General features: G+C 43.4%; 2 protein-coding genes across 2 annotated transcripts in view; both read right to left on the bottom strand.

The window, feature by feature from the left end:
- plekhm1 (pleckstrin homology domain containing, family M (with RUN domain) member 1) overlaps positions 1-6,712 on the bottom strand; it is a 20,839-nt gene extending 14,127 nt beyond the window's left edge. The window contains exons 1-4 of the mRNA XM_083635611.1: positions 6,657-6,712; positions 5,121-5,210; positions 1,638-1,882; positions 1-477 (exon numbers count right to left, since the gene is read on the bottom strand). The exon at positions 1-477 is cut by the window's left edge and continues 204 nt beyond it. Coding sequence (XP_083491737.1) covers positions 1-477; positions 1,638-1,882; positions 5,121-5,174 — 776 coding nt within the window. The 5' untranslated portion in view covers positions 5,175-5,210; positions 6,657-6,712. The remainder of the gene's footprint in view (positions 478-1,637; positions 1,883-5,120; positions 5,211-6,656) is intronic.
- A 16,892-nt stretch (positions 6,713-23,604) lies between these two features.
- On the bottom strand, positions 23,605-48,304 carry LOC310775012 (sodium channel protein type 4 subunit alpha A-like; the record flags this gene model as incomplete). The annotated part of the gene is made up of 25 exons (XM_083635088.1): positions 48,089-48,304; positions 45,789-45,952; positions 45,570-45,650; positions 45,328-45,456; positions 45,099-45,190; positions 44,556-44,840; positions 44,401-44,464; positions 43,675-43,816; positions 43,317-43,514; positions 42,397-42,573; positions 41,279-41,408; positions 40,080-40,318; positions 39,798-39,971; positions 39,323-39,679; positions 34,356-34,820; positions 31,005-31,143; positions 30,696-30,850; positions 30,424-30,597; positions 30,168-30,290; positions 28,258-28,539; positions 27,569-27,622; positions 26,357-26,498; positions 25,583-25,680; positions 25,016-25,286; positions 23,605-24,899 (listed from the first exon to the last, which is right to left on the bottom strand). The coding sequence occupies exons 1-25, from the start codon at positions 48,263-48,265 to the stop codon at positions 23,605-23,607; spliced, it is 5,607 nt and encodes a 1,868-aa protein (XP_083491214.1). The 5' UTR covers positions 48,266-48,304.
- Positions 48,305-72,089: the final 23,785 nt, after the last annotated feature.

Here is a 72,089-nt window from a genome sequence, read left to right as displayed (position 1 = left end):
CCCCCGGTTCCCCTCCCCACCACCTGCACGCCCGGGCATCCTCTCTGCACGTCCGGCGCGGCATCCGATGAGCCGGACGACTGAGACGCTGTATCCCACGATTCCTTACGCACGGGCCTGGACACGGCAGGGTTCCCCCCATTGAGGGGCGGGTCGAGCGCGTCCGCCTGGGACATGGGGCAGAGTCCGGCCAGGGCCAGAGGGGTGGTGGTCCATTCGTTGAGGACGGCCGACTTGTAAGAGAGGCTGAATGTGAGTGAGGCCAGACCCTGGAGGTAGCTGAGCAGCACTTCCCTCTCCTCCAGGTTCAGGAGCAGGGCGGCGGGCTGGTAGTGGGCCTGCAGCTTTCCCTCCCGGAACAACGAGGCGAGGTAGCACTCCAGCAGGCCGTGGTTGAGAGCCAGGCGCAGCCATGCCCGACAGCGGCCCACGTCCGTGCCCACAAAGCTCAGCTTCTCCAGCTCCGTGATCACATCCCTGGGAAGGTAACAGAGCACGTTCTGTCGTTATATCGTGACTTTACTTCGCAAAGGTATCACGCCATGCAAGACAGCACAAAAGAGAGTAGGCTTTTCGAGAACAATCTAAAATTAACAGTGTTAAGCTGCGTTCACACCGACCTATTAAAGTTTTTCGCTGGCATCGAGTTTACATACAAAGTCAATGCAAACGAGCGATTGAGCGTATATTCGCCTGGGAGAAAAATCGCTGGGCGTCTGAGCGACAGAGACAGAGCGACAGGGAGAAAATACGCTCGTCGCCCCAGATGAAATATCCCAACTCGAGCGAAAACACGCTGGCATCAGTCGCTCGCTGTTCAACGCTGATTGGCTGCCGTGTGAGAGCGAGTCAAGGATCACACTGGCTTGGACCAAACCGCTGGTTTATTGTGTGGCAACAAACCGCATTGACAGGCTGACAGCTGACATGAAGTGAAGTCTGTACTACCGGTATGGAGCTCGTGTTTGGAGCACGCTGATAGGCTTAGCTTGTAAACATCTACGGTGGCTCGTAGTGGACAAACATCATGACATTGCGTAACGTTATAGCCCCCCCCTGTTGATGAGCGATTTAAACAGAGCGATTCCAAAGGGTTGAATCAAGCGACAGAGCGAAAAATAAATATCTCGGTGTGAACACAGTAGAGCTGTGCATCTTCACTGATCTCACGATTCGATACGATTCGATTATACAAGTCTACGATTCGATTCGATTCGATTATACGATGCATCTCGATGCATCTCGATGCATCGCGATGCATCTTAAATCGATACATCACTTTTTCCGCAATACATGATTTATTTTTTCTCACTTTCTTTTTTCTCACTGTGTGGCTACTTTTAAAATAAAAGTGCATTTGGAATTGCATTGTATTATGATCCATAATTAAAATAAACAACTGCATGTACTTACATTCTATTTTATTTGATTATTAAATTTTTTTTTTTTTTTTTTTTTTTAATAATCGATTTTTGATATTTGTTAATCGATTCAGAATCGTCCTATTAAGCATCGCGATGCATCTCTGAATCGATTATTTTCGGCAGCTCTAGAACACAGTGTTAGTAATTAACAGATGTACGATTGAATGAAGTCCTATTATCTGTAAATGTGCCCTCAGTCTGTCTTCCACTCACCGGTGGGTGACGGTCTTGAGCAGAGTCCAGAAGAACGGTTCGGGGAGGGGCCCCCGGTCCCCCTTCCTACTGCGGCCCCCCACCTCAGAGCGGATGTACTTGCTCTTGATGCCGTGGATGAAAATGGCCTCCAGGGCGCAGCAGAGGAGGTTAGCGTCTCCATCCTCGCTGGTCACCACAGAATCGGACGTTATATATCGCTTCTGCAGGGCCTTGAGTGACAGTGCCAACTTCTCTTTGATGTGCTGGAGGTTGAATGCAATGTGGGAAATTGAATGATCAACAGCTTCCTCGTTTCCCTCGTCAAAAATCAACTAAGGTACAGTATGGTTCTGATGTTGAGAAGCAGGCTGGCTACTTGGGTTGGGTTTAGGGTTGGGCATCAAACGGGTTCCAAAATTCTGATTCCAAAGGAATCGAAATTTTAATTTTGATTCTGCTGATTGATTCCTAAATTTTGCATGGACCGGACCGCTGCATGAAGTGTTCATTTAAGATTTTATACAAAAAATTATAAACTGTTGATGTTTACAAAGTTCATAATAAACAACAAGTAATGTTATGATAATATGAATATGACTTGTGTAATGGGTAAAATAAAAATAAAAAAATATTTTAAATAAGCATGTGACCTGTGGCCTGTGACCCCGCGCCTCAAAGAATCGGAATTGAGAATCGTTAAGAACCAGAATCGATAAGCAGAATCAGAATTAAAATCTAAACAATACCCAACCCTAGTTGGGTTACTCATTAAAACCAATATTGGCATTAACTGCAATAATAGCCTAAACATACACATTAATGAGACATCTTTTCTTTTCCATGCAAGGTAGAAATATATCATAACACAAGCGTTGCTGACATGACAACACAATGTGGAAAAAGATTTGTCATCAGATATAGTGGGGTCATTGGCCATGTGACTATGAAACACGGCATGTAGTTTACCTACCAACACATGATGGCACCTGCTGTCAGCTGACACTGATGGAAACCTGAACCTGTAATAAGCTTGCCTACATTATGCAATAAGTTATAGACCTAGAGATTACTCGTCAACACTTGACAGTCTGAAATGCTATGGGCTGTGTGTTCCGGCCGGGACACTGTAACAACCTGCTGTTGTGCTAGTGAACAAAACCTTCACAGCAGTACTCGATCTTTCCAAAAGGCAAATTCCTTGTCTGCTTTAATAGCATCCTCTTTCCCACAGATAAAAATGATGAATTAATACTTCTACTTCAACTAAGCTAGGGTTTTAAAAGTTTGCCAAAAGAGCAGCCAAGTTCACAATGCATTTGTTGCGTGAGTCGGCCAATCAGCTTAGTAGCATACACCAAATCTTCCAGATGTCTGTAAAGCATTGCTGCTCAGCCATTACTAGCCTACTCTGAAATGCATAAAAGTAACAACTACGGCAGTTTAACAACAACCATGCAGCCATACATATTTTCAATTCAATAACTGACTGAGCAGAGTGTGTGCCATTCATTTTGCATGCTTTTTGTCTATACTTCTCTTTGTCTTTAATTCTCTGTCTTTACTTCTCTTTCTCTTCTATGATGAAAAGCAACAATTTTGCCTTTGACTCTCTGTCTAACCTCTTTAACAGCATCAAGTTGATTAATAAGCAGGCAAGTGAATGGATCACTAGAAGGTTCCAAGATGAATACTAAACGTAATTTAAAAACAATAGTACAGTTAAGATTGAATTACAACATACAATACAATACAATGCTATTCACCTTATGTAGCCACGCCCATTTGACCCGGGTGTGGTCGTGTGACGACTTCCGGCAAAAAAGAAAAGAAAACGAAAAAGGCCGGCTGCTCCAATATCATCTAACTCTGAATTAATTAATAATTTAGACAATTGTATGTAACATACCAAATAAAAGCAAACGGCAATGTCTAAGAATGCAACGCCATGTAACTGGCTCATTAATTCTCGCATTCCAGGGAATGACGTTAACGTCTGCAGGTCTTATAGACGTAAGTGGCTCGAGCTGCGCTCGGAGGACAGAAAACCATCTGAAGCTTTCTTTGTTGGAGTCCAGGTATGTTTTACAAGAAAGTGCTCGTCATTGTCGACGATAACGTTATCTGACCTGGCTAACAGTGGATACTCGCTTGCTTGCTGTGTACCGAGCTCAAAGTAGTAGGCTACGTTCTTTATTTTACCCCCTGCACTGTCCGTTACAAAAACAACTCTCTTCTTCTGACGTTTTTTTGTATTTCGCGCCGTGACCGCCGGAAGTGTTAACGCGACCCGGAAGAATTTGGCCCACCGCCGCGTCTGAACATAACATGAATAGAAATGCCTGATCAAAACATGTGCTATTTAACACAATCACTGCCAGCCATTTTTTTTTTACTGTAGGTAGCTTCTGCCAGAGGGTTTTTTTGAGGATTCTGGCTCATCTTTCAAGACCCGAGGATTCTTTTCTGCTAAGATTTTGTGAACACAAAATATCTCAAAAGAACTAATAGAATGTGTGCTTTCTCTGTCTAAAAGAGTTAGTTTGTAGAGTTAGTAGTTATGTAGGCATTAGCACTTGAATACAGCATGGTTTCAGCGTCTGAAAATTTAAGCTGAGATAAATAGCTTTTTGTGAAATTCGATAGAACAGTCACTTTAACCATTCATTTTTGGCATCAGTAAGACGTCAGACATCTAAACAATAGTTTTGAACAGTAATTTCCTCCATAACAGCAGGAAACCCCCCTCTACTTCAAACTCCTCCCTCCGTGTGTGTTCTTCTTGGCTGCAGCGGGCGTGTCACAAGCTCGTTTCTGCTGCTGCTGCTGCTGCTCCTGTCTGCTGGCGGCCGCTGGGCAAGTCTGGATGGGCTCGCTCGTTTCTTGGGGTTTCGGTTGAGAAACCCCAAGAAACGGGGTTTCTTTTGCGATTCTGGTCTTATTTATGCTGCGTGTTTCAAAGTGTGTTGCACCCATAATCTATTATGCAAATTTGCAATCCCCCACCGCCAGCAATCAGCGCGAAAGCGAAAGCGTTTTCGCCAATCCATTTTACAGTATGAGAATGGTTTCATCGCGCGTTCCCCTGCAGTTTTGGCTCCGCTTTTTCTAGTCTGGAGAGCACTGTCGCCACTTAGTGGGTCGGTGGAATGGGTTGTACACGTTCGGTGGCTCCAATATGTATATAAGAGATGTAAAAGAGTTAGATCAACGTCCCACCGTCAATTTTTTTTTTTTTTTTTTTTTGACGTATCAACACGTCATTGGCAGTGAACGTGTTAAAACAAAAAGCAATCCTAGAGCCAACAGAGTCAATCTCACACTTTGTCAAGAGAGCAGATGAGGAAAGTGTCATTTGAAGTCATCACAGTGGGGTCTCTGATGATGGTAGCTTTCAGAATGACTTGCTATGCAAACGTAACCAGCGGCAAGCAAAGACAAAGCAATAAGAGCAGCAGACTCTTACAGGGGTAACAAGATCTTGCACACAGGCTGCTGTCTTACCTGTTTGACATCTTTAGCCTGTGGTGGCGGATCTGGTGTCTGTGTGGCTAGCATGGCACCTCCAGAGAATAATTATTCCCACATGGCACACTGAAACAAAAAACAAAACAAAAAAAACAATTCCCTCTAGATGTGTAAGACATAACAGGTTTATCCAACAATGAGCCCTTTTCAAATTGCAAGTATCTCTCTAATTATTACAACTACATTCAAGTCTACTCCCTGGCTGTTGAAATGACTTTTGACACAATTCAGTTGAGTAAACAAACAGTAACTGTGTACCCAGGCAGACAAGGCACATGACAATTATGAAATATCCCCCCCTCCTTTTTTTTTTTTTACATGCTGCCAATATGTTTGTCTCCCAGCTTCTATGATTACATGTATTCCATTCCATCATGAGACTGTGTTCTGTGATAAATCATTTAGGGCGATTCAGCATGTCTGTAAATAAACGGATTGGCTATACTTCTGGGTGAAACTGCTGTTGGTTTTAAACAGCAGTTCAAACCGAAGTTGTCAGGGTGACTTAAAGATCATATTTAAAGCTGGAAATAAGGTCCAGGGTGTAAAAAAACAAAACAGAATTCTCCTTTAAAAGACTTACCGCTTTTAGGACTCTATCACCTTAATTCAGCTTTTTGATATCTTTTGTACTTTTTGAGAAATCACAGTTTATATTTCATCCTTTTTTTAACCTTTATTATAATAGGACCCTATGGAGCCAGCCAGCCCTGAGTGTGTGATGTTCCAACTCACACTAGCAGGCCGTACTATTTCCACTCAATTCACACATTTTAAAACTGCAACAGTTCACACAACTTTAACACTACATTCTTGTCTTATACATCAGACCATTTAGCTAATTCTACTCTCACTCAGAGACTCAAAATATAAGATAGGTGATGTATAGTTTTTGAGATATTAACGTTTGTTTGGTACAGCTTTTCAACCAAGTCACGTGAGACGCTGATTATAAAGGAGCTGTCTGCAGGGAAGTAGCTAATGTGGTGCAATACGAACTTCCTCAATGAGAAAGAACGAGTTCAGGAAATCAGGGATCAGGATCCAGACTGTGAAATGATCAGATTATGATTACACAGCTTCTAAATGTTAGATCTAACCTTGTGGAATTTAGCGTTATAAGGTGCTTATTCAAGTAAAAGGCTAAAAGCCATAAAATCACTGTGTCCACCAAGATGGCTATACAGCTTATTTGCTATTAAACGTTAAAGCCAACCCTGCTCTCTGCAATCGCCAAACATCGACTGTCAGATAGTGTAATAACGTAGCGTTATTTATGATGGACCTGGTTGAGTATTTGGTGTGTACGGGCATTGAAGCTTGGTAACGCTAACAGAAGCGGATGAAAATTAGGAGTTCATAACAAACAAACAAGGAAAAAAGCAGCTCAGGACCACGACTTGACATTACGTTAACTATTATTATCGTCAAAACATGGCACTACTGCGAATTGACGTTAACATGACATTGCTAAGCTAACCACACTTGCGTCACATTAGCTAGCCTACTTACCGAAAGGGCTGGCTATAACTTGCCAATACGGTCCGAAGACGGCGCTGTACTTTCTGTCAGTGATTGCAAACTAAAGATAAATGGCCCGACAAATGTTATTCAATCCATACAGTGGTTTTTCCTCGCAATTATTGAAATATAACGTCTTAAAAAAGGACAATTTGTCCATTTGTTTTCTTGAGCGGTGAGACGCTTGTCATCAGCCAGCTGAGGACAGATGCATCATGGGTACTAGACCAATGCTGCCTTCAATGTCTACGCGGAATTGAGGATTCCATTAATATCGCAGAGTGCCTTAGCTGGAGCTTGGCGTATATTGTTTAGCTTCTTGTGTCAATAATTAGTATTTCTATATGTTTATATGTTGCTCTTTGTTTAACCTAGTTGTCCTTATTTGTCCTTTTTTATGAATGAATCAAAACATCAATGGATGCGCAAACAAGTCGTATTTATAACGTCCTATTTTACGGGGAACCACAAAGGCATCACAACTTTTTTTTTTTACAAGCTGATGTTTTTGTTCCATTTGCTGACATGTGAGGACTTCATGTACTGTAGCCTACTGTCTCCAGTCTGCGACAAGCAAGTGTACAGCCAAGACAGCTGACAACACCGCTGCAAAACCGTCAACTTTAATTAAACCTGTAATGTGTGCATGTCTTATTACAGTACAAATAGTTCGAACATAACTATTTGTAATTAGACATGAACACCAATGTAAGTACTGTGTAATTACATTGGTGTTCAGGTCTAATTACAAATAGTCCATAGTTGTTAGGGACCTGTAAAATAAAGGGTTACCCCTAAGGTAAAATGAGTTTCGGCTGTGCATTTGTATTTAGCGCCACCATCTGGCCTAACAGGGAAATCTTTCTTGTTAGAAGCCACCAGCGGTGCCTTTCTATCATTTTGCCAAATGGCATGTCTCTATCATGTGCTATCTCACAGGAAATTGTGAAGGTAGGAAGAGAATTGGGGAAAAATGTAAAAAAAAAAAAAAAAAAAAATGCAGTAGGCTAGTGGAAAAGGACCAGCTGATGTATTGATGCTAGGCGATAAAAGGGTGAGTAGCCTATGGCCTCTGGTAGGAGTCGATGTGAGACTGACTAAACAACCACAAATAGCCCAACAGAAAAGCATGGATTATTATGCCTCCCATCTTAACCCCTCAAAGCACTCAGTCAATAGAATGAGAAATAGGCTGAGCCTCGCATCGAGGCTACCTAACCACCTTCAATATTTCACATCAGTTTGATTAAGTGTCTGTAGCCTCCTGTGAGTAAAGGTTAAAACTCGCGGGATTCTCCCATTTCGTCACTCCACTTCAGCTCCCTGATTGGCAGCTCGGTTGGTTCAATAAACGTCACCTTTCAGTTCAGGTGGATGATAGGTCACGTGGTCATAGTTTCGTTTTCTCTTTGCTTGGGAATTTCATCAGCGCGTCGCAGGCCACTTTATTGTGCGGTTTTATCATCGTCAATCCTAATGTCATCAATAAAGTAGGTCAATAAAGTAGCCTATCCTTAAAGCATTTCGTTGCCATATTGATGACTGAATGAAAGAATTAGGTAGGCTATATATATAATCCCTTATCAGCGACAAGGATTAAAGTCCAACAATTAATTTTGGATGCTCACATTTCTGCTTTTCATAATATAATAACATTATAATAACAATCATACAATATTTATATAATTTTTTTTTTTTTATCTATATGGTATTATCCCGTTAGGCTATATTATTTGATATGTAGGCTATTCTTCATCTGCAAGCATTCCATTTTCAAGTTTTGCTGTGATAATTGTATTTTATTTTATTGGGCTATTTAGACGATTTTTCACAATATAATATGGAGTGAAGGAAATTCCGAAATTTGTCACATGCTGATGTTGATGCTGATTATGATCTTTCCACCTTGATGCCGTTTGCAGCCGCACTCCATCATGTCTGGAAAGTGAAATAGGTGCGTCCTGTCGCTTCTCCCAGCAGCCTACAGTATAAATGCAGCATAGCGTCTCCTTATTGCTTAAACACAACTGGTCTAAAAGAAAAGGGATTATTTGCTTTGTGCAAAGGCAATTTCTAACATTTAAAAATGTTCAGCAAGACTTTCTTTGTTTACTTCTTCCTCACTCTGCATAGTGAGGGGCTGTCGATGATGTGCAGGTGGATGGATCATAAATTCGGACAACACAGTGAAAGTTCTTTGGCTTTGCTGCGAGTGATGGTGAGTGAACATGGCATAACTGTCTGTAGGATGATAATATAGTCATTTACAGTGTTAGGGAAGATACTTTGATTAATCTAAGCAGGTTTTAACTACAAGGGAGAAAACTATATAGACAAAGTTGGCTAGCCTATATGCTACTTTGTAAATAAGAATAGCCTAATATATCAAATTGACAATGTAGCCTACATGTGATATACCTTATAAGAAAATATAGGCTAATAGGCTACATGCCAGCAAAAAATGCCATTTAATCGACTTTATTGCAAAAAGTGCCCATTGTTCACAGGTCACATACACACACACACACACACACACACACACACACACACACACACACACACACACACACACACACACACACACACACACACACACACACACACACACACACACACACACAGACACAGAGGGCAAGGAATGTCACCTTTGGTTTTGTATACAGTGTTGTAGAGTATTTTGTCCAAAGTCCATTACCTGGAAATGCCTTCAGCAGTCAGGATGAGGAAAAAAAGGGGTGCGCCAGGGTGGGGGGTGGTTCAACTACAATGGTTAAATCTTAAATTGTTTGTAGTTTATGTGGTTATATATATATATATATGTATGTATGAATGTATACAAGCAAGCTACTGCACTGTTTCACTCCTCCCTAACACATTTAATATTAAATTAGATAAAGATTTACACTGTTGCTTATTTACTTTACTGCATGATTTCTGTGTGCGCGTGTGTGTGTGTGTGTGTGTGTGTGTGTGTGTGTGTGTGTGTGTGTGTGTGTGTGTGTGTGTGTGTGTGTGTGAGTAGGGTGGGAGTTTTACTATGGACACCACAGAGGTTCCCTTCCCAAACAACCTGTACACTCAGGCTTCAAAAGCATCAGTAAGTCATCCTGAACTTTGTCACATTCATTTCTAAGCTTTGAAAACCCCTGACGTAACCTATAAAATATAAGAAATCAAAGAATTTTGACTTGTTTGCCTCCTTTTTCACACAAAGAATGATCTGCTCTAACAGAGAACGGTGCAGTTTTGTTGTCGACTCTACAGCAGTCAAAACATGCTAACCATACTGTGATCCATTGTTCATTTAAAACAACCCTTTCTCCCTCATGCAGTCTGAGGAGCAGCTTGTCTTCATGGTGCAGACTCTGGAGGAGATGGCAGGGCTGTTTGAGGAGGAGCAGCAGGCGGTGTCGTGGGAGGAGAGCACAGTGGACCACTTCCTCAATGTTGTAGACCAGCAGGTGGAGGGCCTGCGCTCCTGTGTAAGTCTCAGCATCACTGAGCTATATGTATATATATATATATATATATATATATATATATATATATATATATATATATATATATATTAGGGGTGTCACGATACACTCAGTACACTCAGTTCACGATACGATACGATACACGATATTGGGTTCACGTCACGATAACGATACGATATGATATTTTAACAATACTTTTTTTGCGATCGATTTGTAAGTTGAGGGGGCATCCTCATACTTTGAGTAATTTCACCATTTTCATCCTCCGTCTGTTCAAACAAAGCCATGAAGCGTCAAAGCCATAAGCGTCTTTGGGTCTGGAAAAGCGCTATATAAAATAAATGAATTATTATTATTATTATTATGAAAAGGAGAGCGAGCATGCAATCAGATGCAGATCAGTGCCACCATGTTCAGCTTCTTTTTCTCGCGATATGAGATTTAATCTCAACGATAATATATACCGTATCTTTATTATATGTTGATGATCAGCATGGATGCACATCACTTGTACAAGGACACAAGTAGGCTACTAAACCTGGGACCACTGTTTCCTGCTCACTCACATAGAAAACTCATATTTGAGGACAAGCCATGAATCAATGCTTCCGGATTGATTTCTGTTATATTGAAATATCCGGTCATTTGATGGAGTATGGATGGACATCTTGTATAGAGAATCAGCTCATTTATCATACATTTAGGACAATATATTATTAGAAAAAATGTTTGGTTGAGTTTTCTTTGAATGAATGCAATACAGAGCAAATCAGCATTTTTTTTTAACTTGTGATTCAGATGGTGAGCCAGAAAAAAAGCAAGAAGCTGCACATGTATTTCAAGAGACTGTCACACATCCTTAAAGTACAGGTGAGTCAGCATTATCCTTTTGTATCACCTGCATTCATTCATTCATTCATTCATTCATTCATTCATTCATTCATTCCTATCTATCTATCTATCTATCTATCTATATATCTATCTATCTATCTATCTATCTATTTATCTATCTATCTATCTATCTATCTATCTATCTATCTATCTATCTATCTATCTATCTATCTATCTATCTATCAGTTTAGGTGCTGGGTTTGAGATGCTTTAGTTGAATTTCTACTTTATACTTCTATATTATAATATTGATCTTGTTGCTGCAGGGCCACAGTGCTGAGGCATGGGAGCTGATCAGGAAGGAAATCAGAGTGCATCTATTGAAAATTGACCTTCTGGCCTCATCTGCATTCAAAACCGCCTAAAAGCCATCTGTCTGTCAAACTGCCATTTTATTTATTTGTTCATTATTTATCTGTTCATTTATGTTGGCTATTTATTTATTTAATATTCTTCTGTTTACTTATGTATTTATTTATTTGTAGGCTATATATGTGTTGGTTTGTTTACTTGTTATTCTTTCTATCTGCTATTTCATTTTTGTATTTATTTAATATGTGCCTGTTTATTTATTTATGTATGTATTTATTTATTGTTTACTTGTTTTCTTTTGTATTTATGCAAACTAACTACTTATTTTCTGATGTACCAAATGAGACATACTGTAGCTTTGTAATTTATTTTGTTGACGTACTTGATTAGTTAACGAATGTGAATTCAACTAAATTGGAAAATATTAACCATTTAGCTGTTATAGCAAATAAAAATAACAAGACTGTAAAAAATGAAATGGATCTATTGTCGTTGTATTACTCCTTTACACAAAAGAAGGGGATATGTAGGCCAATTGGGTGCCTTTAAATTTAAATTTGATAAAATGAAACAGAAAAGAGTGTTGTGGACCACTGTAGACCTGAATAAACACCTCTGTTCCCTCTCTCCGTTCCTGGCTGAGTCTATTTATTAACCTTACTTTTTTAAACTTGTTTTTTATTACAGCAATTCAAACACAACATGGACAAAAAAACTAATTAAACAGTAATGAAAACAATGATCGTCCACTTTAGCTTCGTAGCATTTATGGACGATATGTTATTTATTAACCTTACTGTACATGGTGTTGAAACATATACAGTAGATAGTATAAGACAGGACATGGTCAACATGGGAATCTCATGACCCTATAACATGCATGAATATAAACCAAGATACCAATTTTCTTTATTTACAAAAGGAATATGTGGGTCATAAGGACTCCGATACACATTTGAGAAAACTAAAAACGACCTCTTACAAAGGTTTGTGATGACCATGTACTGAGAGATAGATACAACATATAAACACACATAATTTGTATAAAAGTCTCTTGACCGTTTTCTGAGCTGCAGAATGGCTAAATGACACTTTAAGGGACTTCAAAGCAAAACACATTCTTGTTCACAGCATGCGGATGTGAGTTCAGCATAGTATCTCACCAATAAGCAGCACCAACACATAAAGGTGTAATAGTCATTCCACTGCTTCTGAATAGCATACAACCACAATGACACATAGCAAGCACTGTAGAAGATAACTTAGTATACTTTTTTTAACCATAAAAACTCAACTCATTTCATTTGTTGAGAATGAAAATGAAATCTATCCATGTCTGACCGGGGTGATCTCTAGAGACTGAGTAAGTGTGTTGAGGTGGGTGGCCCAGTGGTCTCAGTCCTGCTCCCAGGGTGCTTCAGCTCCTCCTCCAGGCTGGGCGTATGCAGAGATCTCCTCATACACATCTCCTCCACAGCTCTCGATCGCCAAGCCCTGGGGCAGACAGAGGGACGGGAAGACGGTATTTTAGTACTTGACATCTATTTTTGTGTGAGTTCCATTCAGGGCGTATACAAACTGAGGAAACCTGAGGAATCCTACATGCTTTTACGGTTCAAGAGTCAAAGGCTACAGCTGCTCAATGTCATGGCAGAGTAGCTCACATTCAAATGAACTTGAATCATTTGTCATCTTACCATATGAGTTTTGCAAAAAGACAATAATACAAAACACATTTCCTATACTGCTGCTTTGCACTAACCTGACTCCGCCAGATGGGGCGGTATTGAGTTCACAAATTCACAATCCCACCTACTGTATGTAGGTTGTGAAACAAATGTGAAGCAACCTACATCCATCTGGCAGTGTCAGGTTAGCTTTGCACAGCTCTGGTGTCATTCTAAAGAAAAATGGTAACCCTTTATTTTACAGGCCCATAACAACGTATGAACTACATGGTGTTCGTGTTTAATCACAAATTAGTTAATAGTTACATGGTACCGGACCCGTAAAATGGAGTGAGTCTATTCAACTGTAGTTATGTAGTTACATGGTACCGGACCTGTAAAATGGAGTGAGTCTATTCAACTGTAGTTATGTAGTTACATGGTACCGGACCTGTAAAATGGAGTGAGTCTATTCAACTGTAGTTATGTAGTTACATGGTACCGGACCTGTAAAATGGAGTGAGTCTATTCAACCGTACTTCACATTTAGTTACATGGTACCGGATCTGTAAATTGAAGATAATCTATTCAACTGTAGTTCATATGTAGTAGTTACATGGTACCGGACCTGACGTCTAAGATATGGCCTGGGACAGAGATTGCTAAAACCCAGTGGTGGATTCGAATCACCGAACTTCTGATCGGAAAGCATGCAGCTTTGGGGGTATGATGTCATACACACTGATGATGTCATGTGTGAGCGATTACGTCATTGTCATCATCGTCGAGTGGTGGCCAGTGGTGGTGACTGCTGATGTCTTACCGTGCCTGGACCTGGACTGGTCCTGTTTGGTCCAGCCGCACATGCGGAAGACCGCAGAAGTGACAGGTGCATAAAGTGCACGCCGTGCTAAAGCGCATAAGTTGACATGAGTTTTGTCACACCCACCAAAAAAGTGCCCCCATGGCACATCGTCTCCAGAGTCTTCACCATAGAAATTGAGCATGTGCGGCGCGCAATTATTATTATGGCAATTCCAACCAACCTCATAGATGTGATCATTTTCAGGCTCCTCATAAATGGGATCCATTTTCTTCATCTGAAAAAATTAAAATTGAAAACGTAAGTCAATAAGGCATGTAGGCCTACTACAAGATCATCATCAGCAAGGAATCTGTCTGTATGCATGTGTGAGTATGTATGTGTGTATATATATATGCGTGTGACTGTGTCCTTATCGAGAACTGTTCATCTGGTTGACTTAACACTTGACGGGTGTGTTGCTGGGGACCGCACGACGTGCAGTGTCGGATTTGGTGCAATTTGGACACACAACGCGTTAATAAAGCGTACAGTGCTCTGCAGCAGCGGGGCAAATGGGCGCTGCTCTAGTAACTGTGATAAGTTAGGTTAAGTTAAGTTATCCTTTATTTATCCCCATGGAGAAATTCATCCTCTGCATTTGACCCATCCTCTACTAGGAACCTTCCTAGAACTAGGAGCAGTGGGCAGCCACAGTGCAGCGCCCGGGGACCAACTCCAGTTCTTTTTGCCATTGCCTTGGTCAGGGGCACTGACAGAGTATTAACCCTATATATATGTACATGTCTTTTGGTGGTGGGAGGAAACCGGAGCGCCCGAAGGAAACCCACACGAACACGGGGAGAACATGCAAACTCCACACAGAAAGGACCTGGGACGGACTGGGGTTCGAACCCAGGACCTTCTTGCTGTGAGGCAACAGTGCTAACCACTGAGCCACCGTGCCATCCTGATGGGGAACATAAAGTTCTTAAATAAAATCTTTAAGTTAACCTTGAAACTAACACAAGCCACCAGCAAATAAAGGTACATTTGCAGTAGGTCCACTAGCCTACTAGCAGCCGCTTCTATAACTGACTTTGTGTGTCCTTCTGTCTGTCTGTTATGGCATGGACCGTCCTGTCCGTTATGGCACGGCCCGTCTGTCCATCCGTCCGTTATGGCACAGAGCGTCTGTCCTGTGGGCCCCAGCCCCAAGTGTCGATTGGTGGCCAGAGCGATGACATGCATGCAAACGCCCACGACTGATGATGTCATACCCACTGATGATGTCATACCCCACAATCATCGAGTGATGTGACTGCTGTTGTCATACCCACTGATGATGTCCCACTGATGATGTCATATTATCAGTGATGTTATAGACATTGTGACATCATCAGTGATGTCACAATGGGGGGAAAACAGCATGAAGAATAGAGCCATAGGCTACATCATATGATTGTGATGTTACAGGACACATCAGCTGGGGACATCCTCAGCCATCAGTATACTGATGATGTCTGCACCACTTCTCAGCTGGGTGTGATCTTTATGGCTACTACTACTTTTGAAGAAAGCCTACAATATCTGACTTCCACCTCCACCATCCTCTTTCACTCCGTAACCTCTTTATTTGTATGTGTTCTGTATCTGTGTACGTTTATGATATATGTTTTAATGTAAAGCGTCTTTGAGTAGGCTATTCAGAAAAGCGCTATATAAGTCCTATCTATTATTATTATTATTATTATAGTGCAGTGCCCGTTTGCCCCGTTGTTTGCATGTTTACTAACCTGTGTGTCCAAAATGGCCACTGCAGCTGATTGGTTGATTAGTTTCATGTCCTTATCTCTCTAGCCTATAGCTTGATGCATAAACGGAATGATATGTACACTGTTATACACATGTTTACATTGTCCGATCACTTCACTCTGGTGTTCGGTGCGTCTTGTCACTCACCAGCAAGTGGTTGCGTAGCAGAGGGACAGCAACACATATGGCCAACAGTAGGCCCTGGAGGAGGATGAGGCCATCCTTCATCTTGCTCCTGTAGACCTCCTGCTCGAAGTCGATGGCTCCTGTGTGATGCGAGAGAGAGAGAGAGAGAGAGAGAGGGGCAGAGAGAGAGAGAGAGAGAGGGAGAGAGAGAGAGAGAGAGAGAGAGAGAGGGAGGGAGGGAGAGGGAGAGAGAGAGAGAGAGAGGGGCAGAGAGAGAGAGAGAGAGAGAGAGAGGGAGAGAGAGCGAGGGAGGGAGAGAGAGGGAGAGAGAGAGAGAGAGATGTACAGATTAGTTGTGTGAACTGGGTGTTGGGGAAAAGTATAATGGCAGATAGCCTACTGGTGCAGATATTAGATAAGCAACAGTAGTGATCCACTGTATTTCTGCGTATATCTGAAGATATAAGACAAGATAAGCAATGTATCAAATGAAGCCTGTAGGGGAACCCTCGGCCTGCTTTTTTCTGCAACCAATACACACAGACAGACACGCGCACACACACACACACGCGCACACACACACACACACGCACACACACGCACGCACACACACACACACACACACACACGTGCAGATTCTCCATCCAGTTACAATAGGTGAAATATTGTCGCGACCCCTTACTGGCAACTTGCACTTCGGTCCCTGGACCCCATGTATGGTTGTTCCACTTGCAGTAGTATACTGCACTGTCAAGTATGCGCACATCGAAGATGTGGATGGAGGCGTTCCTGGTCTCAGTTTTTTGGTGGATGTTGACCCGCTCTCCGGCCTGCACTGGGATTCTGTCCTCAGGCTTCACCTCGTAGTCGGAGGCCTTGAACCACTTTACCTGGACCAGCTGGTTTTGCTCTGAGCACACACAGAAGATGGCCACATTTCGGCTGGTTTTCACTCCATAAAACCTGGGCTTCTGGCTGACAAGTAGGGCCACTGTGAGGGTGAAAGAAGAGGAATTGTTCAACACTTTCTACATATTATGGTCCAGTGATAGTGTCACTATTAATTGTGACAAAGCATGGAGTACCTTCATGTCTTTCACAGAAACATTTAAATAACCAATGAGACATCAGTTCAATAACATGACAATGAATACTAGTCCTTATGTACACTGTCTCAGAAGGCAACTTCCTCTTTTGCCCCCAGATGGCCAGGAAGTGCATGTCAAAAATAACATGCAAAACACTTGTTTTCATGTGACTGATCACAGACTTAAAAAATACAAAATACAACTATATTACTGTGTGAAGTAGTGGCACAATGATATGAACTATAGACTATAATAACACTGGAACAATATCCTCCATGTAACATTATTCTCCACTAATATAATTTGTTGCTAATATTGGTATTGATTTTTGCATCATTTGCTACATTCCTGTTGCTAATCAAAATGATGTTAGAGTGAAAGCTTACAGTTACCTGAGAGATTGACCAAAGCAAGTCCATAGCATCCAATCAGTAGCCAGCGCATGGTGACAAGTAGAATATGATATAATATTCACTGATGCAGATGTATACAAGTTGGCATTCCTCTACAGGAAAGCCTTGTGTGCAGTGGGAGGAGGTTCCTGCAGCACTGGGTGTGACTGCTTGGTTCTACACACCCATTGAATGGCAGGCAAATAAGAGGAAGAAGCAGAGTCCCACTGCAACAACTCTGAACAACATGAAATTAAATTGATATTAATTAGAAGTGATCATGGTTTTTCCCAAGAACAACAATGATGTTGGTGGCATTTTGATAGATAAAACCTCGAGAAGCCTATGGACAATAGGCTAATTTAGAGACTGACTGGAGATCCATACAATGTTGGAGCTATTAGATGCAAACGGGCCTTATTTATTACTGCGCTCACAGTAATGGGCTAGTACATGTGCACGGTTGGCTACCACATTATCATTCTCCCATTCATCATCAATGGAGTAGCTCCAGGAGTTGTCTTTTGATGACTGGCTCTCATATCTAGCTGCAATAAATAACCGCCTCGCAGTTGTATGCCTCCACCAGCAAGTCAAGTTGCACACAGTCTACACATGCATGTATGTATGTCCAGAGTCAGACTCATACAATACTGTATGTAGTAGGGGTGTCACAATATATCGTCCCACGAAATTTCGCGATAGTAAAACGTCACGATATGTATCGTTGAGATGAAATCTCATATCGCAAAAAAAAAAAAAAAAAAAAAAAAAAAAAAAATTTTTTTTAAATAGACTAAGAAACTTCTTTGTTTGTTGAAGTTCAATGTGTGGATAGTAGTTCAGTTGAACAAGTCTCTGAAGAGACACATGAGAAGTTATACAGGAGAGAAACCATTCAATTGAGTTTCTGGCAAAACTGTTTACTTGACAGGAAAAACTGAAGATGCATAAAAAATAGATTAAGAAAAGTCTTGTTGTTTGAGTTTGAAGAAAAACTGAAGATGCATAATGAGAATTTATACTGCTGAGAAACCTTTTAGTTCAAAGTAAATCTAAGTGACGGTGTAACTCATTCTATTTCAAGATAAGCCTTATCTCCAATCTCATGTTTTTTCTAGTTGTTATTGTAATAACAATTTCCCACAACAGCATGTTTTGTATTTGTGCATTTCAAATAAAATACTACTTTTCCAGACATATATTGTCATTATTCAAGTTTAAAGAAATATTGTTAAAATCGTATCGTATCGTATCGTTATCGTGAACCCAGTATCGTGATACGTATCGTATCGTGAACTGAGTGTATCGTGACACCCCTAGTATGTAGTGAAGACTTTGAATGAATAGAACAATTACAAAAGTGAAAATCCCAGACCACATCTAGTTTCATCTCATGATATATTATCGATATCGTGAACATCAGGGGACTATTGGTGAAGAAGTTAAGCAGCATGCTGAGAGTCTGCACGACTGAAAGCAGCTAAACTCATTTCCCAAGCACTAATCCAGCAAAGGGCGCATCCGGACATCTAAAGTGTCCTGGCACCGGGCCGGGCATGGCACCCCCCCCCCCCCCCCCCCCTTATAGCATCTCTCGTTAAAGGCAGTGCTTATTTTGACTGTTGACATGGGGACAGTACAACACACACAAAATAAGGAAGCGACCAGGCAAACAGGGCAAATGAGTTGTGTACTGATACAGGAGGGGAAAAAACATGGTTCTCTACACAGGGAGACAATAAATGCTTCTGTACTGAAGATGAAAATATGGCAAATGGAAGAATAGCCTACTCTAAAAATGCAAAAACACAAATACAATCCAACCTGGCACTTTTGAGCAACTGACACTGCTGACAGGACTACTAGTAAGCTGCGAAGCCATCTCCAGCACTGATCTCCACGGCCGAGTCCACAGTGCCAGCAGGGGGCCTCATTGTTCACATTAAGCAGCACATACACAGTCACTAGTACTGACACATAGAAACACACCGCTTACTTTTCCCCCGTGAGTAATGTTTTATTCTAACAACATCGTTATTTTTTTTTACAATAATAAAATAATATAAATATACAATACAGAAGGAAAAAGTCTAAAAAAAAAAAAGAGTAAAACTTCCACCAGTGAGCGCATAAGTATAGGCTATGTACAGGCAACACTGACTGTGGGTGTACCAGTTAAGCTCTCTCTCCCTGCATTAAAAAAAAAAAAATGTAAACAAAGGTCTAGCTAATTCTTAAGATTGTACCATCAGAGGAGAATACAGCTGAATGGTGCAGTGGATCTCCAGTGGGATCGCTACCGGTCTCATGACACACTTCTGACAGGAATAACTGCCATGCTGCGGCAGCACGATAAGACAGAGACCCTCCTTGTAGTTAATACATTCATCCCCCCTCCAGGGTTAAATGTTAAAACAGAGGGAAGCACATTCATATTGTGCTCTGTTCTACAGACAACCCCCCTTGCAGCAAAGCTAGAAACCTGTAAAAGTGCGTATGTCATTCATTGATATAGTTTCAGAGTAAGACTTACATGATAGTAGAGAAGCAACTTTTCAACATGAGGACAGACTTGAAATTCAAAGATCTACACTTGTGGGCTTAAAGTGTTTTTTTTTCCCCTTCTATTTAAACAGAAATATACTGTAATAAAAAAAAAAAAAAATCTTGTGTAGCATAATTAAAAAGCAAATTTGTCATATTTGAACTATGGAGTAGTATCTTGTAAATATCTAAATAAGAGTGATTATCTAAATGTTAGAAAGTGGCATTTTCAGGCAAGGAAGTCATGTATTTGATCCAAATCTATCGTTAGCCTCCAAAATGTTTGAATCAATTCAAAGGACAAACACTGCACTTGATCAGGCACACAAGACAAAAGTCCACTTCCCATGTACGTGCCAAAGTAACATTACTGTAGCTGAGTGATTCAGTAGACAAACGCATCAAACAGGTCAAAACAAAAGATCTGTTGTAGAACCAGGTTCATGTAAACATAAAGTTGACAGTCACAGATAGCCTCACAACCTGAAAAGTTCAATGTAAACCCACCCAAGGGAAAAACAAGTGAATGAGTACTTTGCTGAGAATGGTAGATGCTTAAGACCAGTAACTTTGAGATTATCTAATAATATCCGAGAGAACAAAAAGCACAAACAGAACATTTATGAGACATTAGTGATGAGATCGTCTGGCAGGAGGAGCGCTCACTTACACAGTCAACTGCTCTAATGTGACCTGGAGGAGATATAAATAGTGCAATGTAAACTGGGTCATTTTGAATGAGCCTGTTAGCATGTTACTCCGAGTATCAAGAGGCAGTGACTGATGTTGACTGCCTGAGCTGGCCCACATTATTGTTAACTAATAATAGTTAGTCAGGTTAATAGAGAGGCAAAGTGGAACGTCACTTCCTGCTTTGGCACTGTACCAGAGATTTTCTTCCGCAATTTATTTTCCCATAGACATTTTGTAAAATGCTTATAAAAATTGTTTTACTTGGTCAAACTAAACGGTTCAGCTATATTTAGAATCGGGGGAAGACCATAGAACATTTCACTTGGACCAAAACTGAAAAAACAACATTGAAAATATACAGTATTTTCTTTAACGCCGCATTTTTTTAACGTTTTGGTCCGAGTTAAATGTTATGCGATCTCTCCTGTTTCTAAATATATCTGTATTGTTTGGTTTGAACAAGTAAAACTATTTTTATAAGTGTTTTTACAAAATGTCTATGGGAAAACAAATGGCGGATGAAAATCTCTGGTACAGTGCTGAAGCAGGAAGTGACGTTCCACTTTGGCTCTCTATAGAGATCAGGGTTTCACTGGTGGATTGGGATAAATCCAGTCCAGATAAGCCTTACTTTTTAGATATTAATTTATATGTTACAAAGTAGTAGTGTATACAATAGCGTATACAGTACGGCTAATTGAAATAATTTGCATGCAGATCCCTCACACTGATGAGATTCCACATAAAAGTGACTTAAAGTAAGCAGGAAAAGGAATTTGCTCAATTTTATTTTTCAAAAATGAAAACAAATAAAGTGACTTCCAATTGTACCATTTAGCAATTGCGGTAAAAATACTGAAATGTGAGTTTCAGTGGAGCTCTCATGATGAAGTAGTGCTGGGTTTTCTTTTAAAACACCTTATATCCTGTACAAATTTCATTTTAAAATTTAGCTCTGTTAGAGAGTTGGAAAATAATACCGCGTTCACATCATATCTGTAGAAGCGAAATAATATAACGATATCTTGTTGCTACAATTTTTTGGCACATCTACATTTACGATCGTTTTTAATTATGAATCCTCAACCAACCATAAACAAATGGCAGCAGACAGTAGTAGACCTGATTGGATTACTGTGAATATAATTGATCATTTTGATTTGTGTTATATTGGACCACTGACATCAGTGGATTCGCTGCAGTGCTTGCCACGTCTTGACATTTTTCTGCAATTTGTAGTATCAAGACTACAAAAAAAAATCCACATCCTTCTTGTAACTGCCCCTAGGAGGTTGACATAAACAGCTTTTCCCATTCACCAGGTGGTATTTATGTTAAATCCCGCATGACGTGAACACAGCATCAAATTCCATTAAATAATAATTCATGTTTTCTTTTCATGTGATATTCAGGTTATTCTGTGGCCAAAAATCGGGGTTCATGGTTTGGTTCTCTAGTAATAGCCATCCAAAAAGTTTATTGCTAAGGGTAAATTAAAGCTACAACCATGGCATGCATTAAAATCCATTGAAAATGCCATATACAAAAAAATAAAATAAAAAAGAAAGTGCTGTGTTCAACTCTATTGAGAGACATTTGGGAAATGATTGTTGATAATTGATAATGTTATGGAACTACTTTTTAGAATTCTCAGACATGTCGGGTGAGCAAAACCACGCTCTGTCTCTTGCCATTTCAATGTTGCTTTCTTTACTGGACACAATCTATCGCTTCACAGGGTCTGGTCCACACTGACCTAATGTTGCCTCAACCCAACAACAGCAACAAAAACTAGCACGCTATTGCAACTTGCAGAGCTCCAACGCGCTGTGCACACATAAAGTACGTGATTTTTTTTCGCCTGCTGTCGCTGCTGCCCATTAATTTTGTATTGGATATGTCGCCAGGTATCCCAACATGCTTTGCAAGGTGATGAGCGGCGGACGGCAGCGACGAGAGGAGGGGCCAATTTGAAATCGGCCAATTGAAGACACAAATACGGCAAGACAGCCAATCAAGCTGCAGCACCAAGCGCCCAGCCGGTCAACAGCAGGTGTCTATACGTGTTTTTTTTTCTTTATATTCCCCCCCTTCCCCCCGATTTTTTTATCCCATTTTTATTCGTGCTAATTTTAATTTATTTATCCTGGTTGCTGCTCCACCCTCTGTCAATCCTTCCTCCGAGACATGGGCAGTTAGCCAGCCGCTTCTTTTCACCTGACAGGGGAAGCTTCACAGGTAGGACATAGCACGTGGGAGGATCACGCTATTCCAACGAGTTCCCCTCCCTCCGAACAGGCGCCCCGAACGATCAGAGGAGGCACCACTTCAGCGACCAGGATATTGCATGTTTTGGTGTAGGGTTCCTATATGAAGGATACCCCCAGGGGGCACGGGGAGAACATGCAAACTCGCCCTTTTGACGACCCCACCCGGGCGGTGGTCACTCGAGGATATGCGGACGGGCACGCACTCCTTCAGCGCTCACAGCGTCCCAGGTGGGAATCGAACCCAGGACCTTCTAGCTGTGAAGCGACAGCATTTACCAATGCGCCACCATGCCCCCCCCCCACGTGAATTTCTTTTGTGTGTATGTGTGCACAGGGCATAAGCAACTAGTGTACATTCAATTCCTGCGGAAGAAACTAAATATGGCTTTAATTCACAACTGAGATGTCAAACCAAAATACTCTTATTAGCCTCCACCTGAATGCAAGGGGACAAGCATCACAGGCACAGGAAAAGGAGGAATTTATGCCTGTACCAATTTGACTAACAAAATGATGATGATTTAAGGTTATGTAGCACTCCCATTCAGTTGGTGAGTACATTAGCTATCAACAGAGAGAGTATCAGCAGAGAAGCAAACCATGTACTCCACTTGGTTCTTAACTACCCACAATCCAAAAAGCTGCTTAAATATCACTTGAAAAAAACAGGAATCATTTGTTAAGTTCATTACTCCAAAATGCAAACATTCATTAGCATTAGACATGAGCAATCTCATCTCTCATGTGGGAAAAGTCAACTACATTAGTGACACTTTTCCCTTCACTGCGAACACTACTTCAATTGGTGGAAGAAAAAACCCAGTAGGAAGACCTAATTAATTCCCTTGTGTTGTTTGCTATACAATCGACTCTCGTAAGTTTTCCGGTAAGACGAAGACCATTCGGTGTGGGGCAGAATGTAACACAACCTCACTGGTAATCTCGACGGGTACAACCATGAGATTCGGCCCGATGGGTTCTGGACCACTCTGGGCCACCAGAGACAGTGTCTCTGGCGTGACAGGCTCTCGACTCGGTCGGGATCGCATAGCAGCCTGCTCCATCTCCTCCGCAAGGTCCGCGTCGCTCCCATAAAGCACTCCCATCTTTAGCGCGAGCAGCCCCTGTTTCTCTGGCGGCTCCTCGCCTCCGTCATTTCTGTTCCGCCTCTTGGAGCGGCGCATAAAAGAGGCATGGCGTATGGAGCGTTTCAGCAGGTGTTTGCGGTACGCCCTCTGAATGACGACGGCCGCCAGCTCCTCCTCTTTGCGGCGCAGCGTGGTGGTGATGGGCGCGAAGGAGTCTGAGGTGGGGTTGCTCGATGCAAACTTAGCCTCCATGCTCAACCGCATCGCCGCCATCTCCACCGTATCTCCCAGGACCATCTGAGTGACGGCCATCAGAAGGTCCATGCTGTGGATCCTGTCCCCGATCACCAGGGGCAGGTCCATTTCCATCAGACGCAGCCGGTTGGGCTTGGCCACCTTCAGCGGCATCTGCAGGGCGTCACAGAAATCGGACAGCCGGCCGTAGTCGATGAACTGAGTGCCTTCCGTGTCAAACCTCTCCCAAGTCTCATTGAACATCTCAAAGTCCTCCTCGCAGAGCAGGTCTCCGCTCTCCTCCTGGGCCACATTGAAGTTCTCCAGGATGATGGCAATGTACATGTTGACCACTACCAAGAACGAGATGATGATGTAGCTGCAGAAGAACATGATGCCCATGGCCGGGTTGCCGCAGTTGCCCCTCACATCCGAGCCTGGGTTCTCAAAGTCGGGCTCACAGTCCGGAGACTCGCTGTTCAGGATGGGGAGCAAAAGCCCGTCCCAGCCCGCTGATGTTGTGATCTCAAACAAGCAGATAATGCTGCCGCCGAACGTCTCAAAGTTAAAGATGTCGTCGATTCCAGCCTGCCTTTTAATATAGGCAAAGTTAGACATGCCAAATATGGAGAAGATGAACATGATGAGGAAGAGCAGGAGACCGATATTGAATAGGGCAGGCAGTGACATCATCAGAGCAAATAGCAGCGTCCGAATGCCCTTGGCTCCTTTAATAAGACGCAGAATTCTGCCTATTCTGGCCAGTCTGATCACTCTGAACAGAGTGGGTGACACAAAGTATTTCTCAATGAGGTCTGCAAGCATTATACCTGAAATAAAAGAAGATGAACTGCAGTTAGGGGGTGCATTGAATAAGGTCTGAACATACTATAATTGCAATTCTATTTCCAATCAATATGATTCAAAGCTGCTATTAGATACCCACCAGAAATAGACAAGATGACCACAACAAAATCAAAGACATTCCATCCATTGGTGAAGTAATACTGTCGGAGGGCAAACATCTTTAACACGCACTCTCCGGTGAAGACGACGATGAAGGCGACGTTGACTTGAAAGAGGAAGTGCTCCTTCTCTGCACTTTGGTCGTCCGTCTCCACCATCATGGTCACCATGTTGAGGCAGATCAGGACCATGATGAAGATGTCAAAGAACTGCTGACTGATGAAGTCAAACACCACGCCTTGGATTGGGTTCTTCGGGTCAGAGGGAGGGGGACAGAAACACACATTCCATGGGGTCATTGGGCCTGTTCACACCACTGCTGTGCAGAGAAGGTTAATGCTGAGGTCAGTGATGACACCATCATGCCACGCATGCCAAGCTGATGTCTCATCGGCTTGGCTTCCCTTGTTGATACGTATAAACTTCAATCAATGCAGTTAGATACCAGTTTAGATTCATTCCAAGAACATATGGCATGCATCACAACACACTAATTACTAATATTATCACTGGCTGAAATAAAAATGTGCTTATAAAATGAACACACTGTTGGTCGTGGAATTGGCTTCTGTGGCTTCTTGGCACCGAGTTTCTTCATGGCTTCATAGTATTTCTTTTGCTCCTCAGTCATAAATAGGTCTTTATCTCCGTGCAGACACAACAGAACAGACACAACAGCACAGACACAACAGACACAACAGAACAGACACAACACAATACAAAGATCATTATGGGGATCAAAATATGAAATGACAACTGCTCACAAATGCGTATAACCAGAGGTTTTCAAAGTGGGAGGCAGGCCTCTCCAGGGCGCTCCAAGCAGTTTCGGGGAAGGCTCAGTGAGTGGAAGTGTGGGGGGCGGGGGAGGGGCGAAGGGGGGGATTGTTATTAGATTAGTTATCAAATGGAGATCACATAGAATAGGCTAAATGTGTGGGATTTGGTTAAAGATAGTTCAGAGATACAGTAGTAGTTTGGGGAATTTTACTGTTTTTCCAACTTTCCCAGAGTCAGAAAGAAATACATGCCTTCAGACATACCTTCTTTATGTATTTGGTGTAGTCCGAAGTATGTCAAACAGCAATATCAGGCTATCTTGGCTCAATTGTTGAATGTCTATGTGATCAGATAGCATAATCATGATCCAATAGGCATCTAGGAATTGAGTGAGGGGGACGCCTTTTTCCAAGCTTTGCCTGGGGGAGGCCCACAGTCTCAGACTATGAAAACCCCTGCTTTAAACTGAAACACATGTGTCATTTATAGGGAAATCTGGTATTCCAACAGTTGGAATTTCTCATTTCAAGCAGTGTGACACTTATCTTTTTCTTCTGCTGGTTGAAATTGTCAATAATGACACCAATGAAGAGATTGAGTGTGAAGAAGGAGCCAAAGATGATGAAGATGACAAAGTACATGTACATGTAGAGGTTGATCTCATAAGAGGGTTGCTCCTCCACCTACAAGGAGCAAGACATGTCATCTTATTAAAATATTCTTTTGACGAGTGGGCAGTCCGCCCCTTCACATTTTCTTTTAATCTCTTATTAGGTAGGACATATGAGTGGGGAGATCAGTATAGTCGGTTATGGTGGAATTCGATCCTATCCTAGCCAGGAAAGGCACGCGTTGATCCACAGATGGGACTCACTTCACCATCACCATCTGCACTACAACGTCTGATCATGAACATATCCAATGATGTCAGAATGCAAAGTGGCAAGAGAAGGCGAAGGGGAGGGAACGTATATCAACCCCTCAACTAAGCAGCTGGATTAATCTTCTTGGCTGCACTCCAACAAGTTTTATATGGCTAGATTTTTTTTTACTTAATTTACTTACTGTCTCAAAATACAGTTATTTGGGGATTTAATTGTTGGATAATACTGATATTTTAAAGTAGAGAAGTAGAGAAAAAAATCTGATTTTCTTTGTGAATTAATAAAATGGATTCAAGCCCCCCCCCCAAAAAAAGTTTAAGATACAAACGTACTATAATTGTAATACTGTACTATTAAGTAATTTTCTAACACACCAAAAGCAAAGTATATAGTGACACAATTTTGATGAAACGAGGTAGGCTAATGTAGACAGACAAAAGAGATTTCAAATAATGAAGAAGAAAAAAGTTCCAAGGAATGTCCTGGGAACAAACTAATGTTTAATTAAAGGCGTACTACTTAGGGAGACTGTAAAAAGGAAGTTAACAACAAACTGAATTCAAGATGCAATACTTTATTGGCCATGTCAACAGAGTTGATTGGGATTTGTCTTAATCAGCTCACAGACATAGACAAGCCAATAAAACCAAAATGAACAAATAGCAGAATACACCAATTCACCAAACACCATGTAGCCTATTAGACACTACAACGCTACACCATAAAGGGGGGGGGGTTTAGCTGCAACAACACTGGATAGTGTTTAACGTGTGATGTAGACCCACTGGATAAGTGCTACAAGTGCATAATAATAGAGTAATAAAATTCAATACAGTAAAATATTGAAATTGTAAACAATAACTACGTACCTCTCTTGAGTCAACTGCAGCATACATGATGTCCATCCAACCTTTAAATGTTGCCTGCAAACAGAAAGCATTGTTTTCAAGGAAAATGTAGATCAGGGGTGGCCAAACTTTTTTGGTTGTGGGCCGCATACAGAAAAATATAAGGAGTCGCGGGCCAAACAATATTAAGCGTGGCAGTTTTTGCGGCAAAAAAAATTGGACCAGAAAACCCTTTTCCCAGAAAAAATGTAATTTCTACCTAAATAAATATATGACACATATAGTTTATTGATGTGCTCACCTATTACAATGGGTATTTCTGTATGTTTTCAAATTTTCTTTTCCTGTGCCAACAGGTTAAGACAGAGATCATTTAACATAACATTAGTATTAAACATTAATTCAGTATTAAAAATGTTTAAAAATAAATAGACCAGGTCAGGGTACTCAAGTAGCCTATAACCCATTTTCAATGGTTTTAAATTGAAAAAACGAAATGTTTTTTCGTTTTCGTTTTCAGTTTTCAGTTTTAAACTTTAAAACAGAAAAACTGAAAAGTTTTTTTTTTTTGTGTGTGCTAAATTCATGGCGGGCCACTTAAAAATGGGCAGCGTAGAGTATAGATCTGTTTCACAGTCTATCGTACCAGCAGTGTGTCAAACACCAACAACCTCTTTTTGTGAGCATATCATTGAAGCAGTCTTGCTCACCACTTGAAGCAGGGACAGATAGCCCAATCCAACATTGTCAAAGTTGACCTTGACGTTGGCCCAGTGGGCATCCTGTGTGGCTTCTTTGATGGCCATGCAGTCGCTGAAGTTGTTGACCTCAGTCATGGGGAAAAGCTCCTCTGAGGTGGTGTTGATGCAGCGGTAGAACTTTCCAGCAAACAGGTTGACCCCCATGATGCTGAAGATGAGCCAGAAGATCAGACACACCAGCAGCACATTGAAGATGGAGGGAATGGCTCCCACTAGAGCATTCACCACCACCTGCCCAGCAGAGAGGATGCTGTTTCAATGTAAACAAGGATACTGCATGGAGAACAACACTCTAAAAAACAAGTCCGTCAACTGCAACAATCATGTATGTTTATCCATGGAGGTACTTTCACAACAAGTACCATAACCATCTCAAAATATATTCACACAATAATAATAAATCATATATGCCAACATATGTTCAAAGTCAGGGAACTTTTATTACATTTTTGGTTAGATTTAATTCCCCAAAGACAATGATGTCTTGGACTATTTTCAATAATGAAGACTAAGTAGCAGCTAATGCCCAGTTCAGGTCATATCACAGTGCACGCCCCCTTTCTTTGAGGTTGTACACCCCATTCAATGTTAGGCTCGCCCCCTTTCTCTGATGCCGTCTCCTCACCCATTCACAGTTTACCACACATGTGGCAATAACCAATCAGCCCAAGCTATTCCATTCCAGCTGATCCCAATCACCTAATCAGCGTAGTATATCAGGGTCCATGTTTTACTCTGTTTGCTATGTGCTGTGTATGTGCCATGTGTCATTCTCAGTTGCTGATCATCATCGCTGAAGCAGTCGTTTTCGCCCCACCTCCTCCCCTGACCACCACCATCATCATGACTCCTGATTCAAGAATTCCCTATGGGGGATTTCCTATCCTATTCTTCACTGACGACGCCCTCTCATCATCTCAGGAGAGCGTCATCATATCATGGAGTCATACGCCAAAATTAATTTGTTGTATCGTTAAAGCTTGTTATACTTTCTACTAGTCTCTCATTATTGAAAGAGTCTTTTGTTTGCCAGAGTAACAAACTTGCTATGAGCCATTACTATGCTCATTCAATGCCATCATCAACGTCACACTGGTAGGCTTACCTCAGTCAGCTCTGTTACAGCACCCATGGTGTAAGCATGCAGTCAACAAACATGGTAAGGGAAAGCCAGTCAAGTTAGTAGGCTATAAGGGGCTGTTCAAACACGACGTGTGTTTTTCACATCAGAACGCTTTGGAAATCATGTCGAGAGCGCTTCCAATGCGCACAGAACACAGCGCACTGAGCTTTTCTATGTGTTTTGTTTTACAAAGTAAAAGTAAAAAGTTTGTAGTACAGCAGTACAGTTCAGGACGCAACGATCACACAGACGGTAGCCAGCTAGTTTTGTCTGTTTGTTGTTGTCGATTGTTCGCACTGTAAACATGAAAACCAGATTATTGGCAATTGTGGCAGCAGCAGAGGTTGAAGATCCCCCTGGCAGGAGAAGAGGTAGGAGGAGTGACTGACGAGCAGTGCGCTTTTCCTCCAAATGTTCAACTTTCTTCAGCTTGAGACGCCCAGAGCGCTCCGCCCAAAAACACTAGCCGCCCAGAGCGCTTAAACGCCAGGTGCTGTCCTAGAAAGTGGAGCGCTCCTAGCGCGTCCTGACCATAGAGAATGAATTGCAGAGAGGCGCTGGCTTCTCAAATACACACGTCCTGTCTGAACAGCCCCTAAGAGTGCATTAAACATCATATGTTTGGCATCTTGTACATCAATGCTAGACATGCACATCATTCAAACGTTGTGGTCCAGTACTCAGGTTCACTAAGTGCATAAAGTAATGAAATGAGGACCAATAGCCATTAACTCACCCTCATCCCTTCAAATCTTGACAGTGCCCGAAGAGGCCTCAGGGCCCTGAGTGTTCTGAGAGATTTGATTGGTCCAAGATCATCGTAGCCCAGCCAGCTGGCACCTAAACTAATGAGGGAAACCTGTGGCAGAATGGAAACATTTCATCTGAAAAAACCTGTTCCATGTCAAACTGAAACTCGTGAAGCGTAAAACACTTTCTTCCGTTTAATTTTCACAGACAGGCCAGCATTAAAACAGGATTTCAAAACTTACATCTACGATGAAAAAGTCCAACCAACACCAAGCGTTTGTGAAGTAGGTCTTGAAGCCATATGCCACCCATTTAAGGAGCATCTCAATGATAAAGACGTAGGTGAATATTTTATCGGCCGACGCAAGGATAATTTTGATGGTTCGCCGTCTTTCCACGTGTATGTCTTCAAAGGCCTGCCGAAAAGAGATACACGAGACACTTGAAGTCTCGACGTGATCATAAAATGCTCTCTAAATTTGTGTTTCACTGACTGACTGATGACAACACTCACCAGAGCTCCACTACTGAGGAGGATCATAAAGATGATGAAGGTCTCGAACCAGTCGTGCTCCACGATGGTGTAGCACGTCCTGCGGAGGTTCCACCAGGTCTTGCCTTTACCTTGTGTGATGTCAACAGTTAGACATGGCCAGCGCCTGATACACTCTGAAGGGAGAAGGGATATCAAAATTAACCCATTCATTAATTAATGATTAATTAATGATTCGCTGTATTATTTCAGAGCAATTTCCGCCTACATTTGTGTCTATGGGGGCACAGACACAAGCAGTGCTACGCATGAACAGTGTGTTTATCATACCGTCAGTGAAGCAGGCCTCCGGTTCCACTGGCTCCTCCTCTTCCTCTTCCTCCACCTCAGGTTCAGGCTCAGGCGGCTGGTAATCCACTGTGCTGCACACTGAAGAATCATCATCATCATCATCCAGCACACCCATCAGCTAGCCAAGAGACGAAAGGGAGGCGGAGTTACTGAGCCACCAGCAAAATGAAACATAATTACCATTTCACCCCCCCCCACCCCCGCAAGCATAAATAAATAGCCTATATTTCATCATCTTCACATGGATCTGAACTGGTAGCAAGGGTTGCTTTCTTTTGGACGTACTGTAAATGTAGAGACACTCGAGATAATTCTGAGTTCATCTACAGAGTTACTCACTTTGACAAATCCTGGTCGGTGATGTGCAGCTTGTAACATTTCCTGAAAGAGCACAGGAGCAGGAAAGGGACTGTTGTTAACGAGTGTTCAAGAGCAGCAATTAGGCAACAAAAGAGGAATACTCAAACATGTTCCTCGTGCATTCATAAGGCTACATCAACTAGCCTCTTACAGGACACGGCTGAATGGGAAACAGACCCTTATGAGCTGAGATGACGTTTCTGAGCGAATAACTTACGATTACGAAAACTTTATTATCCACAAGTGGAAATTCGTCTTTGGTTCCACCACGGACACATCTCAAAAGCATACAACACAACAAAACACATGAAACAATGCAATGTGACAAGAAGAAACATGACTAGACATCCACAGAATGACCACACATCCACAATACAGTCAACACACATTCATCCACACCCAAAGGCACACCGATGCACAAAAGTAGGCTACCTCACAATACAGGTCAAAAGTACAAATCATAGGTCTACTACCTGTCCAATTCAAAAACAATTTAAAAAACCTTCAGGAAAAAACCTGCTGTACAAAAAACCTCAGCAAAGTAAGAAATAAAAAAACACCACCCTATGCAGTATCTACCGCATCCTAGTTTTATTTATTGCCATGAAAGCATCTGGGACAAAGGACATCTTATAGATGTCTCTCTTTGCATATCATTTTTCTCTTTGCCATATCATTTTAGATGTTTATTAACCTCAAAATATATACCCGTTTATTCCTATTGAGGAGCCTCAGCCTACCCCAGCATGCATTGAGCTGAACGCACCTTGGACAGGTTGCCACTCCATCATCGGATAACACTGACAGACAAAAACTCACAGCTAGTAGTAGGGACAATTTAGAGACAACAATTCACCTCCCTTGCATGTTTTTATATCTGCGGAGGAAACCTACGCAAATACAGGAAAAACACGCAAACTCCACACAGACCCGAGCCGAGATTGGAGAATGTTCCGTCTGTACAAATAGCAATCTGTGTGCACTGGGGAGGAGGTGGATGATGCTATACTGACATTTTTAACAATCCCAGCTATTACACAAGACAAATACATAGCCAGCAGCAGCACAGCTCCTGTAGCACATTGGTTACTCCTTGGATGGGAGAAAACCTGGTGGTGCCTGGAAGTGGTGTTGGCTAACTCTTCCCTCTGGTCTCATGATGAACATCCCCAATGCTTCCGGGCAGAGGCAAGAACTCTGTCCTCCTCAGTGTCCTGTGAGTCAGAACTCTGTCCTCAGTGTCCTGTGAGTCAGCACTCTGTCCTCAGTGTCCTGTGAGTCAGAACTCTGTCCTCAGTGTCCTGTGAGTCAGAACTCTGTCCTCAGTGTCCTGTGAGTCAGCACCATCCTTTGGGATGAGATGTTAAACTGAGGTCCTGACTCCGTGGGCAATAAAGATCCCATAGGCACGCATCACAAGAGTAGGAGTGTAACCCTAAACCCCCCCAACGCCCCCCAACCCCCCCTAACCCCCCCAACCCCCCCCAACTCCCCCCAATCAGTCCAGACCTGTGATGTGTGAACGTGAATGAATTTCTCCCAAAGCCAGAAACACGAGAGCCAAGACGACGGTGTGTGTGTGTAGAGAAATTCGATATAGCCCTGCTATTACTCCTCCAAGAGTTAGTGGGCGCTGTGCACTGCTGCAGGCACAGTGTCCTGGGATGACCTTTAGGTCAGAGGTTATAAAAGTTCTCCTCGGCCTATGCTCGGGGTCATTTGCAAGCTCAGGTAGACAGGGATACTAAGCTGCATTGGCCCGGATCCGGTTAGACTTTTGGTTTTTGTGAATACATCATTTTTGCAACTTTAACGCGAGTATATTGGACTTATTTAAGGGTCAATTAAACTTCTCACCACAGGTGTCTACAAGAGATCAATCCTACAGCCTCTCCATTGACAGTGAATTTAAAGGTCGACGTTATGGATGCAGTAACAGCAGCACCCAGTTTACATTTACAGGGACACTGGCATGTTGCCATGTTAGCATTACACGGACAGCAAAGCTCATAATCCGTGTTGGTACAAGAGCACACCCTCCATGCTATGCGCAGACTGCAGCGGCGTTTGTCACATGCCCATTCATTTTGTATTGGATACATGGCCAGGTATACCAGCATGCTATCCAAGGCGACGAGCGGCAGACTGCAGCGACGAGAGGAGGGGCCAGTTTGAAAGCGACCAATTGAGGACGGTCCGGAAAGACATCAAGACAGCCAATCAGGCTGCAGCACCAAGCCACTAGCAGGCGACAGCAGGCGTGTACACACGCGACAAATGCTGCAGCAGTCGGCCCGTAGCGTTAGAGATATTATATTGCTAACAGGAAGAAGCTGTTCTGTTTCTACATCTCTGCTGTGTCTCCACTGCAAATTTCAGCCCAGTGAAAATCAAAAGCTACTGACAGAAACGAAATATTGAGGTGACATTTTTTCAACGGTTAATTCAAAGACTTCAGACAAGAGAGGAGTGTTTTCTTCATAGCATTGATCTTTCTAATCCATCACCGCATCATGGCATTTACTCTTATATATACCAGGGTCAACCTGGGGTCACAGGTCAAACTGGGGGCTTGGTGGCTTCGTGTAATGATGTAATGTTGTGACATTGAAGGGTTGAACTCCTTGCTGTTGGTGTGATGTTTTCATCAGCCATGTTCAGCTGTCAACACATGATGAGCGGTCTAGGCTGTCCTCACCATGCTGATATGTCATCATGGAAGTGCTCATATTGGGAAGTAATACAAATCTTTAAAAAAAAAAGTCACTTGAGAAAAATTCGAATGACACTTTATCAAGTGTTACAGAACTGTTTAAGACAAGAAAGCACAGGTTAATTCAAGCATCAACAGCCATAGATAAATAGATAGATCGATAGATAGATAGACAGACAGACAGACAGACAGACAGACAGACAGACAGACAGACAGACAGACAGACAGACAGACAGACAGACATCTATTTTTCCTACCGTGTGCTGCTGCTTATTTTCCACATCTGAAATCTCAGAGGCGGCATCATCATCATCCTTGTCTTCCTCATCATCCTCCCCGAGGTTTTCAAAGTCTGACTCTCCCTGGGCAATTGGCACATTGAGATTGAACTCTCCATCCACTATGAATCCAGAAGGTCGGCCTTCAACTAAACAATTCGTTATCCCATCTGCCATTGTCAAACTCTGATGACTGGTGTCCAAGTGGTTCATTTCAATGCCTTCTGTTTTATCGTCTGCATCATCTGGCTGGTCCTCTTCAGGCTCCTTGGGCTTTCTGCCCAGGATCCGTAGGACCAATCCAACGATGAAAGCTTTGGCCCAGTCGATGCCCCGTGTGATCCTGCCGATGGCTATCTGGAGGTTGTTCATCTCCCCGTCCTCGCCCCCTGCTGAGAGGTTGCTGAACGAGCTGAGCAGCAAGGCCAGGAAGAGGTTCAGCACCTGAGGACCAGGATGTGACACGGACATGTGAAGGAAGGATGGAGGAATGGAGAAATACACTTGAGCGTTTTAAGTTGACATTGGAAGCATAAAGTTAGATGTCCAAACAAAAGATAGTTTACAAAACTGAAAAACACAATTCAAAGTAATGCCTCATGAAGCGAGCAATGCTCTCGGTCTCATGCTATCGGTCCTGTTCCTCTGGTACCTTTAGGAGATGAGCGAGAAAAGTTGATTATTACCTGATGTGCCGTGAAAAGTTGGAAAAGAAAAACTTTCTCGTGTAGATTAGGATATGCACGGTCTTTCTTTAGTAAGTTGGGCTATTTATAGCTAGCAGAATGTATCCGTCTATGTGTGTAGCAGAGATGCTCACAAGTCAATTTTTGCAAGTCCAAGTCAAGTCTCAAGTCGTGGAGGGGCAAGTCCAAGTCCCTATGGATGAGTGTTCTATCATCTGCTGCATGCCGTCCGGTCTGCTTAGAACACTGCATAGCTAAAAGTAAGGGATTCAAAGCATACTATTATCCTCACTCCTTATCCATTAGAATACAGTAGCAGCAATGATTAGAGATGACATTAGTAGGAAATATTTCCTTCATGGTTAATGCACCAAAGAAATAAAAAATTAATCTAGAAAAATATAAATTGTTCACAAGTCCCAAACCTTCAAGTCCAAGTCAAGTCTCAAGTCTTTGAGGATGAGTCTCAAGTCAAGTCTCAAGTCACTGTGTGTGTGTGTGTGTGTGTGTGTGTGTGTGTGTGTGTGACTCAAGTGCGACTCAAGTCCAAGTCTCAAGTCCCAAGTCCCCATCTCTGGTGTGTAGTCAGTGATTCGGAGTCACATTTTCCTAAATGTGATACATTTTTCTATAGTTGAGTCAATGCAACTCAACTTTTTTGAGAATTATACTGGTGAAAATGCGATGTGTGATTGCAAGTGAAAAGAACAATGTATCGGTGGAATCACTTTACTAAGTGAGTATTGATACATGCTGACGTTTTTAATCACATGGCTTTGGCCAAACTACAACACTGACCTAAACGCAACCCTCTTGAGTGGCTCAAATACACACGACGTAGTATCAAGTTGGCCTTGTGATGCCACCTCAATAAATATGATGTTGTCTGCAGAGGCAGCTATCTTTAGTGTCTAAAACCTGTTAGTCAATTTCTCGGTTCCTATTTCCCAGGTTTAGCGGGAGATCATGGTTACACGGGCCGGGGGGCATTCCAGTGTAGGAGCTGTGAATCAGGCTGAGGGAAAGGCTGAGCTGGACAAAACACAAGCCCCGCAGCCAGGAGGGGAGGAGCCCCGCAGCGAGGAGGAGGGGAGGAGCCCCGCAGCGAGGAGGGGAGGAGCCCCGCAGCGAGGAGGGGAGGAGCCCCGCAGCGAGGAGGAGGGGAGGAGCCCCGCAGCGAGGAGGAGGGGAGGAGCCCCGCAGTGAGGAGGAGGGGAGGAGCTGGACGGGGAGTGGCCAACAGAGATGAGGAATCTTGAGGGAAAACGTCAGTTGTAGCAGGTGAGAGCAGACGGACAGCTTGTGAACATCCATCAGTGAAAGAATGTATATCACTATAGTCTAAGGCAGGGATACTCAACTTTCACTTTCGTGAAATGATAGGAGGCCAGGGGCCAGTTAATAAACAAACAATATACATTTTTCTGTAGTGGATTGTCAGCCAGAGTTTAGTCTGACAATGTTGTGCACACCGGATAGTTAGTTAGGTTAAGTTAGTTAAGTTAAGTACATACACAAGTGCCTGGGTAGCAAGCAGACGGCGGTATTTGACAATTTAGCAGCTAAATCATAGATTATTGAAAGATATTCCATATTCCAGACTGAAATGCTATAACAGAAGTGGAGTAGGCTATTGGCCAGAATGACATGAACATTTGGACACTTATTCAGCGTGTATCTTGCATGTTGCGTTCAGGTGCACTGTAAAAAAAAAAAAAAAAAAAAAAAAAAAAATTGCAATTCCATCGCGGGCGGCATGTGGCCCGCGGGGCGTAAGTTGAGTATCACTGGTCTAAGGCAGACATTCAATAGTTATGGACAACGAATGGAGGAGTGACTTTGTGGATCCATGGAATATCTGTGTGTAGACATGAAGAAGCTTGACTCTTATTTATGCAGTGTTGTCACCAGATAATGTACCCTGCTTCCCAGAAGATTCCCCGGGTGCTTTCCCAGCTGCCTTTAATATCATTCTGGTTGGAGCAGTTCCAGCATGCTGCCTGATAACATCAGAGGTTGAGTCCTTGTTTTCAGGTTTCTAGTGTTGAAAGAGAATTCCTTATGTCTGTAATTGATGATTGGACTATTTTATACCGTAGGAATTAATAATAATAATCGATTGGATTTATATAGCGCCGGTTCAAGACACTCAAAGCGCTTCACATATCAGGGGAGGGAGGGGGAGGGAACTCAACTCATCCACCACCGATGTGTAGCACCCACCTGGGTGATGCTGCATGGCAGCCAATTCTAAAATGGAGTGGTTCTCCACTTAAAGAAGGCATATGCCTGCCCGGTAGATGCCCAAACTATCTATTGAGATGAGATCTTTCAGGAATGGTTTTGGAACAAGAAGGATAACAGCAAACAGCAACAATAGAACCAGTATGCCGACCATGACAATGAGAGTCAATCCACTGTGCTCACCAATTGACGAGGCAATGTGATTACCTCTCCATCAATTAGGGTTCCCCAACAGCCAATCGGCTGCCCCCTCACTCTGCTCGCTCAGCTGTCTACAGCCAATCGGCCGCCCCCTCACTCTGCTCGCTCAGCTGTCTACAGCCAATCGGCCGGCCCCTCACTCTGCTCGCTCAGCTGTCTACAGCCAATCGGCCGGCCCCCTCACTCTGCTCGCTCAGCTGTCTACAGCCAATCGGCCGGCCCCCTCGCTCTGCTCGCTCAGCTGTCTGTGTGGCGGCATGCTTACTTGAGCTGGAGCTTAGCACTTACTCAAGGTCAAAACCACTGTTTGCTGGCTCATGTCATTTGATTTAAATAGAAACCCTCGCCCCATTAACGGTGTAAGTATGTCATGTCTCTTTGGAGCCGTGCATTTATGCTTCACTTTCAAGTATAGGTGTAGGGTTGGATAGTTGAGGGGGCGATGGCCGATGGGGTGTGTGTGAGTGTGTGAGTGAGACACACAAAAAAAAAAACATAGTAGTTTTGGCACAGACCTCATGGCGATTTCCTTTTCATTTCTATGAATAACCCAACAGGAAATGCTTTGGGCGCTTGTCATTAAATATGATGCTTGATATGATGCCTGTATGTGATCGTCTGCATGTCCTTCTGTGAGGCCAAGTTAGAATGTCATGGGCAGTTCTTGCATGCCGGACATTTTGCTGCTGCTTCAATCATGCCAACTCACCGACACACCGTGAACTGAACAGCTTGATTCAACTGACTTCAATCAATCAGTTATTATCCATTTATCCGAATGACACGTTTTATTTATTTGAGTATACTCATAACATCTGCGCTAACTGGGACCATATACTGTATAACTCGGGTAACTTTTTTATTATTTTTTTTTTTTAGCACACTAATTTTGCAGTGTCAATTACATTTCTGTTTCTGATTACCTGGCAAAAAAATAAATCTCTCTCGTGTGATGAGATTCTGCCGTGGATATGCTGTGCTCATACTGCACTTTATTATATAATGCTGTAATGCCCCCCAGTGGAAACACTTTGATCCCCTAGCTGCCCGTCTGTCCTTGGAATCTGGCGGCTGCGGGGTTAACAATAGACTGCTGAGCCTGGCTGACCACAAAATCTCCTGGCATTATAATATGATAACTGTTAGATTTAGAGAGACTTTTGAATAGTGTGCCAGCTTTACAACTTAACAGTAGTGAGTGACAGTTGTTCAGAGCCTACGTAGTGCATGTGTTGTTGAGAGGCAGTGGCCATCTACTTAAAGGATTTATCTTGAATAAGCACTGACTATATATTTATACTGCCATCATGAACCTCAGAGTACCATAGTCTTAACTTTCATTCTGCTTCAACACAGCCACGAGACATGAAGAATTCATTTTATTTAACTCCTAAAGATATTATTTACTATAATACTATTTTTGTCAAATGGAATTGACTTGCCGACCATAACGTCAGTCTTTTCTGTTCACTAATACACTGATAATTCAGCTTTAAGGGTCAGGACAGTGATTAGTCTATGCCTATGTCTATGCCTATGTTATTGCACCTGTGCAAACAGAATGTTTAATCATGTTTTTAAGGTGTCTACGCTAGAAAAGAAAAGGAAAAGTTTACTGTTATTGCTTGTTGTTCTCTTGTTTTACTGCATCTATATGCCCTGTTTTTGCACTGTTATACTGTTATTTGCACTATGTTGTAACGGAGCCTACAGCACAATAATTTAACACGTGATACTTGTACTACGGAGTGACAATAAAAATCTTGAATCTTGAATCTTGAATCTAGTAATGAATGAGCATGTTGTTGCACTTACCACCAGATTCCCGATGACCATGACCATCATGAAGACGACCAGGCACATCCCAGTGCCGGCCACCTCCATGCAGTCCCACATGGTCTCGATCCACTCGCCGCAGAGGATGCGGAAGACGATGAGGAAGGAGTGGAAGAAGTCGTTCATGTGCCAGCGTGGCAACTCGCAGTCCGTGGCGATCTTGCACACGCACTCCTTGTAGCTCTTGCCGAATAGCTGCATCCCCACCACCGCAAAGATGAAAACGATGATGGCCAGCACCAAAGTCAGGTTGCCCAAAGCGCCCACCGAGTTGCCGATGATTCCGATCAGCATGTTGAGAGTGGGCCAGGACTTGGCCAGTTTGAAGACGCGAAGCTACCTCCAACACAGCACAACACGTAAACAAACACAGTGACAAGAAAGACGGTGAACATTCGTGGGGGAGAAATGTCGGTGTGTGGGTACATGGAAATTCAAACACTGTGTGTCTTACCAAACGGAAAGACCTGAGAACGGAAAGGCCCTGGACGTTGGCCAGCCCTAACTCCACCAGACTGAGTGAGACAATGATGCTGTCGAAGATGTTCCAGCCGACTTGGAAGTAGTAATACGGGTCCATGGCGATAAGCTTAAAGACCATTTCAGCTGTGAAGATCCCAGTGAAAACCTAAAAGGGGGGATAAATGTTCTTTTACGTGAACTGGCAAAATGAAAATCAGAGGCGTTGGATCATTTCTACAATATAATGTTACAATTTCAAGTGGTACATATTCACCAGATTCCCCACTGAGAGCATGTTGTCAAACTCTGGGCTCATGGGATAGTGCTCCATGGCCATGAAGAGGGTGTTGAGCACAATGCAGATGGTAATGGCCAGGTCGACGAAAGGGTCCATCACCACAAAGTGCACCCAGTCTCTAAAGACCACCCAAGGCGGCCAGCAGTCCCACTTCAGGAAAGTGTTGGCGAACTTGTACCAGAGAGGTGGACACGGCCTCTGAGCGTCCTCCAGCTCTAGATGAAGACAGAAGACAGCTCTAGATGAAGACAGAAGACAGCTCTAGATGAAGACATTAAACAAGATCAATGAGAAGTGCATAGATGTAAAGCCCCCCAGGAGGGATATGGGTGATTGACCAGCATTTAGTAAAGAAATAATATTTATTTCTGTATAGGTCACTATTAATTCTTGATAAGTGACAGGTTATTGAGCATACTGGATATTTTAGCTAAGCTAACACAAATTCTTTAAAAGTGTATGGTTTATCCCTTGGTGGTATGCAGGATACTCTGAAACAGTATGCAATGATGAGTCACATTAAAATGTCTTGTCTGTGCCAAGTTAGGCTTAAATAACCCAGGTAGGCTTAACGCCTTGAGGGCATGTCACCAGTGATGTCATAAATCCCACTGTGACATCATCAGTGATGTCATAAACTCACACATGTGCAAATAAACTAACAAACAAAATCCCTCATAAATCCCACTGATGAAATCTCACTGTGACATCATCAGTGATGTCATAAATCCCTCATAAATCCCACTGATGAAATGTCATAAATCTGACCTCATGAGTGATGCTGGCCTCATTGGCCACACAGCAGCTGAGCTGCGGGCAAGGCCGCACAGCGGCCGAGCTGCAGGACGGGCGAGCCTAGGAATCGAACAGGCGTAGCGCGCGAGATCCCTAGTACAAATAAACTTGCCTTGCCACTTCTCGTACATGCAATATGTTCTGTTGCTTAGCCACAAAACAGTGCCTTGAAACTGACAATATGTTATGCGAATATATTTTAGTGAGGTCAAACCCACCAAGTCTATAAAATCTTCAAAAATATAAGTCTTGGTAGTGCAAAATATTTAATACATAGAGATAATATTGTGTGATAATGAACTATGCTTTATGATTAGTATATGCAAATGTATTCATGATTAGTCACAAATATCAAGTTGATTTCTCTAACGGTACTGTACCTTCCATGGCTGCTGCGGTCAGCACGGTCAACGCACTAGCAGTTCTCTCTTTCAGGCCTTGTTCCTCCAGATGTAGCATGCTGTGCACAGAGCCCAATGACTTCTCCCTGCGTTCATCCTCTGCAGTGAACTGTAAGATAAGCTACAATTAACTCAAATGAATCAACTCAAGTTAGAATAAACCCCATAGATAGACCCCAGAGAACCTCATAGTCAGAAGTCAGCTATACAAGATCCAGTGCAATGATTTAAACTCAGTCAGGAAAAGTTTGAGTTGATTTCTAACACAATGAGCATCATTTCTTTTCGGTTGTTGATGGTTAGATGGTACAAAGCTTGTAGGACTGAGTGACAGCTGAACCTTCTCTATGATTGTGCCTCCACTGTGCATGCAGGTATTTCTATCTTTGAGGAACAAATATCCAGTGTTAGAACTTCAGCACTAACTGCATCATTTTGACCATTCAGACTCACACATGGGCAAAATGTGGCCCCAGGGCCGGACCTGGCCCCTGGACCATCTCAATCCGGCCCCCAAGGTCCTCAAAGAAAAACAAAACAACCCCCAAAAGCTGAATAAAAGGCAGAAATCTCATCTGCTACAGCCATTGGATTTGTATCACTATTATATCGGGAGATTAACGAGAAATTACCAAACACAGCGGGAGAGAGGGTTAAAAATAGGGAGACTCCCACGAAAAGCAGGTGTAGGCAGGTATAATCTCCAATATGTGGCCCTTCACATATTTGATGTGTGTCAGTATGGCCCTCTGGAGAAACAAAATTGCCCACTCCTGATTCAGAGCATTAAAAGATGGGAAGTATGTCAGTCAAATTTCCACAGTGCTGACAGTTGATCATTTGTGTAACTTTACATGAACAGGTCCTATTGTTAAAGGATACGATGAAAGTGAGAAATGTGATTTTCATTGCACTGGACCTTTAAGGTAAAGGTATATTTTGAAACGTCCAAATCCACTACTAGACCAATTATGCTGAATTCTAAAAACAAAACAACACGAGTAAAAAATAAAGTCACTTGCACCTAGGCAAATGATTGCCTTGACCTTTGAACCTAACCAAGTCAACTATGCAGGAGGAGGGTGAGAGGGACTAACCACATCCAGGGTGGCCACTCGGTGGATGGTCAGGCGGGGAACGAGTCTCCCGTTACAATCCTTGACAACGTCAGTGTCTTCAGCGCTCTGCTCGTCACCCGCCAACCCAGACAGCGTGTGCAGACTGAGCGACTTCCTGCTGGTTAGAGTTGCCTTACTCCCACCAAGATGGACCTGCTAGGAGACAGACACTTCTCTGTATAATTCTCACTTCATATTTTATAACAACAATATAGGTAAGCATCAACACTTCTGGTTCAACTTTTCTTTCTTTTTTTTGCAATTTCCACACTCTTGGTATTAAGCTCACAACAACAAGTACTAATTTATCAAACTAAACGCATACTAAATATAAGCACATAAACACATGAACACAGATAATTTACCATGGAGGGTAGTGACAGTCTACCTCAGGGGTTTTCAAAGTCTGAGACTGTGGGCCTCCCCCAAGACAAAGCCTGGAAAAAGGAGCCTCCCCCACTCAATTCCTGGATGCCTCTGGGATCATGATAATGTTGTTTGATCCCATAGATACTCAGCAATTGAGCCAAGATAGCCTGACATTGCTGACATACTTAGTTCTTTAGACGACACCAAACACATAGAAAAGTGTCTATCTGATGGCATTTCTTAGTTTCTGACTCTGGGACGGTGGGAAAAACTGACAGATTCCCCCAAACTACTGTATCTCGGAACTATCTCTTTAACCAAATCACACACATTTAGACTATTCTATGTGATCGCCTTTTAATAACTAATCTAATGTTTTTTTCCAATTTCTTTCCACAGGCCCGCCTCCCACTTTGAAAACCTCTGGTCTAGCTCACACAGGACACAGAGGCTAATATGTCAGACTAAATGGGGACATAATGATTAGCTGTGTGGTTAGCTGTGCCCACCCCTGCTTGTGATATAGCTACCTGCTCTTGATTCCTGAGTTGCTCCAGAAGCCGCTGGAACTCCTCCTCCTTCTCTCTGGCCTCTCTCTGAGTTGCCTCGTTCTGTTCATCATAAGCCATGGCTACCACAGCCAGGATGAGGTTGATGAGGTAGAAGGAGCCCAGGAAGATAATCACCACAAAGAACAGCATGTACGTCTTTCCAGCAGCCCGTAGGATCTGTATTATGGAACACAAAGAAGCTACGAGAACTAAGGACACAATTTTAACTCGTTGCAGGTTCCTACGTTTAGATTTCCAAATGAAAACGATGCGAGGTTTCATAATGTACGACCACAGGAGTCTTAATGAATTTGTGACAAATGAAAGATGTGCCAACCAGCTGGAAAACGTTCTCCCAGTAGTCCTGAGTCATTAGTCTGAAGAGAGCCAGGAAGGCCCAGCCAAAGGAGTCAAAGTTGGTGTAGCCAAAGTTGGGGTTTCTCCCAGCCTTCATGCAGGTGAATCCTTCTGGGCACCTCCTGTCAATCAGACAGCGGTGAAGACTCAGTTAAGTTAAGTTATCCTTTATTTATCCCCATGGGGAAATTCATGCTCTGCATTTGACCCATCCTCTACTAGGAACCTTCCTAGAGCTAGGAGCAGTGGGCAGCCACTGTGCAGCGCCCGGGGACCAACTCCAGTTCTTTTTGCCAGTGCCTTGGTCAGGGGCACTGACAGGAGTATTAACCCTAACATACATGTCTTTGATGGTGGGAGGAAACCGGAGCACCCGGAGAAAACCCACACGAACACGGAGAGAACATGCAACCTCCACACAGAAAGGACCTGGGATGGACCGGGGTTCGAACCCAGGCCCTCCTTGCTGTGAAGCAACAGTGCTAACCACTGAGCCACCGTGCTGGCAGTTTGCAGAGTCAGTTTGCTATTAATCGCTCCCTGTGTCTGAGCCTCCCCCAACCCTTCTATCTGTTTAAAGAAAATCTATAGCCAAGGCCAAGACGAGACAGTCATACTAACATAACATACATATAAGCATCACTTAAAATGTAAGCGTTAAAAATGTATCAGACAAAATTAGCATGGATGATATGAAGTAACATACCCTGCGTCAGAGCTGTTTCCACAAAGAAGAGCATCTGGGCTGCCTTCCAAATAATAGTGATTCTCTATAACCAAATCAGAAAAGAAACGGTATCAGATCCATTCCACTGAGGACAAAATGCTTAAAATAGCAAAGATGACTTGCGCTAAACCTACCAATATTATCAATATACTCCATGAAGTCGAAAGTACTGTTGGCATATGCTGTGTTGTTGAAATCCGCGGTATTGTTGAAAGACAGGGTGTCATTGAATATGGAAGTGGAGTTGAAAAACGTTTCATTGGTTGGGACGGGCCATCGCACACATTTGTGACGCAGATTCCCCATGAAGAGTTGAAGGCCAATAAGGGCAAAAACAGCGAGGGCAAAGACAGTCAGAATCATCACATCCACCATCTTCTTCACTGACTGGATCAACGCACCCACAATGGTTTTCAAACCTGATGATATACAAGGGACATAATCAGTGAAAGCTCGAAAGGAAAATATATGCTCACAAATGTAACAAATGATGAATCATCTGTAGATATATATATATATTAAAAAAAAGAGAGAATCAAAAGATGAAATGGTGAAGTTATATACTCACTTCATATATGAAGCTACCGGTATATACTCACACTGACTCACACTCAACAAACACTTTCCATTTCTTTAGTACACAAAAAAACACTTTGAATACATGGAGGAAGATGTACCAGGAATCACAGTAATTGTTTTAAGGGCTCGCAGTACACGAAAGGTCCTGAGGGCGGACACGTTGCCAAGGTCAACAAACTCAGTGATGTATCTGAGGAGAGACAGACACAATGCGTCAAAGCCCAGAAGAAACCCAGTGTATTCCTGTTCACAGTCCTATTCTGCACTGACATATCTGAACCGAATGGAATCATTTGGCTATATCAATGTGCGCTCAGATATACTCACGCCATGCTGATCACCATGAAATCCAGCCAATTCCATGGATCTCGAAGGAATGTAAAAGATCCGACACAGAAACCTCGAGACAACACTTTGGTCGTTGCCTCAAAGGTATAAATACCAGTAAAAACATACCTGGAAGGAAAATGTGCACCATAGGTTTCTAAAGAACAAAACATAAACTACTAGTTGTAGTCAATTTAAATACGAAGATAACTGATGGCAAAATACAACAGTAATATACTCACTCAACAGTTTTACTCCATGCTGGTGGATTGCTCATCGTCATGAACACACAATTTGCCATTATGGTAAGCATGATGAACATGCTAAATAATTTGAATCGGAGTTAAGGAAACTGACTTGGATATTGTATATAGTATATACTTATATATACATATATATACATCTGTCATACATAACTCACCAGCCACAGCACTTCACATTTGGTTGGAACGTAAAATAACACGAAATAACTTGCAAACACACAGAAAGAGCAGCAGAAAGGATATGAATGTATGAGAATTTTGATGGCTCCTCTCCTGACAATACTAAAGGGGCTCAGAATGTAGCAAGCCGGTTCAGCATTGAACCTGAAGATTGTGTTTCCTTTGGTGACAACAACGAATGTCTGAAAAACACAAAGAGACATTTTGCATTATGGCTGCAGTGCACACACACACACACACACACACACACACACACACACACACACACACACACACACACACACACACACGCACACACACACACACACACACACACACACACACACACACAGTGACGACAGTCTTGAAATAATACACTAAGATTCAACTGTGAAGCATGCATAGCAGTTATGCAGACGTGACGTGCAGTACAGTATGTGTTGCGTGAGGGATATTGTTTGCAGATGTTATAACTAATGGAATATATGTCAAGTGATACATCCTGCCATCCTGCCATTACAGGGGTATGTAAGGAAGGCAGTAAATATAGAATAGGAGTCAAGCTCATTAAACAGCCAAGTGTGTGTGCTGGTACTGACACTGCTATCAGCTGGGCCTGGGTGTGCTGGTACTGACACTGCTATCAGCTGGGCCTGGGTGTGTGTTGGGACTGACACTGCTATCAGCTGGGCCTGGGTGTGTGCTGGTACTGACACTGCTATCAGCTGGGCCTGGCTGTGTGTTGCTACTGACACTGCTATCAGCTGGGCCTGGGTGTGTGCTGGTACTGACACTGCTATCAGCTGGGCCTGGGTGTGTGTTGTACTGACACTGCTATCAGCTGGGCCTGGGTGTGTGTTGGTACTGACACTGCTATCAGCTGGGCCTGGGTGTGTTGGTACTGACACTGCTATCAGCTGGGCCTGGGTGTGTGCTGGTACTGACACTGCTATCAGCTGGGCCTGGGTGTGTGTTGGTACTGACACTGCTATCAGCTGGGCCTGGGTGTGTGTTGTACTGACACTGCTATCAGCTGGGCCTGGGTGTGTGTTGGTACTGACACTGCTATCAGCTGGGCCTGGGTGTGTTGGTACTGACACTGCTATCAGCTGGGCCTGGGTGTGTGCTGGTACTGACACTGCTATCAGCTGGGCCTGGGTGTGTGCTGGTACTGACACTGCTATCAGCTGGGCCTGGGTGTGTGCTGGTACTGACACTGCTATAAGCTGGGCCTGGGTGTGTGCTGGTACTGACACTGCTATAAGCTGGGCCTGGGTGTGTGCTGGTACTGACACTGCTATCAGCTGGGCCTGGGTGTGTGTTGGTACTGACACTGCTATAAGCTGGGCCTGGCTGTGTGTGCTGGTACTGACACTGCTATAAGCTGGGCCTGGCTGTGTGTGCTGGTACTGACACTGCTATAAGCTGGGCCTGGGTGTGTTGGTACTGACACTGCTATCAGCTGGGCCTGGGTGTGCTGTGCTGGTACTGACACTGCTATCAGCTGGGCCTGGGTGTGTGTTGGGACTGACACTGCTATCAGCTGGGCCTGGGTGTGTGCTGGTACTGATACTGCTATCAGCTGGGCCTGGGTGTGTGTTGGTACTGACACTGCTATTAGCTGGGCCTGGGTGTGTGTTGGTACTGACACTGCTATCAGCTGGGCCTGGGGTGTGTTGGGACTGACACTGCTATCAGCTGGGCCTGGGTGTGTGTTGGGACTGACACTGCTATCAGCTGGGCCTGGGTGTGTGTTGGGACTGACACTGCTATCAGCTGGGCCTGGGTGTGTGTTGGGACTGACACTGCTATCAGCTGGGCCTGGGTGTGTGCTGGGACTGACACTGCTATCAGCTGGGCCTGGGTGTGTTGGTACTGACACTGCTATCAGCTGGGCCTGGGTGTGTGTTGGTACTGACACTGCTATCAGCTGGGCCTGGGTGTGCTGGTACTGACACTGCTATCAGCTGGGCCTGGGTGTGCTGGTACTGACACTGCTATCAGCTGGGCCTGGGTGTGTGTTGGTACTGACACTGCTATCAGCTGGGCCTGGGTGTGTGTTGGGACTGACACTGCTATCAGCTGGGCCTGGGTGTGTGTTGGGACTGACACTGCTATCAGCTGGGCCTGGGTGTGCTGGTACTGACACTGCTATCAGCTGGGCCTGGGTGTGTGTTGGGACTGACACTGCTATCAGCTGGGCCTGGGGTGTGAGCTGGGCCTGGGTGTGTGTTGGGACTGACACTGCTATCAGCTGGGCCTGGGGTGTGAGCTGGGCCTGGGTGTGTGTTGGGACTGACACTGCTATCAGCTGGGCCTGGGTGTGTGCCGGCACTGACTTTCTGCGCTTTGTAGAAGGGGTCCAAGTCCTCCAGAGGGGTGTTCAGCAGCTCGGCCGGAGGGTCTCCGTAGATCATGGGCAAACTCTTGCCCGCCTCCAGATCAGATTTGGGGGCTGTTGGCCCGTCCGCCTCGTGGCTGCCGCCTACTTCTGCTGCCTTTTTCCTTTCCTCCATGAGCCTCTCGATCTCCGCCAGCGACTCTGGGGTGAAGAGGCGGAGCTCATAGCTGACTTGGTGAGGGAGCGGAGCCATCTTCGCATCGCGAAGGGATACCACCACACCGGGGTCTCTCTAGAGGGAACTGGAGGAGTGAATACAGAGAGCGGTTAGTCACCCCGTCATATACCCTGTCACCCACAGTCCGTTACATCGTTTTCTCTGACGTGATGATGATGGTCACCAAACGTACTGTATACTGTATTGTATACTGTACTGTGTAGTAGTGTATACTGTACTGTATGCTGTACACACAACAAACACAGCGGATGTTAGAATGTTAGAAATGTGACGCAAAAATACAATTGAGTCAAAAATTATGTATGACACAAACCTCAAACAATAGACCACATTCAGACCATATTAAAGACTTTGTAAAGTGAATTAATCTGTATTATATCGGTACAAAAAGCTCAGAGAAGAACGATTAAATGGTTCTTTTAGAGCTTGTGTGCAATGCGCCGTAGCATTTTGATTTGACTGAATTAATCCGTAAAGTGACAACTTATAAAACAGGATTCATGTTGTGTATATATACAGTATATATATATATATATATATACATACATACATACGGTACATACATACATACTAGGGGTGTCACGATACACTCAGTTCACGATACGATACATATCACGATACTGGGTTCACAATAACGATATGATACGATACGATTTTAACAATATTTTTTTAAACTTGAATAATGACAATATATGACTGGAAAAGTAGTATTTTATTTGAAATGCACAAATACAAAACATGCTGTTGTGGGAAATTGTTATTACAATAACAACTAGAAAAAACATGAGATTGGAGATAAGGCTTATCTTGAAATAGAATGAGTTACACCGTCACTTAGATTTACTTTGAACTAAAAGGTTTCTCAGCAGTATAAATTCTCATTATGCATCTTCAGTTTTTCTTCAAACTCAAACAACAAGACTTTTCTTAGTCTCTTTTTTATGCATCTTCAGTTTTTCCTGTCAAGTAAACAGTTTTGCCAGAAACTCAATTTTTTTTATTTATTTTTATTTTTTATTTCACCTTTGTTTATACAGGGAAAAAAGTCCCTTGAGAGCAAGCTCTCATTTTCAAGGGAGCCCTGTTACAGTAAAACATTTACAGTAAACACATGTTACCAGACAGACAGTTACAAACAAAGCAGAGGATACATCAAGTAAAACAAGAGCATACATTCTGTAGGGTATCCTCAAGGAGTGGTCTAAAAGAATTAAAGGAAATAAATTGGTCAAGTTGAAATTGAATGGTTTCTCTCCTGTATAACTTCTCATGTGTCTCTTCAGAGACTTGTTCAACTGAACTACTTTCCACACATTGAACTTCAACAAACAAAGACGTTTCTTTGTCTATTTTTGAAAAAAAAAGAAAAAAAAAAAAATTGCGATATGAGATTTCATCTCAACGATACATATCGTGACGTTTTACTATCGCGAAATTTCGTGGGACGATATATTGTGACACCCCTAATAAATACATATATATATACATACATACATACATACATACATACATACATACATACAGTATATATATATGTATATATATATATATATATATATATATACTGTATATATATATATATACATACCGTACATACATACATACATACATACATACATACACACACACATATATATATATATATATATATATGTGTGTGTGTGTGTGTGTGTGTGTGTGTGTGTGTGTGTGTGTGTGTGTGTGTGTGTGTGTGTGACACAGTGTGCTTATGGTTTATGTCTCTGTGTGTTGGTAACGATCACAGGCCTAGTCGTCTACGTCCAACCTGCCTCCCCCCCCCCAACCCCCCCCTCGCCCCACCCCGCTCCTACCCTCCACCCTATGGCCTACATCCCTAACCCTGCACCCATCCCCCCACTACGCCACGAGCAGGATGGAAGGTGGCCCCACGTAAAAGTGTCAAGCTACTGACAAACTAAGTGACGAGTCGCGCTCAGGACGGGCAGTTAGGGCTTTGACACGATACTTTCCCACAGTACCACAGTAGAAACCCTCACACATTACTTGTGTACATCAGATTACTTATTCGTTTAGCAGACGCTCCGTATCCTGGGGCCAAGTGGCTAGGCTTTCATCCTTGACCTGTTTAGCAACCAGTCCAGACCAATTGGTTTCCTCAGGAGCAGCTAAGGTTAGCACTCCTGGTCTACGAGAATCCCAATACAATACTCAATTTTCTAATCCTTATATGGAATCCACTGAAATGTACATCTGCACAGTGAAACCATACTGTCAACAACATTGAATGGACACTGCAATATAAAACAAAAGACACATCACTCATATTGTATCAATATTTGTTCTTAGCTGTTATGTAATCATATATAACCATCTATACATTTAACCTGAAGGTGTTATTTTATTTTATTTTATCAATAAAGAACTATGTATGAAGGTGCCTGAGCTATTCATTGGGTAAAACTATTTGCAAGTTAGCAACAATATCGCTATGCAAAAATGCATTACAAATGATTTTGCTTTCATGAAGATGGTCATTTGAGCGTTACACAATAGAGAGCCCCAGGGATGATGTATTTTTGTAGTCGGAACACAGAAGTCCCGGACTTCCTGGTTCTTCACTGTTTCTGCCTATGGGATTCTTGAATGGGTTTTTGCCGCGATGCTTCAAATAAGGTATCTGGGCAACGCAAGCTTGATCAAACGCGAACCAGAGTTCAACCGGATAATCTTCACACATGAGGACCACTTTCATGAGTTTTGAAGTGTAAATGCGAGCCCTAGAAGTAAAAAGCTTGAGCTAAGCTAATCCAGAACTACACACAGTGTCGCATAGGCTTCCACGTCACGTCAGCACTCAACCTGGGGCCGGTTGTTGATGTGTGCACTGATTACCCCGGGCTGAACGGGCTGAACCAGGTGAGGGAAAGAGAGTTTCCGTGTTCGTCGTGATGACGTTATTGACGTATAATATCCCTGTTGCTCAAACTTGACGTGTCGTATTGCTTAGAAGGAATCTGCGGGTAGGCTACTTATGCACAGTATACCACATGCCCTCTAAAAGCACAAATCATTTAAAAAGCAACTCAAATTCATAATTTCATTTGTGACATCACCACTTTCAGTAATATCTATTAAATGAAAGTTGAGTGTATGAGTTTTCTGAAACTGAGATAAATATAGATATAGACACACACACACGCACACACACACACGCGCACGCGCACACACGCACGCGCAAGCGCACACACACACACACGCGCATACACGCGCACACACACACACACACACACACACACACACACACACACAGGAGCCGGTAACAGACTATAGACTCTGTAGGGTAGAGTCCCTGAGTTCACACATACTGTAAGATACAGAGGGCAGACTGGGCTATGAACATGGCAACAAGAAATACACAGACTGATAGCCACTGAAGAAGCATACATGCATACACACTCACTCACTCACTCACTCACTCACTCAATCACTCTCTCTCACACACACACACACACACACACACACACACACACACACACACACACACACACACACACACACACACACACACGCTCACTTCAACAGAAAATCACACATTCTCTCACACACACACAAGGACACGCACACACTCACACAGATACGGTGGCGGCCCAGCTGCTACGGGCAATCAGGACGGCGCGTCGTGTTACAGAAGCCCGATGACTCTGCTCATTCCTTCGCTCTCTGCCTCACATCCCTCCGATAAACAGGCCGGCGTGCCAACTGACCAGGCTAACCGCCACCGTCTATTTGACACGGGGCCCCAAACCCACCGGGCGTCCGGCTCTACACCCTTACCCACACCTACACCCAACCCCCCCCCCCCCCCCCCTCCCCGCTACATGACACCTTTCATACTACTCCAACATCCATCAATGGGCCTTTTTCACAGCTCTGCCATTTTGTGTCTAAAAGGCAGGGTAAACACAGGTGCAACCAACTCACTAATTAGGGCCCCCCCCCAGTACCGGAACACCGAAATGGGACTGGGAGTTGGAAACCCTAATGAATGTGTTTGGTGCACCTGTGTTACTTCCTGCTTTCTAGACACAAAATGGATGCTGTGAAAAAGGCCAATATTCTGCCCCATCACTCAGGCTCCCATCAGCAACGCCTCCTTTGCAATTCCCACTCTCTCTCTCTCTCTCACACACACACACACACACACGCGCGCACGCACGCACGCGCGCACGCACACGCACACACACACACACAATATACACACTCTGTTCTCCTTAAACCCACCATTACTCTGGGCTGTATTTCCTTTTTCCTGCCCAAAACAACCCATTGGATGTCCTACGGAGCCGCACAGTGCCGCTGCAGCCACAGCACACCCTCCACACCCTCCACCCTCCACACCCTCCACCCTCCACACCCTCCACCCTCCACACCCTCCACACCCTCCACCCTCCACACCCTCCACCCTCCACACCCTCCACACCCTCCACCCTCCACACCCTCCACACCCTCCACACCCTCCACCCTCCACACCCTCCACACCCTCCACCCTCCACACCCTCCACACCCTCCACCCTCCACACCCTCCACACTCCACACCCTCCACACCCTCCACACCCTCCACCCTCCACACCCTCCACACCCTCCACACCCTCCACCCTCCACACCCTCCACCCTCCACACCCTCCACACCCTCCACCCTCCACACCCTCCACCCTCCACACCCTCCACACTCCACACCCTCCACACCCTCCACACCCTCCACCCTCCACACCCTCCACCCTCCACACCCTCCACACCCTCCACCCTCCACACCCTCCACACTCCACACCCTCCACACCCTCCACACTCCACACCCTCCACACCCTCCACCCTCCACACCCTCCACACCCTCCACCCTCCACACCCTCCACACTCCACACCCTCCACACCCTCCACCCTCCACACCCTCCACCCTCCACACCCTCCACACCCTCCACACCCTCCACCCTCCACACCCTCCACACCCTCCACCCTCCACACCCTCCACACTCCACACCCTCCACACCCTCCACACCCTCCACCCTCCACACCCTCCACACCCTCCACCCTCCACACCCTCCACACCCTCCACACCCTCCACCCTCCACACCCTCCACCCTCCACACCCTCCACACCCTCCACACCCTACACCCTCCACACCCTCCACCCTCCACACCCTCCACACCCTCCACACCCTCCCCCTCATCATCCCATTTCAAGACCCCCATTCGGGGTGTCATGGGCCCCGCTGCCCTGGACGGTGGGCCAGCCTTAAAATACACATCCTGAGAGTGGATTTGTTTCTCCGCGGCTTATGGGAAACATTATGTCATGTCAGTGAGGCCGTCAAACGTCATCCTCTGAACATCCAGGTCCTTTCGTTGAAAGCTTTGGCGTAGAAGAAAAGAAAGAAAGCGAAGAAGTAGAAGAAGAAAGGCGATGATCTAGCTGGTTGTGGGCTCATGGAGCCAGTGTCGCCTTGCCTCCCGTGTCAATTAAAGTAAATAATACGTTTTGGCGGCATGCTAACATTTGTAGCTACGTCTGTAAGTGTACATTTCTCCACACTGAAGAGCCAAGGGTAAGGGCCTAAAGTTAGAAAAGACGGATATTCAATATCAGACAAAATAGATCCTGTACATCAGGCTCAAACTCCTCACTAAATAGATTTAACTACAGCATTTAATGCGAACGCCTCATAGTCGTGACTGAATCTTCAGCTCCATCTGATATAAGCCCGAGGCAAACTGCTTGAAGTAGTAGCATATTTAATGTCATTCAAATGATCTACAGCCTCTGACTGAAGACAATGCTGCTTTGGTTTGTGGTGGGAATCACATCAGACTATGGACAGGTGGCAAAGCTGCGGAAGAGAGAGGAAATCCAAGATTTGTGAAGCTCCCACGGACGGTAATTTATATGTCACCTTGCATGTCAGTGAAGGCCATGCTGCCATGTGACATTCCGCTTGAGGATATAGCCGGTGTAATGTAGACGCCCCTATCGTTACACTAGCCGGCGGTGGAATGTCAATGCTAATATTCCTATCCGGAAACTGACTGAACCAGCGTTGGGCTTTTGTCAAAAGAGCAGCATGAGTTCAGACAGCCAGTCAGAGAGGCTGTGCTACATCTATATCATATCTATATCTATACACGCCAATATGTGAGAAAACGTCATTTCATTGGTTTTCTGTGTCTTGGGAGGTAAGTAGTCAAGTGACCAAATGTCACCAGTGAAATGTGGGAACAGAAAATTACTCGCTGCGCTTCTTTTGGAACATACACGTATAAAAATATGTATTTTTCTTTTTTTCCTTGCCAAAACGCAAATTCATACATATGATAGGTGCTATACATATATAAATATATATATATACAGTATATATATATACATATATATATACATAGATGCTATATATACACACACACACACACACACACACACACACACACACACACACACACACACACACACACACACACACACACACACACACACACACACATATATATACAGTATGTATATATAATATATATATATATATATATATTATATATACAGTATATATATATATATATATATATATATATATATACAGTATATATTATATATATATATATATATATATATATATATATATATGTATATATATATATATACATATACATATACATATACATATACATATACATATATATATACATATGATTAAAAAAAATATTGCCTCAAAATCTAGACTACTTCCTGGTTCATCTTGAGAGATGAGTCGCAGGTCTTCTTCACTGCTCTTTACTTGGATAGCTTTGACTTGAACTGAAAGTGATAAGTGCTTCACGCATAGGAGGTTTATGTCATTAATTAATTCATTAATTATTGTACCTAAACCATTAGTGCCTGCTCAGCTTAGTTCTGGTTCGTCGTCTAAGAGGCTCTGGAATCCAGTGCGAGTAGCGGCGTGGCAAATGCCGACATTGAACTGCACACATCTCAATCCCCGGCCAGCAGCGTTACGGCACTGACCACAGCACTGACCATGCCTGGAATGTGCTGAAGTTGTAAACGAAAGCTTCGACAGAGCAAACAAGGGGCTTTTATCCCCCGCGTCCTTTGACATGTGCAGCGGCCCTGTTCGGCCTCCTTTCTCACGGGGTCAAATGGCAACACACCCGCTCGCTCTCACCCTGCTCTCTTCAACACCCTGTCACCCACCAGTTAACCTTGTATTTCAAACCCTATAGGGGGCCACATTAGCACACCTGTTACTACTTCCTTCCTTCCGAGCGTAGCAGCATTGTATGTTGCCGCCACATACACAGTGGGAGGCCCGGTACATACTGCATAGCTGCGAGTTATGCCGGCCTATAGGGGAGCTATGCCGAGACTGCAAATGATGAACTTATTGATGGGGTCAATAATCACTTATAGGGGTCATGACCCCTGGAGTTTCTTTTTTATACTCTTCATTTTGACAGCTTGCGTGGAAATGGGTGTAGTGCACAGTAGGCTCAGTAGGAATAACAAGCATATGGTATTCTCACATGCATTATGTCCATGCTGAGAGGACAGCTGCTGTCATCCATGGTATGCCTCTGTCGCTGCACGGCATGCCGAGGAGCTGTGAAGACCCGGGGGTAATCCCCCTGCAGCAGATAGCAGATGGCCATCAAACGCATGGAGGCCTACTGAACATTACTGTAAATCCAGACTTTAATTGGAGTACAGACAGAGCCATCAATGTGTGTGTTTAGCTGACGACGGTCTTAAATGTTTCACCACAGCTAGTGTCCTCTAGAGAGAGAGTGGCATCAGCGGAGGACCAAAATGCGAGACTCATTAGCCAATGAACAGCCAGGAAGGGGTCTCGCGCTACTTTTGCATGCTAAAATAAAGCTGATAATGTACAATTTGATTCAAGAAAAAAAAATTATTGTTGTACTTTCAGAGTACAACACAAACTGTCAAACTTTTGCTGCAACTCGACAGTGCTGCTTAATCCAGGACTTTACTTCCTGGAACTCTTGAGAGTAAAAAACTGGTCCATTGGAGTGAATGGAGATGTCGGGACTCTTCTATCTATACGGCTCTGACCACAGCCATTTTCTCTTAAAGGAACAGTTCACAATTTTTTTTTTAATTCGGTCATCATCTACTGTACCCACGCCAGTTGGAAAAACAGGTGAAGTTTGTCCATATAACACACAGGGAGGTTGCCAGCAGCCAGTCTCACTGTCTCAGGAGCACATTCATACCTGGAAGCTGCCCAGTACAACCACAGTCTGACCTGCTGGCCACTGGAGCAGTAGGGGTTAAGGGCCTTGCTCAAGGGCACCTCAGTGGTGGTAATGAGGGAGGGGCCAGCACTGCCTTTTCACTTTTCCCCCGCCCAGATTTATCCTGCCGGTCCCGGGGATTGAACCGACGACTTTCCGGTCACAAGCTCGCTTCTCTAACCGTTGGGCTACTACCACTGCCCTTTTTGACAGAAAACATGCAGTCCAATATTAATATAATAATAATAATATAATAATAATAATAATAACATGCAGTCCAATATTTCCCGGCTTGGTGAGCAGAATCTCATCTCATAACACTGTTGGAAAAACACACGTTTATTGGTTAGGCCTTTGATCAGAACGTTCCCTGCACACAGCAAAAATGGAAGAACGGCAACATGTGGACATTGAGAGCAAACGCTACCAACAGAACTTGAGCTATTTCTCATATTCGGGGTACTAAAATAACATGGTCTACGATCTAAATTTGTCCCCAACAATCCAAATTCCTTGTATCTCAAATTGACCCATTTGGCCCTTTGCACTGACAGCACTGAAGTCTGAGAAGACAAGTTACAGCCAAGTGATACAAGGAATATTCCATCCAGCATGTGAGACCATATTCATTACACCAATCGAGTCCTTTGAAAGGCACTGGTGTCTGGAAAGTGGCTGCTTATGTACTACAAGTCAAGCCAAAGGCCAGAGACCCGCTCGTAAAACCCTGAAGAAACCAAACATGACGATATGAAGGCCTGTTATGATCGCTATACAGTTGAAAAGGAAACAGACTATCAGAGTCAGTTCAACATTCAGATACAAAATAGTATGAATGTATCTTGCGGTATGCGTTATTATGGAATCAATCAAAAGAATGGGCGGGGCGAGCACTACGATGAATCGGAAAGCTCAGCAACTAAGACATCACATTTTGAGAGGAAACGTGGTTTCCTTATCGTTGACCTTATTTCACCGTTCGACTCCTCTGGAAAAAGCAGACACCTAGCCAAGCAGTCACATGGGTTCACTTGGTGAAAGAAACTCAAAACCAACACCTTCTGCGTCCAAGAACATGTGATGCGAGAACCCACACACACTTAGGCAAAGGAAGACCGCTGCTCAATCTTTACACGGAAATGCATATTAGCACATATCATATAGTGCTGAAGCCTACGGGAAATTGTGTTTTTCTGCCATCTACTGCGTGTTTGTTGATAAAAGTATGATTTTCAGTGGAGAATTTAGAGAAGATTAAAGTCAAATAATAATAAGCAGAAAAACATTTAAGACTCAAATAATGCAACGTGCAAACAAAACCCACTTGCACAATGGAGAGTATAAACACCACCTATTGATCCCCATTCATCTTGAAATCTGCATGGGCCTTGTTTACGGCTCCATTGTAGAGAGCCATCCTGTTACATCACACCTGGTGGTCCACTGCTGACAGGATCTAATATGAACAGGAGGCTACCACCGATCTCCACGTCTTCCAGGGTGTCCAGGCAGGGATGGGCTTCGCCTGGGGCCTGGCTGTCTCCATAGTCCCGCCCGTCTGATTTGTTGGGCAACATGGATTAGCGGGCAGAGAAATGGTCGAGTATGAGCATCCACAGCATCACAGTATCTTGCAACACCTGCCATGAAGACACGGGCTAAAAATACAACTTTTTCCTCATGGGAGGAGGCATAGTGGGGAGTGAGACGGTTGAAATCGCCCGCAGCGGCCAGAGGACCTTTGCACCTGACATGTGCGCTGGATGAGACCTTCACCTGGCGAAGGTGAAGACCTGGGGCTTATTGTGATGCTCGTGTGAAATATATCCCCTGTGGTGGGAACAGTGTGGTAACCGAGTGGGACACCACATGCAGCATATGCCCCATACCGCTGTAAGCACACATGCACATACACTAAGCTGCCACATACAGGTTTGAAAACACAGGTGAGAAGCCATAAATCTACCAATCCAAAATTTGACCTAAGCTGAATTACATGTCCACGTTTATTATTAGAACAAAGGTGGTTGTATTAAAAAAACATCTCTGCCTTTCATTTCGTCGGCATTGACTGTGGTCAACTAATACTTTTTTTGTGCCAAGACAACAAACAATTTGAAATTGACTTCTTTCTTCTAATTGATAACTGCTCTTTATGAAAGAATAGCCAAATAATTCACTATTGCTGAATGCTGAACTAACTTAGCTGAGCAGCAATGTAGCCTTTCACCGGAGTCCGATGAGACTAGCCAACCATTACTGAAAAGCATTCTCTATTTTCACCATGCTAAAGTTAAAGATGATGCAAAATTAAGCCATCTCAAGCCAGGAAGGAGAAACATAAATCTATAGATATCTATAGACCAGAGAAGAGATTTAAAAATAAGACTAAAAAGGTAAACAATCGAGCAAAGCTATTGGAAACGTGTAAGTTAAACCCCTTCAACCAGACAGGACACTTGTCATATTCTGAGATAGGCTACTGTACATGCAGGACTCCACAACCCATGCAACACCAGAGGGCAGGTGGCAGTTTACCTTGCAAAGTCAATATTTCCACAGAATTTAGGAAACTTCTGGGGGGTAAAAATCAAGTCTTCCGTCAAGCCTTTTTACCGTGGACGTAATTCTGCCCTTCTGGCAGCCAGTGCGGGCTGCAGGACAGCTGTTGCTGACGCAGTGGTGTCTAGTGAAACCTGAGAGTTGCTCCAGGTAGGAGCGACGCACCCGGACCTTCTGACACTTCAACTGCGAAACAGGTTCTCACACAGCTGGTCGCTCCTCCATGCACTTCTGTCGGCGTCTCTCGGTCAACACCTAAACGGAACAGAGGTGTGTCGTGAGGAATGACAGTGCCTGCTGCCACCGTGGATCAGTACTGCGCACAGTTTATCAGTGCGTGTTCCTGTTCAGTTGCAGTTACATGAAAATATGAGACTGCTAGATGTGGGATGGTAGCCTACAAAATAAAAATAAATCTATTGCCTTTTTTCTTCACCTTCAGGTGAAGGAAATGCATCTGAAAGATCGGAATTTACTGCACCCTCGCTTATTGTACATGCACTTAATTAAATGATTTATCATTTTCCTAATGTATCCACACACATTTTTGTTGTTGAACTTTGCAACTTGTAGGACCTGCATTTGAATAGGAAGATTTGCACATAAACCGTACATTTAGCAACATGTAGTTGTATATTGTTATTGTATGATTATTGTATATTTGTGAATGTCAAAACAATTGTATGCTAACAGCACAAAAACATTTGTGCACATAAAAATAGACAGTCAGCACAATTTTACAAGTAGCAATTTTTTGGCAGATAGGCCTATTTGGTGCTTCCACATCATGAGCCAATAGGGATGCAGGATTTTATATACAGTAATCTCTACCCATGACGAGTGATGTGGTTTGAGCAGAGTGCATGGTTGCCAGTTGTTCTTATTACAAGCAGAATGTTTTCAGAGAAGGAGGGAAATTAAATGGAAAATGGGAGGAAGAGTGACTGACAGCCAATGATGTTAGTTCCTGAGGGATTCCAGATTCAGTTTTTCAATTTATATGAACAATTTGGTGGGTCATAAACAATTATATGCTTTAAGTCTAGCATAACTATATATATATATATATGTGTGTGTGTGTGTGTGTGTGTGTGTGTGTGTGTGTGTGTGTGTGTGTGTGTGTGTGTGTGTGTGTGTGTGTGTGTGTGTGTGTGCGCGTGCGTGCGTGTGTGTGTGTGTGCGCGTGTGTAATGTATGTATGTATGATGTATGTATGTATGTATGTATGTATGTATGTATGTATGTATGTTGCTGAGCGGCGGACACACAGCCACCAGAGGGCAGCATGGTAGCCTTCAATTCCCCTGAAAGTCGCATCTTTTGTTGATGGACACCCATTCTCCTAGCCCTTCTCAGGACGTAACGTGATACACCTGCGTCCTGAGAAGGTTCTACCATTCTCCCTAATCCAATAGCTCAAAGCAAAAGATTTGTGGACACAATATGACTTTTTTTGGGATCATGTCTATGTTCCCCGGGTTCTATATTCCCCGTTTTTCACTAACCCTAAACCTAACCTCCCCCAGACCCTAACCCAAAACCTAACCTCTCCCACCCCCCACGCCTAAACCTAACCTCCCCCAGACCCTAACCCAAAACCTAACCTCTCCCAGGGAACATAAGGGTTCTATGTTCCCCGGTCCCACAAAAACGGGGAACATAGGACCCGGGGAACATAGGGATGACCCCCTTTTTTTTACACCTCCATACACCTGAACACATTAACAGGAGACGGCTATATTAACTTTCTCTCAGTGCTTTCAATTGTTCATTTGCCCTTCATTTTGTTAACATGTACTTTACTCAGACAGCACACAGAATGCCACTCACTCACTTGCCATAGATGTCCTCTCTGCGGGTTGCTCTGCATGCTTTGCAGTGGATTGCTGGAAAGCAGTCTGAACGTTTGTTGTGTTTTTGTTGGCCACGTGACGTCAACAGCCAATCACATTTCCGCACCGATTAGGCTAATAATAATACATGGCTCTGGGCTCAATTAATGTTAGCTTCCGGTCACAATATGCAAAAATAGTTGAGAATAATTAACTCATATTCGGCTTTTCAAATTCCCACTTCTCAACAACTTTTATACTACAGGGGCTTCGAGAATAGTTGAATCCATCGACCATCGTGGAGGTTCATTGTAAGTATAAGCTCTGTTTTGTTTTGTTTTGTTTAGTTTAGTTTATGCTAGTTTATAGTTGTGCATCGCGCGGCTATGTTTAGTTTTGATTGATGCTATGCTAACGCTAGTTTACATGCCGTAATTACTTATAATGTTAGTGATTGCTAGCTATAGATAGCTATGCCTATGTTGATGTTGACACATGACGCACGCACGTTTGTTATGAAAGGCAAGAATAATGATAACTCTGCGAAAATGCATGTTTTACCTGTTATACAACTTTGTAGCTTGAGGGAACCGCTACATAGATCAATCTGGGTCTTGCACCACCGTCAACATCAGAGCGACCCATAGGCCTAATGGTGAAACGAAACTATTCATTCATTGGATAATTTTTTAACAGTGGTAGCCTATGGATTTTGTGTAGTTTAAAAACCATTTTGAAGGAAAATATAGTTATAATTACTGGATGGTGTGCGGGAATTCTTTATCTTCTGCTGAAGGAAAATATAGAAATTTAAAGCTTGAAACTGGTCATTTCTATTTGAAATAAGAAAGAGGGCATATACATCTGGATACAGTAAAACCTTATATGGTACCCTTCAATTCTACCCTATTTTTACAGTCAATGATTCTACCACACACTCCTTTGCCTATGGAAAAATAACAAAAAATACCAGTATCAACATTCGCCTGCAAAGCTTTGACTCTAAGAAAGTTGTGTTGTGATGATGTCCATCTGACATCCTCCACAGCAGCCCTCTTAAAATTGGCCTACAAAGCATACAGGAGGCCTGGCCGTGCACCGCTCATCAAATCATGCTCAACATGGTTGCCAAGTACAACAAGCCAAGGCCTATGATTATCTTTATTGATTTTAGTCCAGCTTTTAAATACAATACAAATTCATACACTTTTGCAGCGAATTCTCGAGTTCGGTCTGAATGGAGGCCTCATACACTGTGACTGGATTAAGGATTAAATACCAGACACTTGCATATTTTACCAGCATTTGGCTGGTGGATGGTGCATTGGTGCACTGCTAATTTTGGACCTTGTCTCAATAACACAGGATTTACAGCACAGGTACACTCAATTAAAGCCAAAAGCACAATAACCTTCTAATTGTCCATATACTTATAGAACATTTTGTCAAAATAAAGGGTTTAGGGCCCTAAGGGATCATTTGGTCCCAGGCCCGGGCAAGATACATGGTGGCCCTGCGATGAGGCTTTGGGTTATGGGCCCCCTGAGCTCTCGGGCCCCTGGGCCTGGGTACGCCCGACATTCAGTAATACATACCCAGGGTGTCATCTGCGACTTTCAGGAGCTTGACAGACTATTGCAACTGTATTGTACTGAATTGGTTTGTGTCTGCCCTGCATCAGTACTGTGTATATTTTAATTGATATTTTTATTTAATTGATGTTTTACTGTGTCTGAGGTCAGCCTGAATACAAATTTCCAGCCTGATGGGGTAGACAGTAAAGTTCTTTTGTATTCTGTTCTAGATGAAGAAGCCATATCTCTGCCAATAGCAGTGTTTGAGGATCAGAGAGACCAGAGCTTGACCTCTCCTTCCTGGTACCCAAGAAGAGCATAAACACATGGATGATCTTGGACTGCATGCGAGGTATTCTATTGCAATGGCATTTATTATATATTATCTACAGTCTTTTCAAAGACACTGTTGTACTACAATTCATCCAGCTAACTGTTCAGGAAAATTAATTGTGTGTTTGAAAATGAATATAGAGCTGCTCAGCAACAACAGAAACTGCATTGTTGTCACATTTACAGTGCATTTTCAAGGCTTATAAAACACAAGCCAAATTCATCTTTTAATTGGTAGAACTTGCAACCATGTACTCTACTCAGACCACATCGCTTGGATAGATAAAAATTACACAAAATCCAGTGGGAACGCCCACAAAATGTTAAACGGCTGGCGCGTGAGTGGGGTAAAACCGCCCATATATCTCATGGGCTGACTCACCAAAAGACGGTGCTGCGGCTCTAAACTACATGTTTGGGGGTTCTAGAGCAGAACACAAGACGTCTGCTCAGATGTGCGTTTACTGCGGTGGTTAAATCCCCGATCATGTCCGCCTGGGCTGGGCTATCAGCTAAATTCTAACTTTGCTGAATGGATAGAACAGGGGAATTTACCCCACCCTGACCCCGCCCCCAGGCTAACCCAGCGTCTATTGTGGGCGTTCCTAGAGCCTGTATGGGCGTTCCCAGACATGCGGACTGTCTCTATTGGCTCGTCACATGGAAGTGTGAAAGTTCTGTCAAAATTCCATGTATGTTTCAGTACACGTAGAATTTGTAGACAGCATGTCGTGTAGATTTGAGTTGCGTGTATTTTTTTGAATTGTGTACAACTAAAATCCAAACTCAAACTCATTCAAAAACGGTGATATATGCAACAGAATAAATATTTATGAAAATCAGGTTATGGATTTGGTTATATCTTTGTAAATCCTTTTTCATAAGTAGCCTACAGTACGTGTGTGGAGTTGGGTCAGTCTAAAAATCAACCACTGCAGCACAGATAGGCGGTAAAAGGGACCAACATGTTTGATTGATAAAACAACCACTATGCTCAGTGAAAGGTGGAAGGGATGCATTGTGGTTCATACTAGAGTTTAATTGGGTGAGGAACCCTGTTGATGTGAAGGCTATATTTGGCTGAAAGGTGTGTAGCATGATTATACAAGGAAAATGATATCTGTGATTACAAACATTTCTGTTTCTTGGAAACGCAGCCTGCTGCAATAAGGATTGCACATAAAATCACAGAAGGTGCCTTAATCCATTCACACAACTCATCAGAAACTTAAAACTCGTTCTTAGATTCATGCTAACTTTGTTTACAACGTTGTTTGCACCGCAATGGGATTCTTAAAAGACTCTTGGCCAGACATAAATATAATCTTTTCAGTGATAACTGTAAGTCTGCAGTATGAAACATGGCGTACTAGCAAAGAAAACAACTTATTTATAAGAGGATGACTTTCCAACTAACGGATGCCACCTCCACTCAACCTCATCTGCCCTGTTTCCATTTACTGCCTCCAGGTCCTCTGTTCATTTAGATAAAACAGCTGAACAGAAACCTATTAATCCTAGGCTCTCGTGCTCCACAATGACAATGTTGCAATACTCACTGACACAAAATGAACAGATTATTGTAAAGGGTTTATTGGAAGGGTAGTTAGACTGATGATGAGCACAGTGGCACAACCTCGTGTGACTGTTAGACATCAGGGATATGTACTTGCAAGTTGCACAAATGGTCTATCTATGATATTTTAACTGATGAATAAATAATCTAGTCATGTATTGTGCACTTTACTTTTCAAAGAAGAATAGAAGAGTAGGTTACTACAGTAGAGCTTAGTCTGAGGTTACTACAGTACATTATGCTGTATACAACAGATTTAGTTTGTTTTATAAATTGCTAACTGTTAAATATTGATCTCAGTTCTTCTGTGGTGAACTAGTGCCACCCTCTGGTAAATAAAGAGAGGTGCACTACACAGGATTCGCATTGAAGCCTACAGGCCTTAGTACTCGTCCTTCATGGAAGCCTACAGGCCTTAGTACTCTTCCTTCATGGCTGTAAGGGGTACTGGGTGTTAAGGCCTGTAGTAGGCTACCTGCCAAACGTTGCTAGAGAAAGCATTACTTAAATGGTACAGCCATACAGTAGTTGTCTAGGAATAACGAAAAACTTAATAAGATAAACTCCTTTAAAGTAACCTTACATTTCCCACATTACATTGATGGTACATTAAAAGTACCGTAATGCTCAACAAAGAGTACATTTGTTTAAAGAGAGTGAGCAAGTGCACAGCTCAAATGTGTGTGTGTGTGTGTGTGTGTGTGTGTGTGTGTGTGTGTGTGTGCGTGCGTGCGTGCGTGCGTGCGTGCGTGCGTGCGTGCGTGCGTGCGTGCGTGCGTGCGTGTGTGTGAGAGAGATCATCCACTTCATAATCTTCATTTTGAGGTTAGAGGACACATTCTTCGGTTGGCAGATTGATGACATTGGTTTTAGTCGCAAGCCAACATCCTGTCTCATCTCATCATCTTCTCAATTTACTTTTGGACCGGATTTTTTTTTTTTTTTTTACAAACTTGGTATTGATGAAATGTTATCATGAGCTTGAACACTGTTAATGACAATAAACTTGAATTGAATAGAATAGAATAGTACTGTATTGTGCTCCCTTAGCATACCTCTCTCCATTTGAAAGGCAGTACAACAAGGCAACAATAAAACCCTGTAACAAGATGAACCATGCCAGTAATGTCATGTCATTAGATTGTTAATAATACAGTTCTGGTGTTTCAGGTTTCAGCTATAGTATCAGTACCTATTGAGTGATTAGTCGGTTGAAAGATCCAGGTACCTGGAAGGAGCCTAAGACCATTTCCAGGTAGAGTCGGCCGGGGCCCTATGCCAACATGCTCCGGGAACACGGCAAAGACCGCATAGTGTGTATGCCAAATAGAGGGACGAGCAGAGAAGTGGACCGAACTAGCCTCCTGCAGAGGGCAGCAGTCAACAGGAAAGGAGTGTTATAATAAGCCCCATTTTACACTTGACTCAAAGGGAGAGCGAGAGGCTGAATAAGAGAAAAACATTATGCAGTTGTGTTTTGTTTTTTTTGGATCAGAGAGAATAATTTAATTTGTGAGAATAATGAATAAACTAGAAAAGTGAACAGATTGGCATTCACACATACAGTAAAACATCCAGTCTTACACTTGTATGGTGGTCTTTCACTTTGGATCAAATGTGTAGCCTTTGTCTTCTGAACAACAATCCTGATGATGTTCATGAAGATCAGAAGGTTTGTCTGCACATCACATCACTTTCTTGTGCTCTCACACACACTCGCACTCCACTGTGACCTGACTGCGTGCAGTCTGAGCCCAAACTGATGTTGTGCAGTCCTGCAGCAGGTTCAGTCCTGCAGCAGGTTCAAGGTGGAAGAGAAGAAGATCCAGTTTGCTATCAGTTTGATATCAGTGCTTGCCGTCTAATTTTTATATCGTGTTACTTCCTGCATTTTAGACACAAAATGGCTGCCTTGGATGTAATGTGAAATAGGCTAATAGGCCTACAATATTCTCCTGTTAGTCAAGAGTCAAGGTAGCCCTACTGCATGCTGAACCCAGCACTTGTCTGGCGGGCAAGTACTTCTAGCTGGAAGAGGATATGAAGTTAACTTGAGCTTTGCCTTGACACTGGGACTAATTGCATGCCATCCTAGCCTACCATGTTTTCTCATCTTCTGACGCATATTTACAAAAAGCATGAGTCTTAAATTGACTGCTGGTTAGTAACCTGGTTTCATAATTTTTTCTCTGAATTTTTTCCCATTTTCTCCCCAATTGTGCTTGGCCAATTTCCCCCTGCTGCCGCGGTTGCTGCTCCACCCTCTGCGGATCTGGGGAGAGCCGTAGACTAGCACCATGCTTCCTCCGATACATGCGCAGTTGCCAGCAGCTTCTTTTCACCTGACAGCGGGGAGCTTCACCGGCAGGACGTAGCGCGTGGGAGGATCACGCTACTCCCACCAGTTCCCTTCCGTTCCGCCCCGACTGACAAGAGGAGGCGCTAGTGCAGGACACTTGATCCGGCTACTCACCCGCAGACACAGCCAATCCCGACCAAGCCGGAGGTAACACGGGGGCGCGAACCTGCGACCCTCGTGTTGATAGGCAGGGAATATACCGCTACACTACCCGGACGCCAGGTTTCATCAATTCTTAAAGTTTAATGAACAACATTGTTGCATCTCAAGATCTAGGCCGGAACTCAGCACCTGGTTGAGCTGAGTCGACACCTTTGTATTTGGCACCTTAATAATGTAACGTACATCTTTGGAAACACCGTAGAAATCATACTGAGTAGCACCAAACTGATGTAAAAATGTATGAGGATAGCATAGAGTCATTTAAGGAAAGAAATAAAATAAAATTCACAAAATGAATGTTTTCTGAACATATAGGATTGATTTTGCGTGAACTGACAGTTTAGCATCTTTTTAATTCAGATGTACATTTAACTATTGGCCAGTTCTAATTTCATGTGCACCCCATTCAGGTCAAGTCACAGTGAGTGAGCTACCATACGGGATGGAGCCAGCCAGCTCCATGGTTGGATGCAGGATCAGAAGCAAATCAGTTTGCCAACACAGGGGTTGAACCTGCTCCTCTGGTTGAAAGTCTGTTAACCGCTCAGTCACCCTGTCGGCTGCAACCTGAGCCCAAAGAAAGCAGGTACATAAATGAACCCTAGAAACGTATCCAGAGTGATTGACCCAACGATAACAGAGCTGTGAGGTTATAGTCAGAGATCCAAATGTGATGGGATTAGGAGCCCAAACCCCAAATGTTTTATCAAATATCATAGCTGTTTTGCTGTGCATACATGAAATGCCAACAACCCGCAAGTGAGCTATTGCCTTCAAGTTGAATAGGCTCAAATTATGCTGCTGGCTGAAGTTGATGTTTGGATTATCATATTCCTCAAATGTTCTGTTGATTGATTTGGTTTCCCTTTTCGGTAACCCTTCATTTTACTGGTCCCTGACAACATATGAACTAGTTGTAATTATACATGAACAACAAAGTAATTACACAGTAACTGTACCGATAGTTATACAATAACATGTTTGCGTTCATATGTAGTCACATGTTACCGGACCTGTCAAATGAAGCCATCTCTATTCACATGTAGTTCATATGTATTTGCATGGTGGTACCCGACCTGTAAATTGAAGTGAATCTATATTCAACTGTATACCGCGTAATAAAGGCAGGTCTTCCCAGTGGAGGAATGATCATGCGATATTCAACAACATGCTAAGAACAAAGTGGAAATCAAGTAAAGGGAAGGTAGACCGAAGGCATACCTACTCGTCCTAATGCCAGGTTTGAAAAGCACAAAATGGAGGCTAGCAATATGTATTTTACAGTATACAATCTATACACGCATAAGCTCATCATTGTGAGTGACCTTTGCATTGCTGAGTTTTGTCATAAAAGAGGAAAACATTTTCTTTCAATTAAAGGTATTGAGGAAAGTTCTAAAAAGTGCCAGCACACCACCATAATGGCATGTCTTCCACTCCGACCCGTAGGCTATTCATCGTCTACCTCCATTGTCCCTGCATGGATGTACGCTGCAGCAGCAGGATGCAGTGGCATAACCTTGCTTGCAAGATGGATAACCTCGCGAGATCAAAAGAGATTATCTCGACGTAATCCATCTTGTCATGCACAGGCAGTTAAGATGATTGGCCGAACCATGGCCGGCTCGACGAATCAGCGGCAGCCTTAGGCGGGCTTAGGCTCGTCTGGGCAAGTAGTGGGTACATGGTCTTTGTTGTTCTTTTCACTCGTCAACATGGCTGCCGCCGCGGAAGTGACAGGCAGTCTGAATGAAATTGAATGTAACGTTCCCAATTCTATGTATTCAATTAAAAAAAACGACCCTCAACATTTGGGAAGGCTAAGCCACACAACTAGTTTGTTATAATCTAACGTCATGTTTCGAAGTCGACTTTACGACGAAGAGGACGGTGAGGACTCAATCAATGATAGACAGGCACCTTCCTCCGGTCGCAAACGTGACGTCAGAGGCATGGCGCTCTGATTGGTTGAAGTTAACACGCACCAGCGGTGATAGACAGATGGGTCATCCAATCACCTGCCAAGTAGCTTGGAAAAAGTGCCCGCCTCCGTCAGCGGGTCGGGTTACTGCATTCCCAGATTGACTGGTTTAGTGAAACGTAATGTGGAGCTAAACCGTCCATCTGGCAGAGTCAGGTTAGCAGTGGCATCCCGGGGGGGCAGAACGTGGGCCACATAATGGTGTCATCATGCTTCATGAAGTGTGCATCTGTGTATGATGATGACGTTTTACGTTCTCATTATTGTTCTACTCTTGTTACCATGAGCAGAGGCGGTGAAAAGTGTTTCAGATGTACAGTGTTTATGTATGATATATTATGTATGATATATGTACAGAAGCAGTAACAAGACCAAAATAGAACCACGGTGTGGTTGTACAATAGCCTCCAAATCCCTAAGGACGTAGTCCACATATGTCGAGAGAAATTGCACCAACAAAGCACAAGCGGAAGAATAGGGGGATATCTTCTCTAACCTCACCATATTTCTTTGATTTCCGACATAGCAGTATATTTTTTTAACCGTTGAATTTGCCACAAAGTAGGTAAAGAAACAAAAATTATGCTAATTTCAGATGTTTGTCTATTTGTCTGTGTAGCTGACCAATGTAAGAGCTGAAATTATGAAACCCAAGTCTATCAGTTGTACGTTCTAAATGTCAGTGTCACATGGACGGCAAAAGTCCCAAGGCATCCTGCTTAGGCCTATTCACCTTATGTAGCCCCGCCCACCTGCTCAAACTACAGTAGTCTGACTCACCTGGTCAAACCTAGTTTGACTCACATATGAGTCAGACTAGGTTTATGAGTCACAAACACAATCGTAACTCCCAATCATTCAATCAATCAATCAATCAATCAATCAATCAATCACACTGCACCTATTACTTTTTAAACGTGCTGCTATGTTGATGTGTTGACAGCATACTAAATGTCATCAAACTGTCTCCAGACTCCTTTTCTTTGAGAGGGCAGAGGTTGTGTTCCACAGTGTGATAGAAATAGAATATAATGTCAGTGATGTCAGTGTTGTCTGTGTTGCCACTTCAGCAGCAGCCAATGACAACAGAGGCTTTGCCTGATGGGCTGTGCACACTGCACACCTACACATGTTTTTCCCACGTGTAGACGCCTGGTGTCGCTGCTGCCCAGTCATTTTGTATTGGATACGTCGCTAGGTATCCCAGCATGCCAATCAAGCTGGAACACCAAGCAACCAGCGGGCGACAGCAGGAGAAAAACGTTGCTGTAGTCTGCACGGGCCGTGCACACATTATGCGCCTGCTGGTCGCTTGGTGCTGCAGCTTGATTGGCTGTCTTGCTGTATGAGAAGAGGGGCCAAAATCAAAATAGACCAATGTGCAAAACGGAAAGACAGCAAGGCAGCCAACCAAGCTGCAGCAGCGGGGCAGGAACAGACAGGGCGAAGGCGAGTCCAAGTGAATGTGTCGTTTGCAGTGGGCAGGCACCCTGAATGGGCAGCAGCGTCAGCAAGCGTCTATATCTGATATAGTCTATGTTTTCTGTTGTTGTTTTCTACCGAAAATGAATCTCAGACATCATCTTTAATTGAGTCAATATGAAGACAGAAGCAGGGCTCTGTCCTGGGTGTTGTATGTGTATCAATTAGATGAGACAGCTGAATGTATGCTTACAGTATGTATCCCTCATGGAGAGGGGACGAGAGAGAAGAGAGAGAGAGAGTATCTAATGAGGGTGGGGGGGGGAATCGATACACCATAGTATCGCGATATTTTGCCTGACGATATTGTATCGATATTTGGACGCCAAGTATCGATATTTTATTTTTATTTTTATTTTATTTTTGTGTGTGTGTGCAGGCCATGCCATGCCAGGCCACCGGGCATCTGCCCGAAGCACCCGATGGTGAGGTCAAGGAAAAGGTAGGAAAAGGAGTTAGGAGTGACAATATATCGAAATATCGCAATATTCAATATATCGCAATACTAGCATAGCGCAATACTATCGTATCGTGACTCAAGTATCGTTTTAGTATCGTATCGTGGGCATCTGGTGATTACCACCCCTAGTATCTAACAGTAAGCCAAGGGAATTAACAGAACTTTACTTTGATTTGGATAAAGCAGTGTGCAGTGAGTAAACTCTTTTCACAGTGTGGAACAGATGGTCAGTCAGGCTTCACATACTTAACGGGTATTTTCCAAAAAGAGATGCTTAAACTCATGAATGTGATGTAGAGTGCTTTCTTCAGTTGACAGTGATGTGAATCAACTCACGTTCCAAAACCCAAACCCACAAACCAGCTATTGGTGTGTGCAACAATGTTTGACTCTGTCACCGCTCCAGCGACAAGGACAGTAGTGGTCAGTAGATACAGAACAGCCACTGCTGGTGTCAGTGACCAAAGATGGCTGTCAAAGCTGAAATGACCCATCAAATGTTTGCCACGCAGCATCATTATACTACAATACTAAGCTTCTCCACGGAAATACTCCAGAGCAGAGCAAAGAAGGGCTGACAGAGGCAAAATATCAAACATTAGTGATTCTACAGGACAATGGAGTGGAAGCGCTGCTGGGTCCTTGTAGTGATCACTTACAGGTGCTCTTTGGATATGTCGGGTGTTGTGCTGTGCTTATTTCATTTTGTGAAGAGAATAATAATAAATAATAATATATAGCGCTTTTCAATAACTCAAAGTCGCTTTACAGAATACAAGGGTCAAACATAAAACATAACAGAGCCAGACATAAAACACAGACAAACAACAAAAGGAAAGGAAGGGGGGGGGGGGGGGGGTGGCCAGAATCCTTGCATGAGTGGTATCTTGGTAAAATGTAAAAAATGCAGGTTGACTTCAAACAGAATCCAAGGCACACTGTGAGTTGGTGGAATTAAAATGCCTTTATTCCAACATGGCAACAAAAAAAAAAGATGTAAAATGAGCAACGCGTTGCGACCATACTGTAGGTCTTCATCAGGGTCAGGCTCATCAGGGCTTACACACCTATATTCTGTTCCACTAATGAATAGAATGGGAGGATGGTTCTGGATCATTGTGCAAGCTGATTGGTCAAACATAAGGAAGTGATAAGAAAGGGGTAAGA

Source organism: Poromitra crassiceps (assembly GCF_964638095.1).
Source record: "Poromitra crassiceps genome assembly, chromosome: 4".
Lineage (NCBI taxonomy): Eukaryota > Metazoa > Chordata > Actinopteri > Beryciformes > Melamphaidae > Poromitra > Poromitra crassiceps.
This window is presented reverse-complemented; position numbering and strand designations above follow the sequence as displayed.